This window comes from Chenopodium album, chromosome 14 (genome assembly GCF_948465745.1).
Source record: "Chenopodium album chromosome 14, dcCheAlbu1.1, whole genome shotgun sequence".
Lineage (NCBI taxonomy): Eukaryota > Viridiplantae > Streptophyta > Magnoliopsida > Caryophyllales > Amaranthaceae > Chenopodium > Chenopodium album.
Window position 1 is genome coordinate 8,541,547 of NC_137847.1, and position 72,089 is coordinate 8,613,635.

At 33.6% G+C, this 72,089-nt stretch overlaps 4 pseudogenes; 1 reads left to right on the forward strand and 3 right to left on the reverse strand.

Annotated features, from left to right (window-relative positions):
- Positions 1 to 10,326: 10,326 nt before the first annotated feature.
- Positions 10,327 to 12,595, reverse strand: LOC145577714 (anthranilate N-benzoyltransferase protein 2 pseudogene; annotated as a pseudogene).
- A 1,481-nt stretch (positions 12,596 to 14,076) lies between these two features.
- Positions 14,077 to 20,465, reverse strand: LOC145577715 (anthranilate N-benzoyltransferase protein 1 pseudogene; annotated as a pseudogene).
- Positions 20,466 to 26,781: 6,316 nt separating this feature from the next.
- LOC145577716 (protein STRICTOSIDINE SYNTHASE-LIKE 5-like) lies at positions 26,782 to 40,106 on the reverse strand (annotated as a pseudogene).
- Positions 40,107 to 61,314: 21,208 nt separating this feature from the next.
- Positions 61,315 to 63,418, forward strand: LOC145578813 (cation/calcium exchanger 4 pseudogene; annotated as a pseudogene).
- The last annotated feature ends 8,671 nt before the right edge of the window (positions 63,419 to 72,089 follow it).

Here is a 72,089-nt window from a genome sequence, read left to right on the forward strand (position 1 = left end):
AAGCTTTAATAATAATAATAATAATAATAATAATAATAATAATAATAATAATAATAATAATAATAATAATAATAATAATAATTCAATAATTCCTCCTTAAATAAAATCAACCTTTATAATAGGTTAAACCAAAACTCCTTTTTAATTCAGTTCAACATGCTTTCAAAAATCAACCTTTTAATAAATACTAGAGAACTAAATCTCATATTAATAACTTTCAAAATCAATAACTCTTCATATGAAAAAACCTTTTATTTAATTCAACAAACTTTTCAAATCAATTCCTTTATTTAAAAATGATAAGTAATTCAAACCATAATTCAAAACATGATATGAAAATCAATCCTTGAAAAATATATTATTAAAACAAATATTAAAGTCAATACCTCCAAACATGATTTATTTCATAAACCATAATTCAAATCAATTTAATTCAGTCACCAATAAAATCATATAAAACATGTTATTCAAACCAATCACTTTCAAAGGTATCTAGCCACCTAAACGTACCTTGATTTCGAATATCAATCAACACTTCGCACTTTCAAAGTTCAATCACAAATACACCTTGCAATTAACATAACCATACGGTTACCACAACATCTTTAGACATAAACCCAAATCTAATGTGCATGGATTATAAAACTATTTTAAAATAATAGTTTAATATAAAACTATAGCTTTGAAACAAGTATTTATATTTTAGAAAACTAACCATGAAGAAAATAAAGGAATAGGATTAAAGAGAATTAAATTTCATTGGAAACAATAGACGGCCATAACTCCTTCAATATAACTCCTAATTGGGTGATTCTTGAGCATTACCTAAAGGATTTTTCGAGAGGAACAATCTTCCGTAAAACATCAATACCCCAAAATCTGACCAGAAGTGCCCAAACACTGGCTTTAAAGATAAGCGGTTTGATTTATGTGAAAAGAGGAGAAGAAAAGTGTGAAAAGGTTTAGGGAAAAGAAGAATAAGAGAGAAGAAGAGAATTGAGTTTTGGTGTGAAGAATATGAGAGGTATGAGGGGGTTTTTATAGGATCATGAATGAAAGAATTATGGTAGGAGAATGTAGGAAGAATTATGGTAAGAAGAATTAAGGAATTACTTGGAGAAGAGAATAAAGAAATATGGAAAGTTTTGATATTAAGGTGATTAAGAAATATAAAATTAAGGAAAGTGTGTTGTCATAAAAACTAATATGGCAAAAGAGATTACTTGGAGAATAATAAAGGAAAATATAAGGTAAGAAAATAAGAGATTTTAAGGAGATAATTAAAAATACAATTTACTAAAATAAATCACCCAAAATTTGACCATGAGAGCTGAAAATATTGAGCTTCCATAGATCAAATTTTCGGATCCTATAAGTATATTTTAGGGAGTTATTTTGCTAGATTTAAAGAATTAAAAATAATTGTGTAAATAATATTTATTGTATAAAATAATTAATTAATAAAATACCAATTATTCACCAAATAAAGTAACCTAGAAAATAAGATTTTCCACACTAGGAAAATCCAAAAATCTTAGTCAATAATTAGGAATTTTCGGACATTATTAATTAAATAATAAAATATAGTTTTTGCACTAATTAAAATGTCCGAAATATATAAATAATCCGATTTTTAAAATAAAATAAAAGGATAATAAATCTTATCCAAAATCTAAAAATTCTAATTAGGTTTTCAAAATACTTTTGGCGCCTAAATTCAAATATAATTTTGGCTCCAAAATTAAAATAGTAATTTAAATTACTTAAATACCCTTTTTAAGAAATAATAATTAATTAATTAATTAATTAGAAAAATGCATATCAAAATACAGGGTATATATTACAGTTGTAATGCTTGATTGAGGTTGAGCTCTTAATGGAACAATAAACCATTTAGGTTGGTGCTATTTGAGACGCACTTGATTGATTCATCGCTTGAGGTTAAGTCCTTTGACTCTTAATGAATCCAAATGTTTGAGTGGACGCACTAAACTTTGGAATCATCATTGTGTATGATTATTGTGAGGTTGAGCATTAAGCTCTTAATGAATCCATGGTCTTGTGGGGGCTAATGGCTACAATGTAGCATTTGTTGAGTTCTTATGAACATGTTATAACCCCATTGGCTACTGCTTTTGAGAGTACTTGTGATTCACCTACGTAGTTGTGAAGACTAGCCATCATGTATAGAAAAACTTGGGAGGTTTTCCTTGAGCATCCACTACACTACTAAAATTCGGCGAAATTGCGAGCGCCTCTAACATTGAAAATAATTGCGACCGTCAACGGTCATAATGTGGTGGTTGCTGTTTACTTGGTCGCAAAAAAAAAAAAAAAAAAAAAAAAATTTACGACCGATTGACGGTCGCAATTTTTTTACGACCGTTTTTTTTTTATTTTCAACGACCGTATGGTAAACGGTCGCAAATATTATTAATTGCGACCGATTTAGTCAGCGGTCGCAAATTTGGAAATTAGCAATCGTCATAAGGTCATTAAAGCTTTAAAAAAACAAAAAAAGGAAAAAAACGCACCCTGTACTTTACACTTTCACAGCTAGCCCCACCACCTTTACCCACCACCACTACCCACCCTAAAATACCACCAACCACAACGAAAAATCCAGCCTGCCCCATAAATCTCACCCAGCCACCACGGATTCTCCTCCCTTCATCGCGAAAAACCCTAATCAGCCACCACTGAACAAAACTAACAAAAATTAATAAAAATCAAGCCACAAAATTACCCAACAATTACCCGAAAATAAAAACCAAACATTACCCAAAAATCAAACCTAAAAATTAATGAAAAAAAAATAAAACCCCAAAAATAACGAAAAATTAAATCAACCCAAATACCACAATGATTAAACCATAAACAAACCACAATTATCAAACCAAAAAATGAACCAAAACATCAAACCCGAAATAAAAATTAACAAAAATCAAACCAAAATACAAAAATCAAACATACGTAATTAACAAAAATCATACAAAAAATTGATCAACCAAAAAACCCAACAAAAAACGAAATAAAACCCTCATAAATCGAAAACAAACATAAATTAAACCCACATAAGTTAAATCGAATATAAGTAAAACCCACATTTAAAAAAATAAAGAATTTAACTCACCTAAATTTGACCAAAGTTCAAACAAAGAACGAAACAAAGCCATAGAAATCGAAAATAACCAACACACAAAATTTTCTGAAAAATCAACATACCTTTCTCATTATTTTTTCCTCTAATGGTTCATATGGTCGAATTAAACCACGAAAATTCCAAATCTGAAATTTTTATGGTCGAATTCGACCATAAACACCATAATTCGTTTGATGCTCGTTGAATAAGGAAAAATTCATTTATTGCTCAGTGAAGAATGCAAGCAAAGAAGATTATTAGGGTGAGGAGGACAGCCGAGCTAGCGCTGGTGAAAAAGAGAACGGGGGGAGGAGCAGAAGAGAATAAAGGGAAGAGAAAGAGAAGAGAGAGAAAAGAAAGAAGAGAGAGAGAAAATGAAGAGCAAGCGGAGTGCAACTTAGAAGAAATTAGGGTTAAGCCTTGCTGCCTTTTTTATACCCTTTTAAAAAAAATTAAAACATTTGCGACCGCTAATAGCAGTCGCAACATTGCGACCGAATCTTAAACGGTCGCAGTTTGTGTAATTTGCGACGGTTTTTAGCGGTAACAACTGGGTTATTTGTATTTATAATTATTTCATAAAGCTATTTTATTTTTAAAAAATGTTAAAATACATTTGTGACGGTTTAATAGCTTAATGTTGGTCGCAGAACGGTCGCAAATCCGCGACCGCATCGAAAACGGTCGCAAATCTGCGACCCCATCGAAAACGGTCGCAATTCTACGACCGCATAAAAACCGGTCGCAAATTTCATTTTTTGCATTGACGGTCGTAGAAAAACGGTCGCAATTTGACCAAATTGTAGTAGTGCTATACCTAAGGTGAATATGCTTTGCTATAAGAACATATCTCTTTGCGGAGTTTAAGAAATTTTTTGGAGTGAGGTATGTGATGTGTGGGTCTTGGATTAAATCTTAGAGTTTCAAGGTCCATCCACTCTTTGATCAAGGGTATAAGGGTTTCAAGGTTTGTCCAACCTTATACATGTAATTCATTGCCTCATCTTACTAAACACTAGATTTCAAGTTACTTATGTAATATCTAAGTGTTATATATTGATCTCCTCTTATGCCCAATATATTAATTATCCTCATCTTCTGTTGGCTTTTCGTCCCTTCCTTTAGTGGGGGTTGTTGGAATAAAAAAAAGGAAATTCAAAGAAGTCAGATACGGGCGCCCAATCAGGCGAGCACCGCCCGACCGGGCTCGAGAAGACGTCTGGATTTTAAATATGAGTGTTTAGTAACCATCATGCTAAAAGAACTTTTTAACCTTAGAATAGGAGTATTGTGAAATTACCTTATTAAACATTTAGATTTTTGGTTATTATTACATACATTAGAATAGCTAAATGAGTTGAATTTTGTTACATTCATGTTATTGTGTATTTTACAATTATTTAATTTTCCAGAAGACTATTCAATGACTACATCAAAAAATGTAGGCATTGTGACTAATTTTACTCTTAACCGTTTAAATATTAATAATTAATCTTATCCATTCAATACTTGACTTTTTAATTATAAATATTTTAAAACTACTTTATTTAAAAAAAATTAAAAAAAAACTGAAAAAAAAACCTACTTGTTACTACCATTGATGAACTTTTAAGTATTCAAATCTCTGTCGAATAACTATATGAGGAACAAGTAACATGAATAGGATTAAAGTATAACAAACAATCAATGGAAAAATGCCAACTAATTTTCAAAAAAGGAATATGATTTTATACATTGGATAGTTTAATTACGAAATTCATGGATAATTGGATAGGATCAAATTTACTCTTGCACTAATTGTGGATTTCTTTTTAAGTGGTTCTCTCTCCTCTTAACACCCTACTCTTCTATCAAATTCTACCCTAGGCCCGTAGAAGGCCATGTGCAAGGTGCCCCTTAGCACAGGGCCCCCAATTTTTTTTCCAATTATTATTTAAAAAAAAAAAAAAACTAAAATCTTGTTTTTAACGCCAAAAGACAGCAAAGAGGAAGAAGAAGCAACACTACAACATTCACGCATAAACGCATTCAACTTTCCCAATTCCCATTCAATCAATTCAACCTTCCATATTAATTTCTCCATGTTTCCAATTTCCTCCATAATTACATCAATCAACACTATGGAAAATTGTATTGCATATTTTCCCATTCAAGGAATTTCAACGGAAAAAAAATAAACTCAGTCAAGAAATCAATTTCAATATTCCGAATTTCTTGTAATCAAACGGTAATTATTTTCCCCTATATATGGGTTATCTTCCATTCAATCATCTTCATCTATCTATTTCCAATTGATACAATTATACTTTATACAAAATCAAAAACGAATTGAAGGGTTGAAGCAATTTTTTTTTTGCTTTTGAGGGGAATGAATTGAAGCAATCGAAGCCATCGATTTTAGATAAATTTTTTATTTTTGTTTTTAATTATTTCTGGGTTTGATAATTTCAATTGAAGCAATTTTTATTTCATTTTTTTTTGATTTTTCGGCCCTGCTGTGAATGCTTCGATTATAATGATAAATTTTTGATTTTTGATTTTAATTAATTCTGGGTTTGATAATTTCAATTGATATTGAATTGAAGCAATTTTTATTTCATTTTTTTTTGATTTTTTGGCCCTGCATGCTGTGAATGCTTCGATTATAATGATAAATTTTTGATTTTTGATTTTAATTAATTCTGGGTTTGATAATTTCAATTGATATTGAATTGAAGCAATTTTTATTTCATTTTTTTTTATTTTTCTGCCCTGCCTGCTGTGAATGCTTCGATTATAATGATAAATTTATTATTTTAATTAATTCTGGGTTTGATAATTTCAATTGATATTGAATTGAAGCAATTTTTATTTCATTTTTTTTATTTTTTGGCCCTGCCTGCTGTGAATGCTTCGATTATAATGATAAATTTTTGATTTTAATTAATTCTGGGTTTGCTAATTTCAATTGATATTGAATTGAAGCGATTTTTATTTCATTTTTTTTTTAATTTTTCGGCCCTGCTCGTGTTGCAACAGTTAATTGAAGCAATCTTCTTTCTGTGATAATTCGTGAACTCATGAAGCAATCTTCATTGTTATTTTTGATTTATTTTTTTTTAATGTCAATTGAAGCAATTTTTAATTTTTGATTTTGTTTATACTCTTCTGTATCTAACAATCTAAGCAATTTTATTTTTTGATTTTTGAAGGTCCAAATTGGTCGTATTCTTTTGAACAGAGAATCAAAGTTATCGAGTAATTCGCCAATTCGTCCAATTGAATGAAATAAAGCTTCTGCTTTCCAGGTTTTTTCAATCCATATATATGATACTGTAATTTTTTTTTTTTTTTTTTTTTTTTGCGATTTTGAGATTATGCCTCCTAGAAAGTATGAATCTGGGTCTCAAAAGCGTAACAAAAAGAGAAAATTAGAAGTGTTAATTAATTCTCAAAAAGGTTCTCTTGATAAATTCGTTATAATAGAACCTCAAGTTCCTCTTGTTGAGCCCGTTGATGATGTCCCTATTGAGAATAATAATGTTGATGTTGATGATATTAATAATGTTAATGTTGATGATATTAATAATGTTAATGTTGATCTTGTTAGTGATATGCCTATTGCGGAGAATGTTGATGATGTGGATAATATTTTTGATGATGTGCCTAGTGTTAATTGCAACTGCAGAAAGGAGTTTTTCAAAGTTAAAGCTATTGAAGTCATATCTTCGTTCTACAATGCTACAAGAAAGACTTAATGGATTGGCGATGATAGCAATTGAGAACGATATTCTAGAGAAAGTGGAATATGAAGACTTGATTGATGATTTTGCCTCAAAGAGCGTTAGAAGAATATCACTTTTCAAATAAATAGAAGATAATATAGCTTAAGTTGATATAAGCCTTGAGTTGTATTTAGTTACTATTATCAACATGAATAAAATATCCGAATTTAATTTTGCGTAATTGAATATGTCATTGTTATATGAAAGCATTTTTATTTTGCAATGTATATATAGGAAAATTGTGCATTACCAAAATTATAGATTAAAAAAAATGTATAATTTTAACATTATTAAGGGCCCCTTTTTCGATTTGGAACAGGGCCCCCAAAATCAATGCTACGGCCCTGTTCTACCCATAAATATCATAAATTAGACAGCAAGTTTCGACGATAATTGCAACATCGTCGGAATCTTTGGCATAGGAAAGCTATTCAATTGCAATATCTTCCTTTTGGTTGACAATGGTGCGTAGTCTTTCAAGTGGATTGTGGTTATTCATACTTTGCAGATTATCATCAATGGAAGATTAGAAGCTGCCGTAGTATTTTAGGTTTTAGAGGAATAAGGAAAAATAGAAAAAAAAATTTGGGTAATTTTTTTCATCAACTTAAATCAATAGCCCTTATTTACATAATGTTAATCAACGGTGTAGATATTGCAAAACTGTCTTTAATGTTCATTCTTTTTACATATATGAAATCCAAGATATCTGACAATAAGCAAATGAAAATTAGAAGATCTAGAAGATTTGATTTTTTTTTTATTTTTTTTTTATTTTTTGGGTACTACTACGGGGAGTTCCCACTGCCTTTGGCGAGTGGACTAGTTTTCCGCGGGAGGTTGCATGGGTACCTCGATGGGCAGCATCCCTTCTAGCTGGGATTTTTTCCATACCCAAGGCTTGAACCCGAGACCTTGGTTAAGGAGCAAGAGGACCTTAACCACTCATGCTTATCCCAGTTGGTAATTTGGTCTTATTGTAAGAATATGTAATACAAGTAATGAGAAAAAGTGTGTCAACGAACCTTCCTCCATGGAAATGAATCTAGCGGCAAATTAGTGAGCTGTAGATTGCGGATCAAGTGATGACATAGAAAAATAGAAAAGCCATGTGAAGATGTCTGCAATTGATATATATATATATATATATATATATATATATATATATATATATATATATATATATATATATATATATATATATATATATGAAAATTTGTCAAAAACAACTTTTTAAAGTGTCTATTTTATGAAAATTTGTCAAAAACAACCTTTTAAAGTGTCTATTTTATTAAAAACAAGCTTTTAAATTTTTTTTTGCAACTTCAGACCACATTATAAATTTTTTTTACCAAAGACAACCTAATGCTAGTTTTCGGCGTTGACTCTATTTTTCCGATGTTGACCACGAGTGTGTGAGGCACGTGACTTCATATATTGCTAATTATACCCCTTTCCCCTCCAATTAACTCCTATTAAAACCCTTCAAAGTGACAAATTACTTTGAGAGAGGAGGGGATTTAGTACGAGTGAATTGGAGGGAAAGGGGTGTAATTAGCAATATATGAGGTCACATGTCTCATACACTCGTTGTCAACATCGGAAAAATAGAGTCAACGTCGAAAACTAGCATTAGGTTGTCTTTGATAAAAAAAAAAATTATAATGTGGTCTGAATTTGTAAAAAAATATTTAAAAGGTTGTTTTAAATAAAGTGAACACTTTAAAAGGTTGTTTCTAACAGATTTTCCATATATATATATATATATATATATATATATATATATATATACTGGCGGACCTACATCCAAAAAAAAAAAAAATCAGCAGTGTTCAAAATTGCTACAGCATTTATTTTGTATATATATAATTCTTTGTATGATATTCCAAAATGGTATGCGTTGGTTCGGTGGTGCGGAAGTATGGACAGAAAGTTGTATGCATGAATGGTCAAGGTTCGAGACCTATAGGCAGTTTATTTTTTTAATTTTTAAAATTTTTGTTTAATCCTTTTTAAATGAAAACTTCCCATATTCATATAAGTTACTATGTAGAAATTGCTATTTAATCTACAATACTCTCTCCATTCATGTTAATTCTCCCCATTTTCATACATATCTTTTTTTTTAAAGCTCATATTTAATCATTAAATTATTTACTATTAAATGTTGTTCAGTTGATTGTTGTATAAAGCGACAATCTAAATAGTACTATATCCGCTTTTAAATACTTGTTTATTTCTTGATGCGCGGAGATTTAGGAGAAATTGGAGAAAGTCATAAAGTAATAAAATATAGAGGTAGTGGAGTTAGTAAAAGATATATTAGAGAAGAGAGAATCCAAAGTTAATAAAAAAAAAAAAACTTTTTATTACATCCCATTAGTTAAGAGAAGTGAATTAAATATTGTAAAAGTTTTCGAGATAAGGAAATGGAGCAAGATAGCAAGTACTTAAAAACGGCCGGAAATGAAAAGTGGAGCAAGCATTTAAAAACGGAGGAAGTATATTGTATTATATAACGACTACTTTATGAGTTCTACTTATTTACGGTTTTTTAATACGTTATCTAATGCGCAGTGCTACCCTTAGTTAGAAATCCTGGATCCGCCACTGATTGGACTTGGTTAACTAATAGGCCGACTTGTAAAATGTCTTCATGGGTGCCCTTCAGACTAAAAATTCGAAATTTCGTTGCGAAACTTATTGCATTGGCCATTGGGAACTTCTGATGCAAATTAAAATCAGCTAATTAAGGGTTTGTTTGGCAATACTGTGGTTTTTAGTTTTTTGGTTTTTTATTTTTTAAAACTATATGATATATATCACATAATGAATCAAAAATTATTTAAACTTATTAAAAATCACATTAATTTTGAAAATTGACAACTGAAAAGTAAAAACACCTTTTTCTTGTTTCTTGTTTCCTGTTTTTGGTTTTTAGTTTTCAAAAAATAGGAAACTAAAAATAAAAAATGATGTCAAACAAGCCCTAAACATGCTAATCTACTTTATTTTAAAAAAATTATGATCAGTTGCCAATTGTTTTCAGGTGCAATTGTTCAAGTGGGGAATCCAATTTTCAGGTCACATAAGGAAGTAATATATTCAAAAGAGTAAAATAAAAAATAATAATAATAAAAAAAAAAAAATCTATGATATAACATAGCAATAGTCACAAATGAAATGGCTTCCCTAATTGTTAGAAAATTGTTCTAAGGGGCAACTTGCTCTCAAGTTAGAAAATTATTCTCTTGTTAGGTCTTGTTCTATTGGATTGAATAGAGTAATACTATAATAATAGTAAATAGAGTAATCAGATGAATGAAACTTAATTAAAATTAATTTGGGTTGAATTGAACTGACTATGAAAAATAAGCCTAAAAGAACAGAGTATTTGTACATATAAATATAATACTACTAAAGCTTATACGTTGGGGGTACTTTGGAAGTCATACAAGTATTTCTCAAAGAGAGCCATATGAATCTCGTAAAGATTAATGCTCAATGTAAAACTACCATCTCCATGCGTGGTTGGAATCAAGAACGCTAACCCCTCATATGGAACACCACCATTTCCGAAAAACGTTGGACAACCCCAACCAAAATCTGCTTCATGGGAAGGTATCCTACCCCAAGAATTTATCAAAAGGTTTGGACTAGTAACACTGTCTGCCCCACGAAGAACAGCCAATGGATCCGATTGCAATTCTAAGTAATCAACGGCTGATTTCAAGTATTCTACATCTTGCATTCTTTCTAGTGTCTCATGTATCATACTTGCAGTGTACCATAGCGGCTTGCTCATAATGTCTCCTACTTTGGCAATAGAAGCCGCGAAGAAGACCAAGTTGCCGTAATACCCTTTTAGTAGGGTTGGATCCTTCAATCTTGATCTTGCATCAATTGGTATGTAGAGTTTTACATATTGCTCGTTTGCTAATCCGCGCGCCATACATGCACTTCGCCACACATGCCCTGCTACCACCTCGAATGTACTTAGTGTGTAACCTTGGTCTACTACTTTGTGTGATGCTGCTTTTAGTTTCAATGAATTTATTTGAGGTTTAGAAAGACTGAAGAGACCCTCTATAGTCATTGCCGCATCACCTGATACATGTAGTAATGTTAGTTATTTTTCATCAAAATTATGAGCACGTGTAGTATTCTATGTACATTTTTTATAGTGTAGAAATAGGTACAACAGATAAATAACGTAAATAAGATTTGATTTCAACTTCAAATTTAACTATACTATATAGGAGGTGAGCCATATTTCAAATGGTTTTTGCTACTCCTATTCAGGAGGAGAGTTTTATTATTATAACAAATATGTTGAAAATCTTGTTATTTATTCTCAATCTTGTACCTCTATTATTAATATTACTCGTATTATTATAGTTAATCTTCACTCCCCATCTCACACTCTAACCAAGAATGGCCAGAAACTTCAAACTTTCTTTCTCACATACTTCTTATTAAACACTTAAATGTTTATTACAAAGTTACTTGTAAGCGAAGTATAAAGCATTGGAGAAGCTTAAGTCTCATATGGAGTACTCCCTCTATTATTATTTAAGTGCCCTACTTTGACTTTTGCATTATTCACATGCATTGCTTTGACCAATGTTTGTTTATTATATATAAGATAAAACATAATCAATAAATTCTTGTTAGAGTCGTCTAAAAGCATAGTTTTCTACTATCAACTTTTTATGAATTATACTTAATCATAGTTCAGAATACCGTTAATTAAAATGTACATTGACAAATATGCTGGTCAAAGTGGACCACTAGCTAGTTCTTTCACATCAATTAATTAGGAATACATAACTTAGTAACTAGCAATATTACTACCTTTGGTATAGCTTTAAAATACTCTGTATGTAATACATATGAGCACACGCATATTGAATAAGCAAATGTGAGATGGTGTTATTTTACAAGAAGATACGTAGATAACTATTATCGTCTACTTACCTGATGAAAAGTCGTCTGGTGGTAATGGTGGTAAACGTGGCTCAAACTCCAAGTGCCTAAACTTGACTTGTGGCGGGTTGCGAGGAGCAAGGTGGTGGATCAACGACCTCTCATGAACAGGAAAGACGACGAGGTCAAGACCACGGGAAAGCCTTGCCCAAGAGCTAATGAAGTACGCATAAGCAATTCCATCACCAATATGATGATGCATGGCTACACCCATGCATACACTACCGCATTTGAAGCGGGTAAATTGCACCATTATCAAGGGGATTGAAGAGAGCCCTTTGGTGTAATCCCATGTAGGATTCACCATTTTACGAAACTTACCATTAGGCTTAAAGACTCCTTCTTTATCTCTAACTCCATCTAAGAAATCATTAAGGGCATAGGGTGTTTCGACCTCTACGAATAGCACCCCTTCCGCGTTGCAATCTACTTCAACTTCATCATTACCCTCATTCTTCCTTAATCTACCCGCTAATGGATAGAATGACACTAAGGCTCTACTTAGAGCCTCTTTCAACACAACCATGTTGAAAAAATTTGAGGAATTATTGTTTAGGTTATCTTGTGGGCGGTAAATGTATATAAAAGAGCTATGTGAAAATGGTATACGTACCAGCATATCTAGGCGTGTGAGCCTAACAATTTGATTTGGGGTCTCCCCTGCCGGGCAAACCATGCTGCATTCTTGCACATTCAAGCTCATATTTTATCTCCTCTCTTCATTTTTTGTGGCTTAGGAACAACTTTAAGGAGTAATTATGATTCAGATCTAGTTTAGAAAATAACAATATTATAGTATTATCTATATTTCGTGCAACTTTGAGTAACATCAAAACTTGGGCTGCTCTTTTTAAAGTCATTTTAGCATATATAGTTTGATCTATCTAATTATAAAAATGTTTGATGCATCTTTAAGTAATAAAGTACATATGTGTATAGCCTCTTATATTGGACTCACTAAACTAATAGAACTCAAGGAACATCATCCCGTATGAATGCCTTTGAAAATCTTATCAAAAGAAGGAATATGATTTTCTGTTACGCTTGCCTTAATTATAGTCCAGTTTTCTTTCTTTTTTATTTTTATTTTTATTTATTTATTTTTTTTTTTTTATTTATTAGCATTATTTTTTTTAAGTGTTACATTAAATATTTACATAGATTAGTTAACCATAGTTTCACTAAAGGGTTACAATTTCGAATACCCTTTAACTCATCATCCTTGACTAGACCACCGAATGCCACCACCAACACTGCATACTACGGGTTCTACCACCTCAGCCACTAGCACAAAGCACCTAAACTTAGAACAATCCATTATCCATATTGTAACTTTATTATGTACTCCATTCTTTGAAATTCTTTTCTGTACTCCATTCCTTGAAATTCTTTTCATTTGTCTTTTGTACGTACAGTCTTAAATGGACACATATGATTATTAATATATTTAATTTTATATACTAGTAAATACAACCAAAAAAAATTAAAAATTAATATTATATACATAAATATCAATCTAACGAGAACAGATCATATAAGATGGCGAGTATCAACATTTTGTAACTTTGACTACATAAATAGTGAATATGAAGAATTTTATGGAATGAATGGAGTATATAATATCAATGGTAACTCAGATTTAGAAAATTAGCCTGGTTTACCATATACAATGCATGTAGAATGTGAATAATTGATCATGACATTTTCGAGAATATTTCAAATACTAGAAAATACAAGTATATACTACTTGTAGAAAATATACTGTGTATAACAAGAATACATGTAAGATGTAACAATACACATATTTTAAATCTAAAGTCCACACATTTAACCAGTAAATCAGTTAATAGAATCGACTGATTAATTTGATAAACAAGGATATGTAAACTCTTAAAAAATATTCCAATTTCATTGGAATTTAAGAGCTAAAAGTTTAAAGATACAAAAACTTAATACACTGAGTAAGATGAACATTATGAATGCTTAAAAGAAAGACTTCAATTCATATACCAAACTTAACCTCAAGAGTCAAGAGTCGTCAAAACTTGAACCAACCTAACTCAACTAATCCAAAGTGATTCAGTACCAATAATCGATACACATGAACATAGTAATTAAGATGAATCAAATTCGAGATGACCAAAATTGATTACACCAAATTCGATCCACCTCCATACACCCAATTTAACAACATCCTAACATTGCCTCGACATTAAAAATAATTAACACAATCGTAACCCGGCCATGCTCCCCATATATGATGTTCATATGTATTTTTGGAATAATTTTGAGCTCATTCAAACATTTCTCAAAGAGTGGCTTGTGAACTTTAAAAAGATTAATGCTCAATGAAAAGCTTCCATCCATATTTGGGTCTGGACCCAAGAAGCCTAGACCCTCATATTTGATCCCACCATTTCCCAAAAATTTGGGCTGACCCCAACCAAAATCTGCTTTAGAAAAAGGAATATGAACCTCAGAGTTTATTAAAAGATTTGGACTTGTAACACTCTCGGGTCCACGAAGGACCACCATAGGTTCTGGCTGCGATTCCAAGTAATCAACAGCTGATTTCAAGTATTCAATGTCTTTTGCTTTTTCTAAAGCCTCGTAAATCTTACTCGCAACTACAGCTGTTCAATGGACAGAGGGTCCATCAAAAGCCCTGACCCAGCCCAATTATAAACGGGCCAGGCCCGTCCAATAATTAAACAGGCCGGGTCCTTATAGGGTCAGCTAACCATGGATCCTTACAGGGCTGGGCTGGGCTCTTATAGGGTTTATAATTTTTTGGCTGGACTCTTATAGGGTCTATTTTTTTTTTACTCTTATAGGGTCTATAATTACTAGTATTAAAATCAAAAACAAATTTCCAAAGAAATTTCCTCCTTTCTAACGTCAGTTTCAAAAAAATAAAAAAAATTCCCTTTCAAAATCCCCTATTTCCCCCAAATGATGAACCCTAAAAAAATTCCCAAATTCTAAATCTTCAATTTATCACCTTCTTGCTTGCCGCTCTCAATCTTTGATTCCGTCATATCATTTCAATTACCAAGGTATGTTGTTCGATTTCGCTCAATTCTTCTCGATCATATTCAAGTAGTACATTTTAATTTCTTTTTTCAATTATTTTGATTTGTTTCATCTGGAATTTGTATGTTTTTGTGATTTTCATTATTAATGAGAAGATTAATGTAGTTTCCTATGCAACTTTCTCATTGAAATTGACTAATTTGATATATGATTGAGTCAAACTTTACCGTCATATGCAGTTCTACTAAGGATTGAATTATATTCCATTGATTTGTTTTCTTTCCTCGATTATGTCATCAGTTATTTAATTATAGTTCTAGTTCACTATAAAGGGAATATTTTTTGCTACTTTTCTGATCTGGGTTCTCTGTTTCTGTAATTTTGCTGCTGTTTTGGGAAATTTGTTAGGGATGGAAATTTGTCAGGAATTACTGTTAGTTGTGGTAATTGATTAATGTTATACAATTTTAGTTTTCATGTTAATAATAATGGCAGTGGGTTAATAATTATTAATTACCTACTTTTGCAGTTTTTTTTAACCATGGAAAGTGAAGCAACCACAACGTCAATGCCGGTAGATGATGAGGTTGATGAATCTAATGCCGCCCGTAAGCGTAAAAGGAGTAGGAAATCTAAAGTTTGGCGAGAAATGACGGAAGGAACGAATGCACAAGGTGAGCGAATCGCTATTTGTAAGCATTGTAAAGTGGAGTTAATTGCCCACAATAATAGTGGCATATCTCATTTAATACGTCATTTGCTTGATGTGTGTAAAAAACGAACTAAGGGACTTCCACTCGGGGAGGCGGTTGAGGATGAGGAAGAATTTGTTTTTGATATGAGTGAATTAAGAAAAGAGATTTTCTTATATGTTGTTGAAGGTTCTCATTCTTTTTCGACCGTAGAAGAAAAAGGTTTTAGGCGGATGATGTTAAAGGCTAATTCTAAATTTAAACCATTTAGTCGAGCAACTTTAACTAGAGACCTTTTTTCTTTGTATGCCTCTTATAGAGAGAAAATAAAATTTTTTTTGAAGAATGCACCCGGACGAATATGTTTGACAACTGATAATTGGAAATCATCACATACTTGGCAACATTACATTTGCATAACCGCCCATTTTGTTGATCATGATTGGAAACTTCATAAAAGGATTATTAAGTTCACATCATTGTCACCCCCCTTTGATGGACAAAGCATCTCCGAAGAGATTATTTATTATTGTAACAAATTAGTGTTACGAACATTACTCAGTTCTCTACTTTTAACTTGTTGGCTAAGGCCCTTTATAAGGCCCCTTAAAGGCCCTTTATAATTCTCTTAATTATATTGTGTTTACTTTCTGGTGGTTGTACCTTGTTTATACATTTTTAAATGGGCCGGGCCGGGCCGGGCTTTATGGCCCATGGACTAGTTCAGCCCATTTTGGATTAGTCTTAGCCCTGCCCGACCCGGCCCATTTCATATAAAGCCCTGACCGGCCCGGCCCGGCCCGTTGAACATGTCTACTCGCAACATACCTAGGCCCGTCCCTAAGGCTGGCCAACAGGTGTCGTTGCTTGGGGCCCAAATGAGGGAGGCCCATGTTTCCAATAAAGTCAAATTTAAAAAAAAAAAAAAAATCCTAATTAATGATACTGACATACTGTACGTCTGTACCCATGCCTCTTTCTATGTTCATATCCCAAAATCTTCTCAACCTCCAAGTTCTTTATTCTTTCCTAATTAATTTCCTTAAAATTTCTTTATTGCCAAAGGTTTATCAATTACTATACGATTATTCAACTTCTCTTCCTAAATAATCTCTTCTCAAACAAAATCAATTGATATCTTCTTCCCGTTAATTTATTTTTACAATTTTCAACCTCATTAATCTCCTAAAACAGCTCTAATTCAATATTCAAACGGACTTCTTCTTTGATTTTCAATGGAATTCCCCTCACATTATTCACCTATAAATAATCCTCCATCCAATTCTTCTACATCTCAATTCAATTTTCTGATTTATTTTCTCACTCCTTGCTTTGATTTAAAATCTTGTAATGGGTATTACGGTGGACGAAAATCGGAAAGTTGGAGACCAATTTTGCTATGCTCGAAAAATCTAAGTCCTTTAGGCAATGTCAATTTTTTGTTTTTAATTTTTGAATTTAAGATTTTTTCAATTTTTGTATGTAAAGTAATTTATAATTGCTTCTTTTTTTTTTTTTTTTTTTTTTTTTTTTTTTGTGTCTTGGGTAAAATGTAAATCAATATTATTTCTGATTTTATACGTTCTTTTGTGTGAATTATCATATTGTAGTTCATTGCGTGCAGATTTGGCATCGAAATCTTGGACTTCAATTGTTCAAATTTTGCACCTAGAAATGCCAGTAGACAATGTTTTGTATGATAATTTGGATAATTAATTTTAAGTTTACTGTTTTTTTTTTGTACTGTAAGTTGTAAATATTGTTTGTTTTATTTGATCATTTTAGAGAAAAAAAAAATTATTTTTCATTTTTTTTATTTTACTTGATAATAACTAATAAGGGCCCCAAATTGTTATTCCTCCCATAGGCCATCAAAAAGCTAGGAACGGGCTTGAACATACCATAACGGCTTGTATATGATATCTCCTGCTTTTGCAACACAAGCCGTAAAAAAAACTAAATTCCCAAAATACCATTTTGGCATGGTTGGATCATCCTTTAATCTCGATCTTGCATCAATTGGTATGTAGAGCTTCACCGGTAGATCACTTGCTAATCCGCGCACATTACATGAACTTCGCCACACATGCGCAGCTAGCTACCACCTCGAACGTACTTAGCATGTAGCCATTTGCTTTAGCTACCGGCATTGGCGCTTCGAGTTTTAAGGCTTCGATTAGAGGTTTTGTGAGACTGAAGTGACCCTCGATAGTAGTTACCATATCACCTGGTTCAGAGTAATGAGTTAATTTTACGGGTATGTCACGTATCACCTGGTTCAAAGTAAGAGTTAATTTTACGAGTTACGTCACAGCAATATACTCCTTCTGTCCTTAATTGTTTGCTCCACTTTCCTTTTTAAGGTGTTCTTAAAAGACTGTCCCATACTACTTTTGACATGTTTTCCCACTTACAATCTCTTTATCTCTCTCCTCATTGATATTTGTATCAACCCATGTGCAACATTTTTTGTCCAAACCCTTAATAAAATGGATTTATGATTTAGGGCAAACAATTGGGAACAGAGGGAGTATTAATATTTAACTACGTGTTCGTAGTTAATATAAATACTACCTTTGTTTCAATAAAACAGTTGCATAACACATTGATACTAGTAAAATATATATATATATATATATATATATATATATATATATATATATATATATATATATATATATATATATATATATATATATATATATATATATAATTTATTAAAACATTGTTTCACAGTGATTCTAAGATTTCTTGAAAAATTAAACAAAACCCTTGCTCCATTTATGGTGACAAAAAACAATACTATACTCCTTTTGTTATTTTAATTGTTACACTTTGACTGTGACATAATTAATTAGGTAGTTTAATTGATGACTTTACTGATATAATACTACTACCTCTATTTGTTCAAAGTTTTATGATTTGACCAAACACGTATGGCGACACATAACTTTAATCATGAATGTATCTAATAATCTATTAATAAGACTATAGAAATTTGATATATATTATGAAAGTATACATTGTGAGCTTGTGACATGCTCCATTTTTTATTCTTAATGGGGTGGCTAACGCATGTGATGCGCGCAAATAGCTAGTCTTGTCTGGGATTCTATTTCAATTTGGGTTTATATCACAACCTTAAAGGGTATAATTATTGTTCAAACACTCTTTATAAGAGTTATCTTAAACTTTTTAAAAGATAGGGAAAAAAAGGCAAAAAAAAAAAAAAAAAAAAAAGTAAAGAGCTATGCTGATAAAAACAAAAGGGAAAAAAAATACCACACATGTGATTTGCATTCTTAAATAAGAATATTTATGTAAATAGCACTTTAAGGGATATAGTTGACATAACACTATTTATAAGTGTTTGGTTAAACTTTGGAAAATTTGCAAATTACAACTATTTAAAGTTCGTATTTTGCAAATTGCAGCCATTTAAAAAAAAATTGCAAATTACAGCCCAAAAGTTCGTATAAATTATAAATTGCAACCCGATTCAACTTTTTTTATCGGTTTACATGTCGAAAAATTTTCGATTAAGGTTTTAGGGGTCATTTTAGGTCGTAGAGGACCGAATTGAGCTCGAAATTAGCAAAAAATAACGCAAGTGCCTCGTTTTGCGTAACAAAAATGTATTGATTTGTGAAAAACTGTAAAAAAGAGACATTTGTGTTTTTTTTTGCTAATTCCGAGCTCAGTTCGGTCCCCTAAGAACTAAAATGTCCCCTAAAATCTTAACCGAAGATTTTTCGACATGTAAACCGATGAAAAAGTTGAATCGGGCTACAATTTACAATTTATACGAACTTTTGGGCTGCAGTTTGCAAAATACGAACTTCAAATGGCTGCAATTTGCAATTTTCCTTAAACTTTTAATAAAGTGAGATAAGAACAAAAAATGCAACAATTTAACTTTTGCACTATTCATCTCTAATATGGATAATAGTGAAAAAATCCAATTAAGTGATGCATTTAATAAAAATAACAAGAGTGAATAACACATGCTATAATTGCAAATATTAATAGCCAAATTTATGTCATCTTGTCAATGTCAATTTCAGTGTCATGTGAGACCATTAGATTCATTTTCAAATACGAAGTATAATTAAAGCGCAACCATTTAATTTATAGCTAATATATACAAGTACAATTTAATTTAACACATTATTAATAATAAAAATATTTATGGTTAACAAACCTGTCAAACCGTTTGGTAGCAAGGGTGGTAAACTTGGCTCATACTCCACGTGTCGGAACTTGACCTGTGGCGGGTTACGCGGTGCAAGCTGACGGACAGCCGACCTATCGAAAACGGGTGCTACCGGGATGTCACGTCCCTGTATAAACCTAAGACAATAGTTGATAATATAGTTATAAAGGTATGTGCAATACCATCAGCAACATGGTGATGTGAAGCAACACCCATGGCTACACCCCCGCATTCGAAGCGAGTGAATTGCACCATAAACAAAGGAAATGAGGACAACCCCTTGGAGTAATCACACGTAGGAATCACCATCTTTCGTAGCTCATTATAGTTACGTTAGGCTTACCGTCCTCAAGGTCATTAAGCTCATGGGTTGTTTCGGCGTTAATGAACAAGGCCCCCTTCGCATTGCAATCGATTACAATCTCAGCAACACCATCCATCTTTAACCTACCCGTCAACGAGTAGAATGGGACTAGAATTTTACTTAGACCCCATTTTAAGAAATCCGTATCAAGAAATGAGGCGAAATTGTTTTTAATGATTTGTGCAGGATAAACGTACAAAACAGAAGTGTGTGAATAAGGCATACGTACCACCATATCTAGGCACGAGAGCCTAATACTTTGACTAGGCATCTCTGTTAGTGGAGACGAATACTACAGGGGGAAATCGTAAATGAGTTTCTAGTAACTACTTTTTTCGAAATTAAAACAGAATGTAAAGGAACTTAGCACTGCAAACGAAACCTTTCAGGGCCCAAATGGAAGTAAAACCTCGATTCTCCAAGGGATTTAAAACACCAAACCAATTCACTATAATAGGACAAACTCTCTTAGTTACAACCTATTATAATCACAAGTTCCTGACTGAACTTGCTACACAGTAGAACCCTATTCTACCTAATTGTAGACACCTGATTGTGTCTCCCCAAAAACCAAACCTAGTGATGTGTACTTTTCACGTCATTAAATTAAATATCAAACGAGGTGAAATGTTGAAGAGTCTCGTGAATTCTTCTATTTTCCAAAATGTTTTAATAAAAATAATTCATTTCATGTATTGAAAATCATTCATCTCGTATCTTATTTATGAAAAATGTCCAATCTAATTTAGTTTGGTCCATAATATGGGTCTAACAATTGTGTAGTTGGATAGGGTTTGAAAAGAGCTTTCCAACGATATATTATAAGCCCAATTCCGAGTTATAACGAGGAAGTTACGGCCAAAATACTAAATTGGGCCTAAATGAGTTTTATATGCGGCTCAATGATCATGTGGAGGGTCCGTTAATTGTGATTGTATTCCTAAATTCCTTATCTTAATCTTCTAGAATTATCTAAAAGGTTATTTTGAGTTCTAAAGGGATTAGGACTGATAATTATAATCATTGTTGATTTTTAGAAGATAAAAAATTATATTTGGAATAAAACAAGCAAGTGTTTTAAAAGGATTAAATCCGGTTTAATAAAAGATAAGTACGGATTCTAAGTAACCCAATTCAATTGGAAGAAGGACTTTGTACGGAATTTTATCGTACAACTTCTATCGCACCGTGATAGGCCTGTCGCGATAGCGCGCCGCGGTGGAGCTGGTTTTACTCCGAGTCAAATTCGAACTCTTTTCTATCGTTTTTGGTCGTTTTTCTCTATTAATAAAGACGATTTTCTTCGTTTTTATTCAACAACAATCACCCAGAATCATCATCTCTCTTCTCTCTCTAAGTTAAAGCTCATTCTTTATTTCTCTCTTGATTTCTAAGCCTAGCCTTTTCAAAATACACCATACATCCATCACTTGACTTAGACACACATAACAAAGCTCGAAATTGCCTTAGACCTCGACGTGAAAGGTTGATTGTTTTGAGGGTTTGGTCCCAAATCTAATTTCAATTATTATTATTCTTATTGTTTGGTTTAATATTTTTATTGAAGTCACTAAGGTGTGTTTTGTTTTAATAGAAAGAGGTACGAGGCATCAAATTAAGTAATTTGATTACTTAATTATTCTTTTGATATAGAAATCATGTTTAGAATATTTTATTAATTCCTAGTATCATGTCAGGATGTTTTTTATAGTTTCCTAGTATCATATTAGGATTTTTTATTGATTTCTAGTATCATGTTTAGGATAAAGCTTTGATTTTTATTATTTAGTGATATGCTAGGATTTATTATTAATCTTGTTGGTATCATGCCTAGTATCTTGCTAATATTATTATGCTTTAATGAGATTATTTTGATGATGATGATTTGTTGTTTCAACATTGTTATGCAGCTTTATATAATATTGTTATTGCTTGATCACGCCCTGTCTTGCAGGTTTAAAGGGAATTCATACTTAAAATCACTCTTAATAAGATAATTAATAATTTGATTTTAGGCTAAAATGATTTTAATTCAAGTGATCGCCAATAATAGATTTATTTGTGCATTAATAATCAACCAGCGTAGATTAAATAGGTTTAGGATTAATAAATTGATTGTATGTTAATTGGAAAGCATACATGAATATGAGAAGAATAAAGTAGAGGCCTATTTAGGGCAAGTTCAATATCTTTTAGGTTAGACTTGTACCTCCATCCCCGAATATCCAGTCATGGTTCAGAACCACTATGGAGTTAGTGATCTTTGTAATCGTGAAGGGATATAACCTTCACACCCGTGAACGATTTACAAGTTCCTAAAACTTGTTGGCGACTCTTTTGCTTTAGCTTCCTTCCCTTTGGACGCCATCATGCTTAAGTGCATGATCACAGTGGGGCTCAAAGTTGAGTGACTTGAAATATTCCCTACATGCACCAACCTAAGTCCCTTACTTAAATTCACCCAGCACTACCAAAGTACTCTCACACTCAGCTTCAACCTTGAAGCCTACAACATGTATGCAATAAGCTAAACACTCGCCCAAACCAAAACAATACAAACACTTTGACTCTAATATGTGATAAGAAAGTTACACATGGAATCCAAAACTCATATATATGACAAAGTTTAGACTTGGAAAACTTACGCTTTAGATCTCTCTTCAGATTCTTCACGTATAAACTCACAAGTTGTGTAAAATATGAATTGTACTTAATATACAAGAGGTACTCGTACATTCATATGTAAAGTAGGATTTTCAAAAGATAGAAAATATAAAATGCTGTTTTTCATAATCACACGTTGTTATGTAAAACATTTGTAAAGAAAATCTTTTTAGAAACTTGTCAAAGATAAATTTATGAAAAGAATAATGATTTGTAAAACCGGATTTTATAAAATAAAATCTTTTTATAAACTAAAACTTATCTTTTATAAACTTTCCATTTTTAAGACTTGCCAAGTTTTGTCACGCTTCTAATAAATTGCATACATAAACTATCCTAACATATTTACAACAATCCTTAGAAAAATAAACTTAACATAAACTTAAATATTCTAGCTAGATTGTTTCGTCAACTGCTGTAGGATAAGGATACATGGGCTTCACGCAGTCCAAGATTAGATCCTGATGTCCTTCATTCTGCAGCTCCTTGCTGGAACTTTGCAGACCAAGTTCTCATGGAACTTTCTATCTTCAACGAAGATCAAGTCAAGCTTCGTTCTGAACTTGCTATCAAGCTCCTGTTAGAAAGTTTTTCTTCATGTTCCTGTTAAGGAACTCAGTTAGTTCCACCGAGGAAATCTTCTTCTATTGTCTTTAACTTTCCTTGGAGTCTCCTTGTGTCTTCATAGCCAGATTACTCTTCCACTTCCAAGGTCAACTTCACCTGTTCTATTTATAACACTTAGAGAAATCACATTAGTTGAAGTTTGCTTATACTTATCATCATCAAAACTCTTAAGCTTCAACAATCTCGCTTTCGGGACACATAATGGTGTGTTCATTCACTTTCACGCTCAGTTTTCTTCTGTTGTACTTTTAAGTTTTCTGTTTGATGGGTGTTATAGTGTAAGTTGTTGTTAAGTAAGAAGTTTAGGGTGTTTAAAAGGTTGGCTATTTGCTTTGCCTTTTATAATATTTCATCCGTCTCTAATAGATTTTACTCTTTACCAGCTCTCATTAATCTATACATGTAGTTGCTTGAAATAAAGCATATATATCGAGTTGTCATTTTATTTTGTGGCATGGCCCTTGTGAAAAAGACATTTAATAAATTATCTCACTACTGTAAACCTTAATTTTTCCATAATTATTAGCAATTGTCAACTTGTCATCAATGTTTTTTTTTTCTTTCTTTCTTTTTGGAGACCATAATTAATGCCTTTTTAATGAGAGGATTTGACTTATATTAGGCTCTCATATTTGTTACTTCCTCTATCCCTTAATTACATTCCTATTTTACTTTTTGGGTGTTTTAAAATTACATTCCTACTTTCCCTTTTTAGTAAGTGATTTTTTACCAAATATCCCCAAATTATCCCTAAATAGTTGTGATGTGGCATTACTTTAATTATTTTTCTGTTTTGCAATCAATGGTTGTACAAAAACCATAATTTTCTCACTCATATTTATTACTCATAACATTTTGAATACATGTGCAGCACTATAATGAATATGATTGGTCCTTTTATTTTTTATAAACAAATGTGATTGGTTTTTTTTCTTTTCAAAGGATTGATGACATTTGTTTCATTTAATATCATTTTATCTTTGTTTTATTCAAAGACAGCAATAAATGTCTTGTAATTCCTATTGTACTTTCTAAAATGGGTTTTAAGGTTACTCCAAACTCTTTAATTTTCGTGTAAATTTAGAAATAGGAATGTAATTAAGGACGGAGGGAGTATTAGTTTATGAAAAAGATTATTTGATTTGATAAGAAAGGAGGACATGTGATCAATAGTAATTAAGAACACTCCTTTACAAAATTATCACTTTTCCTATCTCTTAAAAATGGAGGTGTCGTTTGGTTAATTAATATTTTGATTTAGTGAAGTCTAATACGAAATATTATTTTAAAAGTAAAAACTAGATAAATATGTTTGGTTGACATACGAGTAGGAGAATCTCATTGCAAGTTATAGTACGGACCTGTTCACTTCGGCTTAATTTCATTTTATTTCAGTTCATTTCAGCTCCAATCAGTTCAGTTCAATTCACCTCTAATCAGTTCAGTTCAATTCAATTTAATTCAGTTTAGTTCAGCTCCTAATTTCCTTCTCTCATAAAATATTCATTTCAGCTCAGTTCAGTTCAGTTCAGCTCCAATCAGTTCAGTTCAGCTCCAATCAGTTAAGTTCAGTTTAGCTCAATTCAGTAAATGTGAACAGGTCCTACGTCTCCTCCCAATATGAGAAAATTGCATATGTGCCATGTGTATCCCTTCTTACACCAGTATAGTGTCCAATCATCATTCAACAACCTTTAGGCTATCGCCACATCATCATTCAATGATCTTAATTAAAAAATACATGTAAAGAGATTTCAACCCCAAAGCTCATTGAATGGAAACCACATGTATTACCACCTTAGATAGAATTAATTCATGCTCTATTAATCCTAATTTATACTTCCTCCGTTCTATTAATATTGCAACAATGAACTTTTTGCACTATTCATCACTCTTGTTTGACCATATAATATGAGTTATACGTTAAGCAAAATATAGTCAAGTGGGATCTTTTTGGATTTGTCTTATAAAATACTTTCATAATATCAACTTTTTATAATTTTTACTCTTATACAATTATAGATATTTAGCATATAAAATGTGTTTTGGGATGCGTAATTTCCTCCTTGTTGCAATATTAACCAAACGGAGGAAATATATACATACATACATACATGTATTAGAATGTAGAATAAATTATTGGTGTCATGTATTATAATTTACCCCGTTAAAAATATTATAAGTCTTTTAAAGCATCTAATAATATAAAAATGAAATTATTCAAAGTATCACCCAGAGCAAAGCCCGAGTCACACACTAGCTAGTGTTTAATTATACGGAGTAGCTTTAATTCTCCATTAAGCAAAATGATGACCATAAGAATATAGGTATAATTTATAAATTATAACTAGCCTTCTGACCTGTGCAATGCACAGGTTGTTTATAGGTATATAATATAAATTTTTACATGTTTTTATTAGAAAATAAATAGTTTATAAAGAATAAGAAGGGGTGATAATTGAATGTAATTGTAAGGTAATAAGTTGGGTGAAAATGAACCAAATAGCATTCATACATAGTAATGAATTAATGCTAGTCATTTTTTTTTTTAGTATGAGAAAAGGGAATACATAAAGGAAAAAAAAAAGTTAAATGAGTTGACATGTGGCATTGGTGAAAAATAAAGTTTACATGTGGCATGATATGTATGATGGTTTGTGTTTTTAAATACTATAAGTGTAGAAGTATAAATTATATAGTTGTATATCTTTTACTTTGTTCTTCAATACTCAACATAATTGCAATATTTTGACTTCAACACTATTTATATATTAATTTTGACAATTTGACTATATATATATTTTTTTTTTACTAATATATATAAAAATTAGATGATATTGTGTAATATGTTGAATATCAATGTATATAATCAAAAATATTTTTAATACTTTTATCAATAAATAAATGCATTTATAGAAGACACATGTATGTGCCAATTAAACAGCGTTCAGAATGGAGGCATAAGAGAACTTGGTAAAGGTAGTAAATATGACCAACTTTATTATAATTTAATAATTTCTCCTTAATTACCACAAACGACCTCTCAATGCATAATTTAACGTATATAACTAGTTAATTAATTTGTTAATATAACTAAACAGGAAAAATGACAAATTAATCGCTGTAATTCTAACACAAATGCTGATAAATGAATTATTATTGCGGTCATGTTACACTCTCACACGAAAACATCACTAGCAATGTTTCAATATGTTAAGAGCAGCTAAAAAAGCAAGCCTAAGCTGCTCCTGTATAAGTCATACAATTTCGTGAAGCTGAATTATACAGTTTAATTTCTACAAGCTGTTTAATGATAATTTACCAACAAAATTGGAATTTAAGCTTCCAAGGTAGAGGTTTCCCTCATACTCCACAGCTGAAGTCACGAAAGACATGACCGTGCCCTCAGCGTCGTCGAACCTCTTCAATATCTTACCGTCTTCTGATACCTTCATCACAGTAGCTTTGTTGTGAGAAGCTTGGACAAACTTTATCAATCTGGGAAATGTTGCTAGCAAATGTTTCGCAATCTTGGAGGTGTGCACAAACTTCATTTCTTTCTTCGACAACTGCGTTGAGTACCAAGGCAACAATATAAGCATTAGTTGCTAGTACGTTAACATGGTTTAGTACAAATTGTACTATCAAATATCTATACTAATTTATTAAAAGATGTCACGTTTCACAAAATTAACACAATGTTTGTGCCTTCATTGATTGTTTTCCTATCATTTTAACACGACTAAAAACTTGTACATGACATAGAACAACAATATTAAGTTCATGCTTTTTTAAGCTTGTTTTTGTTGGCCTTATAATACTAACTCACATAACAAACAAGTTCATGTTTGGTAAGCATCATATATGATGAGTACGTACCTCAACCAATGCAATCCAAAACGACCCGTCTGGAGCAAGATTGATATTATCTGGTGCACCTGGAAGATTATCTATGAATATCTCAGTCGTCCCTTGAACATCGCCTTGTAACCAATGTTTTAAGCATCTTGACCTGGAAAATTTTAATAACATAGGCCACCACAATTGTCATTAGTCTGTAAAATTACATCTATTGCATATATTCACGTCACTCGGTCACTATAATACTATATAGTAAAGTTTTAAGATGTGGTAAAAAACTAAGTCCCTATGTGATTAGAAGTTCCTATAACATGTCAATACTTTAATCCAACGAAGGAGATAAAACGTAACAAATATAATTAAGAAATGACACAAACTATAAGGCGGGTTAGGACAACGTGACAACTGATTTCGGACAAAAAGAGTAATATACAATATCGATAAAAATTGATCTATCATACTCACTTCCATGTTTCGCATACCAAAAGGTAGCGTTGGTCACTTGAGAGAGCTATTCCATTTGCAAAGTAAAGATTATCTAGCAATAATGATGTCTCTTTAGTTTGAGGATTAAACTTGAGAAGCTGGCCATTAGGTCTGGCTTCTAATAGATCAAATAACGCATTGTGTAGACCAAATTTGGTGCTTGCTATACTAAAATACAAGCTTCCATCTTCCCCTTCTATCACATCATCTGCAAACCTGTTTTCATTTGATAATTATTTGCTTATATAAAAACAAATTAAATTCAGGATCTTCCTACTTTCATTCTTTTTTATTTTCTTTTTTTTTTGACAAAAAATTCAGGTAATGATGGTAAATTATTTAACAGATAAATATTTTAACACGAATTCTCATGTGTGACTAGCTATACCGTGTGGCCAGTTATTATACGAATTACTTCATTAGTGTAAATGTGTAATAGGAGTTACTTCGTCAGTGTTATAGGGATTACTCGGTCAGTATTATTATTACAGAGGTTACTTGGTCAATTTTACTTTGTTCTTTTATAAATGGCCACCCGGTGTGGCCATTCACACACAAGACGAGCTGTTATAAAATAAACGGATCTTTCACCAAATACCCTTGAGTTATTTTATTCACCATATACCCATGAAAATTTTCAAATCCACCGTATGCCCCTGAGTTTACAAAAAATGTTGCAAAATGCCCAAATGACTAACGGACATTAACTCTGTTAGTCATTTAGGCTTAATTTGCCACGGGGCAGCTTATGACTGGCTGCCATTTATACTAATTTAATTTTTAAATAAATATTTAATTAATTATAAAAAAAACAAATAAAAAAAATAAAAAATAAAAACCCCGCCCAGCCCCGGCTGCCACCCTGTCCTTGTCGTCGGCACGGGTTCCACCTGAACCCCAGCCCCGCGCTGACGCCACCGCCTATTCGACACCCCAGCAGTCGACACCCTTGAACCACCCATTCCCCAATCCTAAAACCGCCCCTCCCTTCTCCTTCGAAGACCCCACCCCTCCCCACCGCTGGCGTCCAAACTCTCATCCCCGCGCCGTCAAATCCAAATAGATGCTTCCTATGCTAGCTCCATCCCCTGAACCACCTCAACAAAACCCAAAAATAAAAAACCCCAAAATCGAACCCTAGATTTTGATTTTTAGGGTTTTGGGGTAGTGGTTTTTAGATAAGGTAGGCGGCGGCGACGTGAGGGAGGGGACTTGGGCTGCCGGCGAAGGGGTTTTGGGGTGGTTTCCTAATTTTTGGCTAAGGAGGAAATAGGGGAGGGGTTTTACGGTTGAAGAGGAGGGAGGGGGTATGGCGGTTTTGGGCGGGCTCTGGCGCATGGCTAACGGAATGGGCGGCGAGGCGCCAACGATTAGGAAGCTGGCTGGATGGCCATTGTGGGAGGTGGATGGGCTAAGGTGGCTCGCTAGTGGGGGGTTACGGGTGTTTTTTATTTTTTAAAGTTTTTTATAATAATTAATTTAAACAATAACCAATAACATGCTGCAGTGTGCTATAATTAACCTTAATGACAAATGAAATTAATTGTCGTTAGTCATTAACGGCATATCGTGACAATTTTGTAAAACTCAAGTGTATATGATGAATTTGAAAACTTTTATGGGTATAAGGTGAATAAAAAAAATAACTCAGGATATTTGGTGAAAAATCCGTAAAATAAATTATTCTTAAAATTAAAATAAAATAAAATAAAGCAACTTTTAAAGGTAATCCATTGGTTGATATCTAATTGGTTTTGCAATTGTATATAAGAAACGTTTTAATTGGATACTTATATGACTCGAATTCTAAGCCTTTTTAGGTAATTACTAGTGCCTACACCCTAGTGTAGGTAAATATACCTACACCCCCCCCCCCAATGTACCTCCCCCCAAATAAAGTCTCCCAAATATATATATATATATATATATATATATATATATATATATATATATATATATATATATATCACCATATATATATCACCATTGTTATCTTCTAAAAAGTTTCATTCTATGATTTCTCTCATAAAAAACAATCATCCTATATTTTCTTTCTCCAAAAAATTTCATATTATCCATTTTCTCTCTCCAAAAACCTTCATCCTTAATTTTCTCTCTCTAAAAACCTTCATATATTTCATCATAGAAGTTTAATCATCTATTCATGTCACTTCGTATGGGAGCTTCATTGTTGACGCGAATCATTGATGATGTACTAATTTCTCTCTCCTTTTTTCAGCTCCATGATTTTATCGATATAATTGTTAAATATTGATTTGATTACTGTCAGGGCCGTCCCAACCTTTTCGGAGATCCTGTGCAAGAATGGAGTGTAAAAAATTGGTTTTTTTTATTTTTATTATTTTTTTTAGAGAATGTAAAAAAAAAAAAAGAAAAATTGATACTTGAATTTTCAAAAAAATTGATACTTTAATTTTCTCCACTACTCGGTTTATTTTTATACCAGAAAACAAAATTGTTGTTTTCCCAGTCCTAAAAAAACAAATTTATAAATGTTGTAAGGGTTTAGTCATTTACTATGATGGTAAACGAAATGCATTAATGGTTGTGGAAATTAAATATGCGTTGATTACGTTTTACCAAAAATTGATTATATTTTACCAAAAATATTGAACATTAAGGCTGTTAGTGGGAATGCCCAAAAAAAAAAGTTGTTGTTAGTATGAACAATTGAGTCCCTTAAACCAGTAGGCTATAGTTTGCATGCATTGATAGTTATTGCAGTATATACTGTTTATACATTTTTATATTTGAGGCCCCAAACAAATTAACAGTAAGGCTGCACAGGGTAAGGGTTGGGCCCGAAACTGTAATTTTTTCTCCCAAATTGATTGTCAAATAATAGAAAAAAAAAATAATATAGTGGTTGAATTATTAATATTTGATGTACTCTTGTGTTGAATTAGTTTATGGTGTGTTATTATATAATATAATTATTAGACATAAATAATTGAAAATAGACTGTTGTTGTCCTGATTTTCAGGACAATTTGATCTATTTCGTCATATTATTGAGATGTAAATTTAGTTTGTTTAATGTGGAAAATAATTGTTGAAGAATTCTCACTTTCGTTATGATAGATGTTCATTAGCGTATTAGTAAATGATCATTCACATATTAATATACAAGCATTAGAATTTTTGATATATGTTCATATTATTATTATCTTCATCAAAGTTTTTCTTTAGAATTAAAGATTTTGTGTAAGGGTTTGTGACTTCTTATACTTTTTTGTGGAAGTAAGTTATTCTTATAGTTGTAGTTGAATTATGTTATTGTTTTCTCTTATTTTGTGTTAAGGGCGTGATTTTGTATAATTAATTGTTGGCCTAAAATTTTAAAAATTGTGTACAATTTGTTCTAGTTCTTATGATTGTTATGACTAATAATGAAAATTGTTTTTTATATCATCCATTCTCATATTAATAAATGTTCATTGTGATCATTGATGACCATCCGAATTTTGATAAATGCTCATTTGGATTGTTATATATGTACATTTTTATATTGAAAAATAGTCACTTAGATTTAAATGCACGTTCATTTCATTCTCATATTTATAAAATTAAAGCTCATTAGTTTGATATGGATATTGATACTACATGCATGTAAATTGTTTTATTGACATATATTTATTCATATATTAATACATAAATTGTTAATCCTTGCTTGGATTTATGTATATTCACATATTTATATAATGCTCATACATAAAAATCATAAGTAATTATGAAATTATTTGTCATTGGAAATTGACTATAGAGTATAATTGTGCTAATTTTCTGAATTAGTTGAGCTTTCATAGAATTATTGAGATTTGAATTAGTTTATAGTAAAAATGACTTTTGGATAAATGTTCATTTTCATTTTAATAGATGTTCATTATGATATTAGTATATGATCATTCACATTCTTATGTTGGATCAGATTAACTAGTGTCCAATCATGAGAGAAGACTACCCTAATTTTGTTTATGATAATATAGATATTAATGATTATATGATGGGATTTAAACAAATGTTCATTTAGATTTAAATACGTACATGTTTATTCTCATATTGAAAATATTCACATAGACTATAATAATACATGTTCAACTTCTTATTATATTAATATATACATACATATTAACTCTAATATTGATAGATATTTATTCGAATATTAATATATAGATGTTCATTTGGACATGTGTATATTCATACATATATTAATGTATGTTCATTCACATATCAAAAAATGTTCAAAAATAAATTACATATTGTTCATTCATCGTAGAAATAAAATGTATTATTTTATTACTTTACGTGTGTTCATTTTCAAATTCATTATTGTTATTCATTCGTAAATGTTCAATTTTGAATCCTTAGATTTCACGTACTTTTGTTTGGAATGTGTTTATGGTTGTTATTATTATTTTTTTTTTTTTTGAAAAAACGTGATCTCTTATTGTACAGGATAATCAAGTAAGGAAGTTGAAGGCAACAAATATATTGTGCTCATCGGATTATACTTTTCATGGAAAACACACAAATATCATATGATTAGAGGTGCAACAAAGAGGATGTATGTCATATATCTATATTGACACTTTTTTATACCAAATGTAACAACAAATAATGTTCATTTAACAAGACACATATGTAGATTTAGGATTTAATGGTTCACTTTCATGTTTATGAAACAATTACATGAAATAGATTAGAAATGTGTTATTATTGTAATTAAATTAGATTTATTTTATATTGAAAATTATTTTTTAACAACGTTTTATTTAAATAAATAGAATTATTAGATATATGTACTTTCATACATCTAAATTATATTACATACTATGCATAGCTCTTGAAATGAACATGTGATGATACAAAATGAATATCTGTTGAAACATAAATAAACAAAAATGAACGTTTGATGATGCAATACTTCTTATAATAAAAGTGATTTGAGTGCAATAATCCTTATAAATAAACTTGTTTACAGTTTTATTTATGTAAACTTCTAAAAATACAATTCAGAAAATATACGAAGTATTAATCAAAACAAAAAAACTCCTTGCTTAAAAATGAACATCTAATAATACAAAAATGAACATTTACCAATACAGAAATAAACATGTTATAAAAATTTACAGGAAATTCATAAATGAAAAGAGGACGGCGAGACACGCATAAAGGGTGTAGGGGGTGCAGGTAGTGCTCCCTATCCCGGGGTGTAGGTAATTTTTTTTACCTTTTTAGGTATGCATGGGCCATGGGCCTTACATAAGTTTTTTTCTCCCACTTCATGGCCCATGGGCTTTGCGTATAAATATTGGTATTGGTTGTAATTACTAATACATACAGGTAGTACTATCTACACCCCTACCATATATATATATATATATATATATATATATATATATATATATATATATAATTTTGACATTTGCTACCACTAAAATGGCCCTCTTTCACATTTGCGACCTGTTTAAAATTTTATTTTATTTTACTACCACCCAAATCTCACCTTATTAAATATTGCTGCCACTTAACAGAATCCGTTAGGATTTCGTTAAGTGGGGCCCATCATTTCATTAAACAATAATTTAATTTATTAAAAATTAAAAGAAAAAAAACTCTTAAAAAAAATATATTTCCCAGCCACCTCCTCTCCCCGTCATCCACCCTCCCCCCTCCCTATACGTGCTCACCAAGCAACCGCACCGCACCTCAAACCAACCACCATCACTACACAATTTTAGCAACATCACCCTCACTTGAGTCATCTCCCCTGTTCACAGCCACCTCGCACCTCCGTCTATACTCACGTAAACACCAACAACTCCAACAGCAACACCCAACCAACACGACAATAACAGCAGCAACAGTTCACTTCGCACAACCGCACCGCCCACCAACCATCACAGCAGCCACCAGTCAGCAGCGTCGCCCAACCAATCACAAACAACCCAAATCGACCTCCACATATCAGTCGCTCCACCATCGCATCGCCAAAACCAAATTCAACCTCCGGCCACTCGAAAATCGGCACTCCTACTTGATAATTACTATTACTATTACAGTGGGATCTCTAATCCTCTTCAATGGCCTCAACTTCGTAAAAGACGACGTCTTCTTCTTCTACAATCTGCTAAAATTCCGGCGAGATCCGTGATTCTTCGCCGTCTTCCGTCGATCGGTCTCCGGCGGCCGATAACCGGGTTGTCGGTGAGAGACCGACGAATTTGATTCATTCTGTTGAATCACTTCCTGAAAGTCTTACCGTAACTGCTGCTTCCAAAGCTAAAGGTTGTTTCTCTCTCTCTTTCTCTCTATTGTTTTTCTAGAAGTTTCGTTGATTTTTAATTTGTGAATTGTGCGAAAAAAGTGCGATTCTATGCATTTTTGCTAATTTGTGCTAATTTCTTGATAAAAGATGGTGAAATTGATGATTCGAGTGCCAAATTCGACCACCATAGCCAATAGGGATGGTGAAGAGGAGAGATAAGGGCGGCCAAGAAGGGCTAGGAGTGGCGATTGATGTCGCCGGTGGCGATGATGTCACTGGTTTAGGCGCCGGAACGGGGAGAGGAGTGTGGGTGGTTGAGGAGGTAGGAGTGGCTGTACGGTGGTAGTGAGGGGGGCTGGGCTCTCTAACGGAAACAGTAAACGGCATAAGGCAAGAGGTAGTGATATTTAACAATGTGGGATTTGGGTGGTAGTAATATAAAATAAAATTTTAAACGGGTAGCAAATGTGAAAGAGGGTCATTTTAGTGTATATATATATATATATATATATATATATATATATATATATATATATATATATTAGATTTCCTCATTTTATAAACTTCTTTTATCATCTTTATTTTCTCTCTTCAAAACCACAATTCTTATTTTCTCTCTCTAAACTTCCAGAGACCACAATTCTTTATTTTCTCTCTTCTCAATCAACCATGTACTTCTTGCACTACTTCAAAAAAATTGCAAACCAATTGTAATTCGTCATTGTTATTATCAACGTCACCGAAATCTTCGTTCTCACATTTTTCGCTGGAATCATCTCGCCGGAAATATTAATACCATCATAAAATTTGCCTTTTTTTTTCTTCTCTAGATCTATAAAATATTAGTAAGAGTTTGTGATTTTATAATTTTTTTTTTTGAAAGTAATATAATTATGGTTGGATTATGATAGAGTTTTGAATTCTCTAGTGTTGTGTTAAATTGATTTATGGTATGTTCTTAAATTATAAAATTATTGGACTCAAAATGTTAAAATTTATGTAAACTGTTGTAATTTTTTGGATTAACTGAGTTATTTTGTAGGATTACTAAGAATTTATTTTTTTTCTTTTTGATAGATGTTCATTCTCGTTTTAGTAGATGTTCTATAACATTTTGATATATGTTCCATTTACGAGACTAATATTCTATCATTAACATGGTAATAGATGATAATTAGAATTTTATGAAAGGTTCATTTCTATACGCATCTTTAATTTTTGCGTGAATGTTCATTAACGATACTTTTTTTTTTTGGCAGATTCGGTGTGTATGATTCGGCATATATACATATGGAATACATGTTCATATAATCATTTTCATATTAATGTATGTATAATTAAATTTGATACATGTTTATTCTTTTTAGATTATATGTTCATTCTCATTTTAAAAGATGTTCATTTGTAATTTAATACCTTATTTATTCTTATATTTAACCAAGTTCATTTACTTTTATACTTGTTCATTCTCACATTAAAATATATTTGTATCAATTTAAATACTTGTTTGTTATCATATCGAAAAATGCTCAATTAAATTTTAATACTTGTTCATTCTTGTAATAAAAGATGTTCATTTAACTTTAGTGATTGTTCATTTGTATATTGGAAGATGTTCATTTAGATATTAATGACTGTTCATTCTCATATTGAATTATGTTCATTTTTGTATATGTAAATGTTTATTTAATCATCCTATTTAGTTTATAGTGTATTTTGATTGTTACTAATATTTTATTTTAAAATTTTTTTGATACAAAAATATTTTAAAATAAAATATTAGTAACAATCAAAATAAAAAGTTGAAGACGATCACATATATATTGAGAAAAGGATAGATGTCCAAGAAGGACGATTTAAAAAGGACGATGATTCTATATAAATTTTATTTATATCAAATGTATTAAATTAAAAACGATGTGGATAGTGTTTTTTGATTGTTACTTTATTAAATGCGTGATATATTGGATTAGGGGTGTAACAAGAAGGATAATTCTATATTATTAGATGTATTTGATTTAAAACTAATAAGTATGTACAACTGAGAAGTATGTTCATTTTTATATTTTAAAAATGCAAGCAAAATCTTGTGTAAATTAATAAAATAATAAAATATAATTGTAACAACACATTTTAAAGTCACAAATACAAAAAAGAAATTAATATGAATATTGCTCTATGCATTGACACTATTGAACATTTATGGATACAAAATTGAACATTTACTAATACAAAAATGAACATATTATAGATGACTTGAAATGGAAAAATAACAAAGTGAAGTCATCGTGGTGGGGGGGGGGGGGGGGGGGGGGGGGGAGGTGCAGGCAACACTGCCTACATAGGGGTGTAGGTAAAATTTTGTATATTGGTTGTGCATCCATTTCTATCTACTCAAATAAATGAGTGCAAATCTACTTGTATTGACACAACATTATGCCTGTTGAATTGTTTTGGTGTTATATGCATGAAGTAACTTATGAGAAAGTTTTGTTATGAATTTACTTTTCCAATTCCAGCATAATTATCTAACTTAAGTCTTGTCAATCATTTAGATTTAAACTAACAAATTTATTAATTAGATATCATCATCTATTTTCACTGTGCTTTAACCAACAACTTACTTTGTCTCTATCTTAAGGAAGGATAGTGGATGTTAGTTCTAGTGTACAACTTGTATATAATATGCATGTTAGGGTTAATCCTTTAAAACCAAATAAAAGTCAACTTTAATGTATAAATAAAATAGTCATCTTTATGTGATTTAAAGTGATCAGACTGAATACAATAACACACATACATTAGCTTGGAGCCGTTGAAGTGCGAAACTAGAGTTGTTACTCCATCTTCATCGACCTTAAGCAAACCCTACAATTTACACATACATAGTATAAAGTAAATTAAATATACATTGACAATTTAGTTCATACTAAGATAGAAGACCCTGCCTATATTTAGTAAATCAACTACCTCTTCTGTGTCACAAACAACAATACCACCGTTAGCCAAGTTAGTCAGTCCAAGTAATGCGGTGCTATTAACCCACTTCCAATTTTGCAATGAACCATTATTTTTGAGCATTCTTTTGATCCAACCATCTCTACTAGCTGTGTATAGTGTCCCATCCTTATCCACGCACACATCTTCTGCATCCTTCAATTGCCCTTCTCCTATCTTTGTCACATCGTACATTATTGGTCCATTTATATATGTCAAACCCACATATATATTTGAAATTGCTTTATATATATATATATATATATATATATATATATATATATATATATATATATATAGGAAAAATGGAAACTAAAAATCCAACCTTTGCGCGGTCTTCTCATAAAAATCCAACATTCCATTAATGTCATAAAAATCCAACCTTTATACCCACCTTCTCCAACAGATTCATTTGACCTTTAACCTGTTAAACAAGTTGAAAAGTTTTTTTTTTTTTTAATTCTCTCACTTTCCCTGCTCACTCCTCTCTCCTCAAAAACTGAAATAGAGCATGCAGCACGCACCTCCGCCGCCAACACCTTCGCCGCCACCACCTCTGCCACAACTTACCCCACCCTACCCAAACCCAAAACCAAAACCCTTCTCCCACTCCTACCTAGGTTCAAAACCATAAGCCTGGAGTCGATGGGCAGTTTGTTGGAGGGTGGAAACGGAGATTGGGCGGTGGTGTGAACTGGATGTCGGTGGGCGGTTTGTTGGCGGGAGGAGTAGCTGTTTCAGGCGAGGGGATGGGTTACGGGTATCAGCAAAAGGGGTTAGAGATAGGTTACAGCCTTCAGGCGGGATGGGGGATGCTAGTTTTAGGCGATGGTCAAGGTGGAGAAAGCGTCGGGACGGGGTAGGGGCTGGGATCGGTTTAGGGTCGCCGACGATTGGGGGATGATTAGGCGTGGACATGGAAGCTGTGTCGTGCGCCGACAACGAAGGGGAAGGGGAAAAAGGTGGCTAACTGGTGGATTTTTAGATGAAGGTGGGTATAAAAGGTTGAATTTTTGTGAGATTAACTGAAGGTTGAATTTTTAAGAGAAAACCGAGCAAAGATTGGATATTTAATTTCCATTTTCCCCACACACACACACACACACACACACACACACACACACACACACACACACACACACACACACACACACACACACACACACACACACACACACACACACACACACACACACACACACACACACACACACACACACACACACACACACACACACATATATATATATATAATCCTAGAGCTTATGAGATGTACGCGTTTTGATTATATAAAGTATGTTATAAAAAAAAACGGTGCAAATGTGATTGTTGGTTCAATGTTTTATACTTATTTTAGATATCACCTTCCAAAAAGTTATTTTTATTAAGCAAGCTAAAGGAATACTATTCAACTTTAAAAAAAATTAATTTAGGGCTTTTTTTTTTTTTTTTTAACAAAAAACCAAAAATAGGAAACAAGAAAAATGTGTTTCCACTTTTCTGTTGTCAGTTTTGAAAATCATCATGATATTAATAAGTTTGACTATTTTTTAATTCTTATATGACATGTATCATTTGATTTTGAAAAACAAAAAACCAAAAAAAAAAAAAAAAAAAAAAACAGAAAATTGCAATGATACCAAACGAACCCTTAATTAAGAAATATATCTTAGTGTAATCAATAAAAAGCAATTTTCATTAGTTTTATTCAATAAAAATGACAAACTCACATAGTCATATAACAAAACAAAACTATTGATTAAGTACCGTATAATTTGGTTTAATTGCTAACAATATGTCTCAATCATTAAAATCAATGTTAAAATATAATTTAATATGGTATTAATCTTAACTTACTAGTAAAAGTCAAATGATTTGAAGTGTACACTGTTCAAGACAGACCTAGCTTATATATATGTAGTCGAATACTTGATAATTTTATTTTAACTATCACCCCTTGGTGTTATTGTCTTTATTATTAACTATTATTAAAATAGAAAATTGCTGACATCATCCTATCTCCCAAATTATATATGTGTCGCTTTTTCATAAAATGTTTTCTCGCCAAATGCACTTAATGATATCATATATATTTAATTTTTTTTTTCTTGAGGAATTAGTTTTTTTTTTTTTTTTTAATAATTTTCATTTCAATCTTTTAACCGTGTCAATAAATAAATATATATATTTTTTTGGTTGGAATAAATAAATTGATATCGAGCTTAAACTTTTTAGGAAATTACGAAGTTTTTTTAAAGGTTTTAATGTTATTATTATTTTTTTTTTAAGGATGCTATAAAGTAAATGTTAACATTGTTTTGTATTTTCAAGGTTCTTCTATTTATTTAAATAAGGATCTTTAAATTATAAGTATTTTTATTTTGTATTTTGAACTCTTAGATATGGAGTATATAATTTGGTATGCATAGAGTTTGATTAGATCAGATTGGTTTGTATTTTTATATTTCGTTACTCATGTAATTTATTATGATAGCTATGATCTAATTTATAAGTATATACGGAAAAATAAATGATAGAAATAAGCTATTTTATTTCAATAATTTTTGTAATCCGTGCATCACATGCACGGGTCTAATATAGTGTATGCTAATAAAACTAACAAAGAGAAAGGGATAAAATATTATCAAAACTTTAGGCATGATTTGAGTAAAATATTAAATTTTTTTTTATTTATTTTTTGTTTTTTCGGTGCGAAAAGTATTAAAATTCATAATATCCTAGATAGCTACTTTTGTCAATTTTCGAGGTTGGATAATAAAAAGTATATATTCTATTAATTCAGTTAATTATGGACTTACCTGTAAATGGTTGTTGGGAGGAAAGAGGGAATTTACTAAAGATGGTGAAGGCACGTCAAGTATTTGAGGTGAGATGGGTGAAAAAAAAGTAGATTTGAATAGCCAATGCTACCACAATTCCTACATACGAAGAAAAATGCTAGAAAGGTGAAAGTGTTTTTGGAATCCATGGTATGGTTAAAGAGTAGAAAAATATGGTGAAGAGATAGAAATCAATACAATGTACTCATTGAATGATCTAAAATGTGTGGTGCACAATGAGATAAAGATAGTCGTACTAATGCAACATAAGAGGTTACATTCTAGACTTCTAGTCATGAGCTAATTTGAAAAGTATAACTCTTTAAGGGATCCGTCTAACTAAGTGTCATTTCAACCATTTTAAAAGTTATTTTGTCCATAGTTATTAATTATAAAACCATCTCCAATTGTGAGACTTGAGAAAGTTTCTGTAGAATAGAGATAGTATTTTTTGCAAAGGATACTAATAAGTTGGTATCTAAACTTAGCAACTTCAAAAGAAAGTTGCTAAGTTTAGATACCCAACTTTATTTGAGTCTCATTTGACAAAAAGTGTGAACCCCTTATCAATATTATAATATATTTTATAATTTTTTTAAGTTTTATATTTTTATGTTTTTTTTAAAAAAATTTACGATATGGATTTGGTGGGCCATAAATTGAAAACCTTACAATATGGAAATTTTTTTTGAAAAACTTACAATATTGAAATTTCCTATGAATTTCAAAACCGTAGGAAAATATATATTTTCCAATCATCGGAAATTCTATATTTTCCGATGGTTTGAAAAATCGTAGGAAATTTCCGAGGGCTTTTTTCATCGGAAATGCCATCGGAAATTAATTTTCCGATGGTTTTAAAGGCCATAGGAAATTTTAGAGGGCTTAATCCATTGGAAATTATATATAATCATCGGAAATTTCCTACGCCCACTAAAACCATTGGAAATTATGTATTTTCTTATGGTTTTATATGACCATTGAAAATGTCGTGTTTTCTTGTAGTGGTGCCTAAAAACAAATCTGTGCAGACTAGGCCCAAAGCGGACATTATCATACTAATGTGGAGTGGAGTGTGCGTGTGGCTCAGCAAGGTGGGTGACCTGGCCCAACAAGTGATATCAGAACCAAGTTCGGCGGGATAGACACAGGCGTTAGTTATGTGTGTGAGACGCTCCATCAAATGTGTGACCTTGCGCTTTTGGTGCCAAATTCCTTCTAATAGATGAGTAATGATAATTTCAATTCAACAAAAATAATAATGCATGCTCTTTGTGCCTAACTATCTACTAAAGAAGCACACAAATGAAATCTATATTAGCTAGATGCACGGCACTTAATGAAATAATATCGTGTCTTTAAGGTATTCTCTTACACGCTATCATTATAGTTTATTAACGGTCAATTATTATGCATAGTTGATACGTAATTAAGTCACATTTATAATGTTGTACCAATTACACATAATGTCAATATATAATAGTAAGACAAGAATAGGGGCACACATGTTTGTGATGATCTTCCTTAAATTCAAGTAACGAAGCTTCATTTAATAGTTCTCGAGACAATGATGAGGCCGGAAAAAACTGACGTACTATTGATACTATGTGGTTCGGGTAAAAACAATGGAGGGAAGTGATGACTGACCTTTCCTGTGGGCTAAAGACTGATCTCGGTCCAAGTGATGACTGGGTCGAGGGTTTCCTACACAGAAAATACACGTAAATTGGTCTCGGGGGTTGGGCCGAGGAAGGCCCCTACGATGCCGCGAAGTCAATACAGTGTTTAGAGAGAGAAAGGTGCAAGAGTATTAATTGATTAAGGCTTTGTGTGAATGAATGTAGAGAGAGAGAGAGGATTGAAGACTTTTATACCTTTACTTTGATGGATAAATGGGCCTTGAGTCAAATGGGCTTGTCATGTTGACTGGACCTTTGACTGACTTGGCATTGACTTGAGGGTTGAACCTTAGCCTTGGGCTTGCATAATTGAATCATTTAGGACCGGCCCAATTAGAGTAAATTGGACCCAAACAACTTGCCCCCCCGACCCGATTCAGAAGCATGACGGGTCGGGTTTTCAACTTGAAAAATGGAGGGAAGTAAATGATTTAATTAAATTTGGGCAGTTATTAAGATAATAACGGTTGATTATAGAGTAATTAAGGAAGTTAGAATCTTTATTCGGAGATTTAAGTGGAGGAGTTTTTAACGGTTGCTTTGAAATAGAGTTAGTGGGGTTTTTAGTGGCACGAACTCATAGAATTCCTTTTCCAAAAAGTTTTAAGCCACTCATTAATCCCACTCTCTCTCCTCATTTCACTTGAAAATTCACTCTCGCTCTCCACTAATCTCCATTGTTAACCCGATTTCCATTTCCCAATTTCTGCTTATTCACCAAGATTTGATCCTCGAAACCAAAATTCGTTGCTCTAAACTTGTAGATCAGCGAATTCTGCTTCTGATAAACGTAATTTTCTTTGAAATTTCTTCGGTTTTCTTTTATTTTTAGAGTATCCCTCTTTTTCCTGATTTTCTCGAACTTCCATCGACAAAAATGGCTCAAGACTGATGAACCCTGATGAGAAAGAAGAGATTCCTCAGTTGGTCCTTCGGCGCAATCGGCCGCTGGAGATGATGTCGTCGTTGACTGGCCGTAATCCTCTCCCGTTGACTAGAGATGAGTCTTCCTCCAGTAGGGCTGCTCCGACGCTGATCCCTGTCGTACCCTTGTCATCAGCGCTGCCCCGAGGCTCAAGAGAGGCTAGCACTTCGGGCTGAGCCGGGAACTGCCCCGAGCCGGGATCTGGAGCAAGGGAATGGGGGATGTCCATGCCAACAACGGGATGATGACCACCCGTCCTTACCGCTGGTGGGTGGAAAATGATTTCGCCTACCACTTCGCCGAGTAAATAGAGATTTTCTACAACATAGTAGCGGCAGATGGGTACTGGTGTCGAATGCCAACTGCCGATGACCGAATTCTTCATCCTCCCCCGGGTACATCGAGGTGTACACGCATTAGCTACAGGATGGACTTCAGATCCCTCTGCACCCCTTTGTAATCAAGGTGCTGAATGCATACAACATCTCGTTGTGCCAATTGATCCCTGGAATTATCTGAAGGATGATGACCTATCTTTGGACGTGTCGTTTCTATGGTCTTCAACCGAGCCTTCAGGTCTTTCCGAGGTTCCACAAGTTGGTGCCGAACCAATAGTCAGACAAGGATCATGGTCCTAGATGGTGGCGAATTGAGACCATCTGGGGGCACCTCACCTTTTGGCCGAACGAAACCTCGGACAAGGAATGGCGGGGTCAGTGGATCTGGGTTCAAGCGCCCTATTAGGAGGACCGTCCGGACTTTTTTGGTGGGCCAAGGTATTTGAGTCAGCCTGATCTTGAGATGTCGATCATTGGACCTGACGAGGGTGATGCATTCAGAGACATTGAAAAGAAATTGCTGACTTTATTCGCCAAGAAAAGGAATCCTCGGGGAAAGGCCAAACTACTTAAGTGCCTACCACCTGGTTGTCGTTCTATCATTACATCTTCCAGGAGAAGATGCTTGCTGTCGTCAGCCTCAGCCAAAAATACCAAAGGGGTAAGAGGTTCGACTGGGGCCGAAGGCTTTTGTTTTATTTTTTTCTCTTTTTACTAATTGTTTTTTTTTTTGTGCTGACTAACCTTTGTATTTCGGTTTTTCAGTGCTGCACGAGGCTAACTCCGGCATTGACCATAAGAAGCTCGGAATAGACGTTGCGCGACAAGTGACCAACAACGATCCCAAAATTTTTGAGTCCTCGGAGCGGCCAATTGCTTTGCGCGAAAAGAGGCTTGGGATAGTCAGTGCTGCTGAGTACACAACGCAGAAGGTTTGGTGGAAGAAGCGCAACCCCTTCTTCCTTTTGGGGCCCTTGGAGCAAGCTGTTGCCGATTCAGCGGCTTTTGCAGCTGGGTTTCAGCCAGTTGTCGAGGCTTCTAGGAGTAGCTCTAGACCTCCCGCTGCTGCTGTAAAGGTAGCAAGAGTTGCTGAGGCTCGTTCAAGCTGTCCTGAGCCTTCTACTTCTGCTGTTCAATCTGAGGCAGAAGAAAAGAAAGCTGAAGAGGCTAAAGACGGAGCTGTTGAGGACGAGCTTCTTTTGAGGACTTCGGTGATTCTTCTTAAGCTTGCCTTAGCATTCTTTTTTTTGACTTAAACTTGATATTTATATTGCTCTTTGCCTCCTTATTCCTTCTATTGCAGTCTAACGAAGAAGAAGAGAATACAAGAGAGCCCGCTGAAGAAGACTCCTTTTCCTCAGACGAATCTTTGAACGAGGGGATGTCAGGTCCGAAGAGAAGAAGAACTGTCATTAATCCAGGACAGTTCCAGGATGCCCCTGTCCCTAGGGGTGCTCATAACCGGGTACCCGGGATTCCGGGTAGTAAATCACTCAGCCCATTACCCGAACCGGTAAAACCGGGTACCCGTTTTAGCAGGTCGGGTCACAGGGTACTCAGTTATTATATTTTTTTTTAAAAAAAAATCTAACTAATACTAACTCAAATTAAATCTATGAACAATACAAATTTGCTCTTTCAAAAAAAAAAAATATCAATACAAATATGCCATAATACTAATTAACTTAGAACATGCTCATATAACAACAAACTTCCAGAAAATCAGTCAAAATTCGTAGACACTAACAACATAATCCATTTAGGCAATTTAATGAAGCCCCCACATATGAGCAAACTTTTAGTATTTATATTTCTACTTATAATTACAATTGCAAACAGCTAAAATAATAAACAAATTTGCAACTTATTATGAAAAATCTGATGGGTAAGATGTGTCAAGCTGGAGCAGCAGATGAGTACGATGTGTGGTCTCGTGGTTGCACGAAGCAGCAGCGACAAAGGTGGCCTCCGGTGTGGTCTGTGGTCACGCGGAGCAGCAGCACATGGGTGGGTTCCGGTGTGGTCGGAGGTCTAGTCGAGTGGTGGTTTGCGGTGGAGTGAGCATCATATCCTCAAATCTAGAGAGAGAGAGAGAAGAAAACTAGTGTGTTTGCGGTGAAGTGGCCGCTTTAGAGGTGCAGTGAGATTTGATAGTGATGAGTGTTTGAGTGATGAGATAGAAGAGATGAAAGGTGAGGTGTGGCGGCTACTCAATTAAGAGTGAGGTATTAGTAACCCTAAAAGGAGTAAAGGAATTCCAGCCAGAAAAAAGAGAAAAAAAGGAATGCGGGTATTTAACGAGTACCCATTACAGTTAGAAGGCGGCCCAATACTTGACCCACGAATCTAATTTTGTAGCAGGTCAGGTATCCGATCCGCCAAAATGGAAAAATTTTCAAAAGTACCCGTCAGGTATTTTGTAGGTCAACGGGTCAGCGGGTCGTGTCAACCGGGTCGGGTATTTTTAAACACCCCTACCTGTCCCTACTAAGAAACCTCGGCTTGAAGAGGACAAGCCCAAGGAAAGGAAAGAGAAGACTCCTCCCCCTCCTAAGATTCCCGCCAAAGGAATTGAGGTAACAAAGACTCCTTCTGCTGGAGTATTTGGGGAGGAAGAAGTTTCACAAAAGACCCCCCTCTCGAGAAATTGACTGAGACTCAGGAGGGTCAATCCTCTAACAAGGTCCTTTCATCCCCTCGACATAAGGCCGAGCCATTCGCTGAAGAGATTCAGCGAGAAGCTGATAACTTAATTATCCAGCCCGAACGTGATGATGATTTGGTGATTTTGGGTGAGGTGCCCAAAATTTTTGATGCTGAAGGTCTGAAGGAGACCGAGGAAGAGAAGAAAGATAAAGAGCCAATGAATAACAACGTGCCCTTTTCTTCGGCTACTGAATCCTTCAAGACTTTCCAGTGTGCCGATATGGGGTTCGGCTCTGCCCCTCTGGTGCCAGTTCCAAAGTCTGCTAGGATGACTTGGAGTACAGTTGGGGATGATATATGTAATGCTGTGATGGATTTTTTTGAGAATGGTAAGCTGCTAAGAGAGATTAATTGTACCAATCTTGTGTTGCTCCCTAAAGTTGATCAACCTAAGTCTGTTACAGATTTTAGACCCATTGCTTGCTGCAATGTGGTTTATAAGGTGATCACAAAATTGCTGTGTTTGAGATTAAATCAGGTGTTGCCTCATATTATTTCTCCAAATCAATCTGGCTTTGTAAAGGGTAGGAGAATATGTCATAACATCTGTATTGTTCAAGATTTGGTAGGGAGGTATCAAAGGAAAAATTCTCCTCCTGGTTGCTTGTTTAAAGTTGACATCAGGAAGGCATATGACTCTGTGAATTGGGGTTTTTTGAGAGATATGCTCAATGCTTTACATTTTCCTGCCCACTTTGTACACTTGATTATGGAATGTGTCACCTCTCCTAGCTTTTCTATGGTGATAAATGGGGATGTTCATGGCTTCTTTCCTGGGAAAAAGGGACTGAGACAAGGGGATCCTCTATCTCCTTTATTGTTTGTGATTTGTATGGAATACCTGACTAGGATCTTTCAAAAGATTGGGTTGCATAAGGATTTTAAGTTTCATCCCAGATGCAGTGGGGTAAAACTTAATCATCTTATTTTTGCTGATGATCTAATAGTCATGAGCAGAGGTGAGTCCAAGTCCACTTCTTTACTTATGAGAGGCCTTGCAACTTTTGCTGCAACTTCTGGTCTTATTGCTAATGAAGGGAAGTCAAATGTTTATTTTTGCAATGTGGATCAATATGAAAAGGATGACATCAAGAGTAATTCTGGGTTTATAGAAGGTGACCTTCCTTTTAAATACCTTGGGGTTAAAATTAATGCTAAAAAGATGTCCCAGGATGATTGCAGTACCTTGATTGACAAAATAGTTGCTAGAATTAGATCTTGGGGTGGGAGAACAATGTCTTATGCAACTAGAGTGCCTTTGGTGAATGCTGTGCTCATGTCTTTGCATACTTATTGGGCTTCTCTTTTTATTTTGCCTAAAAAAGTTCTGGAAGGTGTGATTGTAATATGCAGGAATTTTTTATGGGATGGGAAAGCTATTTCTGGTAGATCCCCTCCTATCTCTTGGGATATCATCTGTAGACCCAAAAAACAAGGTGGTTTGGGTGTGCAGGACTGCATTACTTGGAATATTGCTGCTATGGGGAAATATATTTGGGATATTGCTAACAAGAATGATAGCCTTTGGCTTAGATGGGTTAATCACCATTACATCAAAGGCAAAAATTGGAAGAGAATGGGCTGCCCAGCTCAGGCTAGTTGGCAATGGAAGCAAATTTGGAGAGTTAAAGAACAGATCAAAACAGGTTTTACAGGCAATACCTGGAAACATAATGCTATTGGGTACTCTGTGAAATCAGCTTATAAATGGCTGCAAAAGGTTAACCTTGAAGTCAATTGGTGCAATTGGGTTTGGAACAGGTATAACATTCCTAAACATAGATTTACTCTCTGGATGTCTATGTGGGGAAGGCTTAGAACAAGAAACAAGCTCCTGCAGTATGGGGTTATCAGTGATGATGCCTGTCCTTTATGTGGTGATGCTTCAGAAACTAGTGAGCACTTATTTTTTGAATGTGACTACAGTAAGAAGCTGATTAAGATGATACAGGATAAAATTCAAATGACAATGGATTTTGGGAACCTGATTACATGTAATGAGTGGTGCTGGAAGACAAAGAACAGGTTTCAGAAACAGGTTCTACAGAGCATAAGTTGTGCTCTGGTGTACAACATTTGGCAGCAACGGAATGGGGCTGTTTGGGAAGGAAAGATAGATAGACATGATATTGTTGTCAATAGAGTTTGTATAAATGTGTATCATAGAATTTGTAGTGTTCTTTCTTGTAAAGTTAAGGCTAAGGATGTAGCTTGGTTAAGAGGCTTATGCCTAGGGGTTTAGTAACCTCTGTGTATCTTTTTTTGTGATTAATAAATTTTCTCGCCTTTTCTCAAAAAAAAAAAAAAAGTCTGCTAGGAACATCTTTGAGTCCAGGCATTACTCGGCCAAGGCATACCTTGGCCAAGGCATACCTCGGCAACCTCTCCAGCATGTCTAAACTGAGAGGGCCAGAGCCTAGATGACTGGAGCTGCTGCGGGTCCATTATAGGCCAAGGTACCAGACCCTTTTGCTAAGAACCAGAGGCTTTTGATCTAGGTAACCCTTTTGTCCTATAAGCTTTTTACTTAAGTCTTAATTTTTTTTTTTTTTTTTTTTTTTGAATTTCAACTGATCTCTGTTCCTTGATCTTACAGGTCGTTTACAACCAATTTTTGGCTGTAGAGATTAATAACGAGCTTAAGGTTAATGTAGAGAGACCAGAAGAAGCCGAGCAGAAGCAGCTAGAGGCTGAGAAAGCGACTACTGAGCATAAGGCCGAGTATGACAAAATTGCATCTTAGTTTAAAACCTTCTGCCGAGAGATGGAGCGGGATGTCTTCCCTGTAATCGATAGGCTAAAGTCGTATCACCTAATCAAAAGAATAACCTAAAACCACTAACTAATAATAGATAGGGAAGTAGGGTCGAATCCACAGGGAAATAGTGTTATTCTATTCCTAATTAATTATTATAATCTAAACTATCAAGTAACCAATTTATTTTTTAAAGTGAATTAAACTAAGGAGATTAAAAAGGGAGAAATCAATAATAAGAAGCCCAGGGTCACAGGTTCACCAATAATTAATATTCCTGGATAAAACATGACAATCAATAATTAACATTGCACATATAACATGATTAACAAGCTCTCGCAATTTATTAATCAACATAGATCTAACAGGCTCTCGCAATTTACTAGATCTAAGTTCCTATTGAAAATAGCCTTTAATATCAAATTAACATCTGCTCGATTCATCAATTCAATATTGCTATACTTTTACAATCAAATCATATGTGCTTGATTCATAACCCAATTGTAACGAATTAAAACAATTCAATAAGAAATCATCATGCAATATCAATAATCAACAATAACAAATTATCCCTTTATATTAATTATGGTTCCCCCAAGAACCCTAGAATTAAACTATTCACACATAATTAAATCTAAACTAATCAAAATATATGAAAAAGACATGATTAAGATCAAAGCAAGAAAATAAGCAATAAAGGAGAGAAGAAAGAATACCGAAAGAAGGAAAAATATGAAATTGCTCTAAAGGGGACAAACTTGAGTTTAACAATAATCACCAACTAAAATCTCTCTAAAGTTTTGAGTATGAAAAGAGAATAATGAAAAGCGTAACTAAGAAAGATTACAAGAAGAGTATTAATCCTAAGCTCGAAGATTAGCCAAAATAAAAGTCCTAAACCGCCTGGAATTACACGCGCCCGATCGGGCCCGCCTTTTTTCTCCCTTGCTTGTTTCTAGGCAACCGCCCGATCGAGCCATTGGCCCGGCTTTCTTTGGTCGTGGTTTTCTCTTCTTCGTTTCCTTGGGCTTCAATCATCTAGAGCCCAACTCCTTCTTGGTTTATTACTAGGACCAATTTCACGAACCAAGGCCTTAGTCACCGATATGATCGGTCTTGGGCTATAATCAATAGTCATGAATGTGCTACAAGCTTCAATACCTTGTAGTGGCCGGAAAACCATAAGAATTACCGAAAAATTCGGAATATTCCTACAAAACCGATGCCAACTCTACAAAACACTAGAAACCACTCATTAGTGCTAAAAGTAGCTCCGAAGAGCTCAAATATGCGTATAAATGAACATGGGACGAGGGAAAAAATAGCATACAAAACACATATATCAAACTCCCCCAAGACAAACCCTTGCTTGTCCCTAAGCAAGGCAATGAATAAAAACAAATCATAACTTCACCTCGAATCAAATCCAAAATCCATAACTCAACTCAAAGCCAATCCAACAAACATACATCATAATCAATCACTCAAATCCATCCAATTACCTATCTTTCCTAACAATTGTTAAGTAGAGAAAACCACAAGAGCATATAGAATTCAAGACTAGTGCTCACACACTCGACTCTCATTTATGTGGCGAGTAAAAGATGTACTCGATCACTCCCCAACCAACCCCTTTAATGTGAACAATGCCCTCCCAAACTCACAACACCCGTGTGTTTAAAGAGATAAGCACTCAACCTACATAGTCAACTCGGAATATGTCAAGTCATCCTTCGCATTGATAAACTACTACTTTCACATTCACACAATTCTATGCGCAAAGGTCGGAAGGTCTTTAAAGCTTGTAATGTAAGGCTAAGGTAAAAGGTAGGGAAAATTTGGGAAAATGTGAAAGCAAAGCTATGCTTAAGGGAGCCAAATCCTAATAAAACCAAGGTTAAAAATAAATAATGACCAATCATCTCCAACATAACTCAACTCTACAAAGATCACCAAATAACCAAATCAATATTTCACAAATTCACCATCACTTACAACTTCACTCATAAAGATATGATATTATATAACTCGAGTGAATAAACAAACTTTGAACTACTTTTTTTTTTCTTCTTTTGAACTTGAATTTTTTTATTTTTGAATTCTTCTTTTTTTTTTCTTTTCTTTTGAGAAACCTTCACATAAAACACTTGAACATTAAAACAATTTTTTTCTTTTGCTCTTTTTTTTTCTTTTTATCTCACATTGGAAATTTTCAACTTTGAAAACACATTCTCAATTTTTCCAATCACAATGTCAAAAGAACAAATTACTCATCTTATTTTCCCACATTATGCAATTTATGTGCACACTACAACTCTCTCGCCTCACTAACTAAAAGCTCCCCCAAGCCAAGCTTGGGACTAGTAACCAATGGGGCTAAATAGGCTTGTAATGTGGCTAAATAAACAATAAAAGGGCACAAGCAACAACATGGGTAGCAAGAAGGGAACAAATGTATCTAATATCGTCTAAAGGCCACCTAAAAAGCAATGAACGCCTTCATCCTCCTCATTGTGCATAATAATGAATCATATAAACATTACTCATAGTTGCAAACCAATACTCAGATTCATTGATATATCGGGAACTAACACACATTCTTAACCAAATCAACTAGTCAAGCACTATATTCACAAGTAGTTGGACAAAATTGACGCATGTTAAGATTCCAAGGCAATCAAACATCAAATCATGACCAACGAATCCACAATGTTCATTATTAACAACCAAGAGTCAAAACAATTTTTATCAAGGGGCACAGGGAAGCATGATTCATTTTTTCCATTGGAACGTATTTTTGCATTTCTTTTAAAGCAATAAAACTAACCTAAGAAAGCATTAAAAAGAAAGTAGAGAGAGAGTAATATCATATATACAAGATCACCTCCCCCCAAGCCAAACCAAGCAATGCTCTCATTGTCTTGGGAGTGTAAATACGAAAAGCTACTCCTCATCATCATCATCCGCATCCATCCGAGCATAACTGCTCCCACCTCTATGACTAGAACCGGCACCTCCATGACCCAAACCACCTGCAAAATAGTTAAGGTCCACATTCCCCCCAAGCCCACCAAATTGAACATCGGCCCCGTAACCATGGACGGTAGAATAGTCCACATAACTACCAAAGCACCGGGGGTGGAATATCCTCCTTGAGGATATTGAAACCAATCGAGAACCAAAGCCTCTGGGGGGGATAGCCCCTCGGCGTGCATAGTCATCATACATGGGGTATAGACCCCTCCCTAGGTTTCGTTCCACATACCCAACCCGTCTATCTAGAGAACCCACCCTGAGACAAAGGGGAATAATCTAGACTATAAAAACAATTAGAAACAAAAATAAAACTGTTTCCCCGACAACGACGCCAAATTTTGATAGGCTAAAGTCGTATCACCTAATCAAAAGAATAAACTAAAACCACTAACTAATAATAGATAGGGAAGTAGGGTCGAATCCACAAGGAAACAACATTCTTCTATTCCTAATTAATTATTATAATCTAAACTATCAAGTAACCAATTTATTTTTTAAAGTGAATTAAACTAAGGAGAATAAAAAGGGAGAAATCAATAATAAGAAGCCTAGGGTCACAGGTTCACCAATAATTAATATTGCGGGATAAAACATGACAATCAATAATTAACATTGCCCATATAACATGATGTAACACCCCCAAATTACACTCCAACAATAAATATTATAAAACATGATTTAGAGAGTAACATGGGAATATTACCGCCATGTGATTATGTAAGGCTTAACATAGATTTACAGCGGAAGAAAAGTACTTATCATTTATTAATAATAATAATAATAATAATAGTAATAATAATAATTTTGAAACACTTCCAAAGTAACTACAACATTGATACTATGTTTACTAAATTAAACTAGATGATCACTGCCCATCATTCCCAATGCACCATATAATTCACGTTGTCCGATAGCCATCACCTATCTACTCATCATTAATGATAAGTAGGGCCAAGCTAAAACAAAAGAGAAATACGTATTAGCCAAAATGCTAAGTACATACAAATGCTAGACATGTAAAATCGTTTTAGTTAATTAAACATGCTTTCGAAAGATCTGACTTTAACAAATCATAATTTATTCAAACCACTAAAAATTCCACAATTGACATCTTTCAAAGATAGTTCCGAATAAAATAGGATATGGGCCCAAACCTCGTTTCCGTAAATCATTTTTCCACCTAAGTGGGCACGCCCCCCCCAAGCTAGTAACTCCTTCACATAGTACTATCAAGGGAAAAGACTAGGTCATACACAGCCCATAGTATTCAATTTTATCTCTACATAGCGGGAGTCATAAATCCAAATATACAATAAATAAATCCGATAAGTAAACCTTCCAATATCCCATACTCGGGATAATTTAAACAATAAAACGTTCTCTTTAAACATCTTGAATATCAATAAAAGTTTATAATCAACCCTTTAAAATATTTAAACATTTAAAATCAAACCATTAAAACACGTTTCACCGAAATAGATAATTCATAATCATTCAAACATGGTTCGAAATAACTTAACATGTAAATAAAGTTGCATATAAATTTCACTTCATAAAAGATCTAGCCACGTGTACGTATCCTTGATCTTTGCACAAAAGTACGGAACTCCTACTTACGAACTCCAAATTCTTCCTACAACAAACCAATAATCCTAATCAAATACTTTTCAACCCATAGACACGAGGACTTAGAATACCGACTTTAATTAGTTGTGCACGAACAATTTATTATTATAACCCTTTTATTAATTTAATACTTGTTTTTTTTTATAAACTAATATTAAATAAACCATTATATAATAATAATAATAATAATAATAATAATAATAATAATAATAAAATAGTAATAATAATAATAATAATAAAATAGTAATAATAATAATAATAATCATAATAGTTGTAGTATACGTAAGCAGTAGTGGTAGATAACTAAATTGTAAGTAGTAGTACCTAGTATAGTAGTATGTAAGTAGAAAAAGTAAGTAATAATGAAAATAAGACTTAAAATAATGAAATAACTATAAAGTAGTTCATAAAATCCAATTATACGTTCTTTAGGATAGAAATAAGGAGTGCATTAGTATGTATTATACTTGACCATATTAGAGAAGGAGTCCAACTTACTCAAAGCTAGAACAAAGACCAATTTGGTCTACTCTTAGTTGAAGCAGGGGTACGAATGAAGAGAAGAAATAGGGGAGGAAGGAGAAGGGGCTGCCGGGGTGGATGTTCGGATGGTGACGGGACGGTAGGTGGTCAGCCAGGCGGCGCGCGACCGGTGGTGGAACGGAGGAGAGAAAAGCTATTTAGGGGAAAGAGAGTAACAAGAGGAACATAGAGAAGGAATGGGGTGAAGTAGTGCTATGTTCCCATGGCTATTTATAGCAATCGCTTTGGTACTATTTCATCCATACTCTTTAATGTAGGAGGCAAGTGGATGGGTAATTTCCCCTTTGCCAACATAGTCTTCTTTCATTTTTTTTTTTTTTTTTTGGTAGTACATACTAATTTGATGAAGCAGGAAGATTAGAGTATTGGTTTTGTGTAGTACTAGTGTACTACAAATATGTATGATTATTTGGGCTTAAGGAATGAATTTGTAGTTTGACTCGAAAACAAGGTTTCTCGACTCGGGAATCAATTAAATCCGATTTTTAGGTAAGATAATTTTAACTTGACTTGTATAATTAAAACCTTTATAAAATTTAATAATTATAAAATTATCTTCGTAAGATCATATAAATATTTTTGTATAATAAAATATTTCGGAAAAATCTATAGTTAATAATTAGTAAACGGCTAAAAATACGGGGTATTACACATGATTAACAGACTCTCGCAATTTATTAATCAACATAGATTTAACAGGCTCTCGTAATTTACTAGATCTAAGTTCCTATTGAAAATAACCTTTAATATCAAATTAACATCTGCTCAATTCATCAATTCAATATTGCTATACTTTTATAATCAAATTACATATGCTCGATTCATAACCCAATTGTAAAGAATTAAAACAATTCAATAATAAATTATCATGCAATATCAATAATCAACAATAACAAATTATCCCTTCATATTAATTATTGAACCCCTAAGAACCCTAGAATTAAACTACTCACACATAATTAAATCTAAACTAATCAAAACATATGAAAAAGACATTATTAAGATCAAAGCAAGTAAATAAGCAATAAAGGAGAGAAGAAAGAATACCGAAAGAAGGAAAAATATGAAATTGCTCTAAAGGGGAAAACTTGAGTTTAACAATAATCGATCACCAACTAAAATCTCTCTAAAGTTTTGAGTATGAAAAGAGAATAATGAAAAGCGTAACTAAGAAAGATTACAAGAAGAGTATTAATCCTAAGCTCGGAGATTAGCCAAAATAAAAGTCCCAAACCGCCTGAAATTACACGCACCCGATCGGGTGAAGGGCCGCCCGATCGAGCCCGCCTTTTTTCTCCCTTGCTTGTTTCTAGGCAGCTGCCCGATCGAGCCATTGGCTGCTGCCTGATCGGGCCCGGCTTTCTTTGGTCGTGGCTTTCTCTTCTTTGCTTCCTTGGGCTTCAATCATCTAGAGCCCAACTTCTTGGTCCATTGCTCGGAGCAATTTCACGAACCAAGCCCTTAGTAACAGATATGATCAGTCTTGGGCTACAATCAACGGTCATGAATGTGCTACAAGTTTCTATATCTTGTAGTGGCCGGAAAACCATAAGAATTACCGACAAATCTGGGAAATTCCTGCAAAACAGATACCAACTCTACAAAATACTAGAAACCACACATTAGTGCTAAAAGTAGCTCCGAAGAGCTCAAATATGCGTATAATTGATCGTGGGACGGAGGATAAAATAGCATACAAAACAAATATATCAACCAAGGTCAAGCTATGATTCAAGAGTATGGGGCTCACGACATTCCTAACTTCAGGGCTTGCCTCGAGCACAGGTTTCAGTGAGAAGTTGAGACTCGACGTCTGATGGCTGAGGACTTCAACACTAGAACTGCTCAAGCCGAAGCTACGGCCAGTTAGAAGCAGCTAGAACTCGAGGCTGAGATTCAACGGCTCAAAAATGAGATGGAAGCTCGAGATGCTGAACTTTTTGAGGCCAAGGCTGAGCTTGAAGCCAAAGACGTTGATATGGAAACTAACAAAGCTGAGCTCTCTTAAACTCAAGATAAGCTGATAACTGCTCAAGATCAGCTGAGATCCCAAGGTGAAGAAGCTGCTAAAACTCGGGTTGACCTTGAGGCTTCCCAAAAGCTACTGGAAGTCAAGATCTACACTCACGATCAATACGATGAGGGCTTTGACAATGGCTTTAAGGCAGCTCGGCGTCTGACTTTTCACCTTGATCCCAGCATCAATTGGGACGTCGCTAAAGAATGGTTCATGGATGAAAATGATCCTCATCTGCATTCTGCTCATCCCAGTGAGACTGCTTTTTTAGGTCGTTAGGCCAAGAAAGAGGCTCGAGAGAAGAGAGAAGCTGAAGAGAAAGAGAGAGAAGAAGCCAAGAAGAAAGATTTTGAAAGGACTCTTGCTCAATCTACCTCTTCTTTAGCTGGTGCTGAAACTTCTCAAAGTCTTGGCACTGCTGCTCCACCTGATCCTTCTGCTGCTGAAGTATAGGAATTCGGGCAGCTGTCTACATAATCTTGCAGGTCAACTTGTGCTCAATTGTTAATTTGCCGCGTCTATTTTTGCCTTGAATGTTTTTTGCTTCAGTTTGCCTTGATGTACAAACTCTTATTTAGAGCAAGTTTAGCCTCAAGTCTTAAGACTTGGATGTGACATCATTTTTAGTGGTCCCCATTGAAAATGATGTCATCAAATTCTTGTTAAGACTCACTAAGACTTGCACAAATTTATCACTTTTAGCCTTAAGACTCAAATATATGACATATTATACGTAGAAAAGTGTAAAACAAAATGATAATAAAAATAAAAGTGAGGTGAGTCCTAATCTCAAGTCTTAAGTTGAGTCTTGGAATTTTAAGACTCTACTTGAGACTTGCTGAGATTTAAGAAGAAAAATGAGAAAAGTCTTAAACATAAGTTTTTAAGACTTAAAATGATGATGTCACCCCAAGTCTTAAGACTTGGGGCTAAACTTGCTCTTATTATTTTTGCTTTGAGTAGTTGTACGTAGTTTGGCAGCAGTGACGAGCTGCCTCGCCGCAATCTTCGTCTTAGCCTCCTAGTTCTTTGCAACATTGTCCAACCTCTTCATCTCCTTAGCCATCCCTATCACCCTGTCTCTCAAAACCAAAGAATTCTGCAGACACTGCCCAACAACAACGAACACCCTACACAGATCAGACATTGATTCATGTGACAACGATCAAAAGGAAAAAGGGATGAAAAAGCTCACGTAAAGATGAACAGAGGCAGCTTCCGATTCAATGTCTAGAGTAGACGTCCCAGCCAGGTGTTCACGGGAACCGGGGAATAGCAGTTGCTTAAGTTGGGGAAAACATGGGTGGGCGATTCGTCTTGCCTAGGTGGAGAAAATCAGCAGGAAAGCGCATCTCCACATCAGGAACCGTCGGGACGTCGTCAACCTTCTGTTGCTTCGACGGAGGGAATGACGGCAATAATATCGTCTCAAGCATATTACTTGTCTTCTGCGGTAATAAAGCATGTAGTTGCTCCGTCCTGTCGACCACTGACAGCGGAGACGAAGCCTCCGTAGGAAGCCCTAGTTTCCTCCTCATCCGAGTGTTTTGCTCAGCCTGAGAGACGCTCCGTCCCCGACGAAGACCCTGCGCAGCAAATTCTACAAAAAGAAACAAATATATTAAGCAAACGACTAAGCATGAGACACAGCGACAACGACGAAAAGATCGACGCATGCAAACGCAAGACTTACGAGTCGACATTGTTTCTTCAGAGTCTTCGATCCTCTACGGTGTGTTCGTCGCCACCCTATGTCTCTGTCCCGAGATTTGCCAATTTTTTACCTTACCCTCGCAAACGTCCTCTCCAAAGGCCTTATCTCAAGAATTCGCTTCATGTTCAGCGATGATGCCTCCGTCGATTCAAGAAAATCCAAATTTAAGCCTGTGCAATTGAAACCAAGATCAAACAATTTAGCCAACTCTAGCCTTAGAAAGTAAACATTAGGAAAGGATACTTACCCTCCATAGGCTACCCCTCTATCAACCAGTCTCCTTCAACACCCAGAGATGTCCTCTTGACATAAACGAACCACTTCTTCCAACCCCTATCGTTGACATCAGTATTCAAAACTAAACGATCCCCCTCTTGTGTAAACTGACAAACCCATCTTCCTTCATCTTAATTTCATACGCTACTGCCAAATCCTCCAAAGTAAAAGGATCATCCCAATTTTTAGTAACTCTCTCCAAAACCGACAAAATTCTCCAACTAGAAGGCATTATCTGCCAAGGACTCAGTCCCAACACCTCAAAGAAAGAGCGAATCAAAGGAGAAAAGGGGAATTTAACCCCAGTCTCCAAAAATGGATACCTAAAGAACACGACATAGCCCTTGGGGCAATCCTCCACCTTCTTTCCCAGACCCGGGATATGAGCAAAGGTAGATTTAGGAAAACCCACCATTGTAACGAAGCCAGCCATCATATTAGGCGCCATCAACGACTCCGACTAGGTCATCATTTTCTTCTGTGAAACAACCGTCCCTCTTTTTTCAACAATGCGAAGAGAAAACCTAGATTTAATTTTGGGTGTTTTGCTCGACATTTGCCCAAATTAACTAATAAAGTAAAAAATTGAAGTAATTACCTGTCGAATGAAGCTAAGAGAAGCTCAAGATCACCGCCGTGCACCGCCTTAGAATCACCAGAGTTGTCCTGCACAAAAGAGAGAAAGCAAGAAAGAGAAGAGTGTGGTAAATTTGGGAAGCGGGAAGCGTGTGGCAGCAATAAAGGAAGAAAAAATGATGGTTAGAGATAGTGGGAAGTTGAAATAACTCCTCCAGATAGTGCATCAAGCGTAAAGACAGATCTGCCCCCAAGTAACTCCTTTTTTGAATTTACAGTTTTTTCTTTTTGTTTTTGTTTTTTTTTTTGTTTATTTATTTATTTCTTATAATTGCCAAAAATGTACATAGCTATCCATATTTAGCAATTAGGGGCAAATTGTTATGGGTAAAATTCTGTAAGTAAAAGTCAATGATAGTCAGCCAATGTCAACGACGGGATCAAGTTTTGACGAAGACTAAGAGGCCAGTCTCGACGGATGAAAGGTGGGAGACTAGGTCCTTGCCCAGCTGGACACTGCCGTTAGTGGACTGAACTAAAATAGGGAAGTTGAGGAGCTAACTCCGAAAATCAAGGAAGCAAAGCTTATCACCTTGCAACGGCTAGGGATTAACCCTAAGCACCATCTATATAAAGGGAAGGCATCATCAAACGAAATACACACTGCAAATTAGCTACTGAAATACTCTAAGCACACATTGTAATCCGATTCCTTAAATACTTTCATAGTGAAAGTTTGGTAGATCCTTATTCTACCCGCGGTTTTTACCTTTATTGGGTTTCCACATCACCAATTCCTCGTGTCATTTCTTTATTTTCGCTTTACTTTTATCCTTGGTTTTATTTAGTTGATCCGTAGCCTAGATTTTGTTATTCAATCCCACTTGACAAAAATTTGCATAAACAACAACTGTTATAGCTTGACGGAGAAAGTGTATAATAGTCAACATGTATACTATTGACTTTTCTGTACATATTTTCATACATTTAAGAAGTGTATATTGTCTAATCAAATGTTACAAATATATCTGTGGTACTTGACTAAGCAAAGTTTGATCTATTGGTAAAAATTTGCATCTTCTAACCTTGAGGTTGTGGGAAGTTGGGAACAAAACTAACCCCACTAAAGACACTTTAGAGTGGGGATTCTATTACCCTTTCCCGCTCCCCCCCCCCCCTAACTTAAAGTGTCTAGCTCATTAACCCGGATCGAGAGGACCCATGAGAGGTTCCGATCAGATAGGGTCCTTTCCCAAACCCGCCAAAAAAAATAAATCCACCTATGTTGTACTTGCCTGTATAGGCACAATCTTTCAAGAGACTATGTCAAGACTCTCCTTACTTAACAATGGTCAACGTGACAGCTTAACACAAGCAAGTATTGACTTGATTTTCATAAATTGAATTATATCTTTTATGTTTAAAAACCATCAAGACAATCCATTATAAATAAATAATAAAAATAAGCTGAAATATACAGGGCCTTAGTTAAATTATTCACATAAATAGGCATGAGCTGAGTGACATATTAAACACAAAATAGAAAAATAGATAAGTAATGCACGGAAGCACACCCCTTAAAGCTAGCATTGCACCAGCCACCAGGACCAGGCCACAATTAAACATGCATGCTCTTTGCCCTTTGTGCCTGGCTATATTAAAGAAGCACCACTATGAGTCTATGATGTTAAAATTTGTGCACACAAATGAATTATAGTTTATTAACGGTCAATTTTCATAGTCCATACTTAGTTGAGTCACATTTATAATGTTGTACGAATTATACATAATGTCATTTATAGTAAGACAAGAATGGGGTCACACATGTTTGTGATGATCTTCCTTAAATTCAAGTAACGAAGCTTCAAGTGTTCACGAGACAATGATGAAAAACTAACGTACTAGTAGTATTATTGTTACTTATGGATAGTCCAAATTATATGTGTCTCATTTTTTGTGACATAATTCCTTAGAATTTAGCTACATAACCAACTAATTAATTAATCAGATGGACATTTATTGTTTACAAAATACGTCACCCGAACAGTAAATAGTAAAGAGGGAATTTCCGGATATTGCTACAAAGCTTGGTAGTACAGTACTACTATGTTGCATGACCTTACATCCATGCATGCATGCATGACCAAGGCTCCAATGTTCCATCTATATATATAAAGGGACTATAGCAAATTGGAAAATTTTAATTAACCAAAGCGTATCCATGCTAATGTACAAGAATATGGGATATGTTATTTGCAAAAAAAAAAAAAAAAGTGCATTGTTCGTATGTAGTTATTGGAATCCCTTGAAAAAATAAAATAATTAGGAAATTAGGGGGATAGGTAATTATTAGTATTTTTGTATAATTAAAGAAAAAGTGAAATGCATAGAATTTGAGTATTGATGTTTTGGAGGATTGTAGTGAAGTGTTGTAAAAATGACCCTGTAATTATTAATTATATGGATTACTTAATATTCCCTAGCTCTGTCCCATAATACATGATACAGTCAAACATTGCACAACATGTCAATGCTCCAGTTTGACTTTGCTTTTATATAATCAAATATTAATGAAAATTATTTTAAAAATTATATTATGAAACTTTATAATATGTATTAAAACCTATCTTACAACATATTTTATGATAAGATATATTTTTTATTATGTTATGTTAGTAGAAAATTATGGTCAAACCTAATGAATTAATAGTGAAAAAGAGGCCAACGTCTCATATATTATGGGATGGAGGGAGTATGTGAATATTGTGAGCACTTGTAAAAGAATGAAGTAACCCCTATAACACTGACCAAATAACCCTTGTAATACTGAATGAATAACTCATATAACTCTATTAAGTAAAACTTGTAACAAGAGTAACCCCTATAACATTAACAAAATCCTTTGATGGCTCGGTGTAGCCAGCCACATATAAAAGTTGGTATTTCATGTATTCTTTCAACCCTAAGCTGTTATCATGCACGTACTTAAAGCATTCCCATAATATTTTGAATAGTATCATTGAAGATAAGAAATTACTCAGAAGCTCACTTTTCTGTACTTATTCCAATCATCATAATTCAGTGATTCACTCACCCTTCACTTAAATTTTGTCAATTTTGTACTACAAAGTACTTCATAAAATAATTTTTTTTCTGGGGTGTTTTTGTTTTGGGTTTTTAAGAATTTTGAAATTGGTTCTTATTTTGAGGATGAATAACACTCAATTTCGAGTTCTTTTTAATGGACTTTCAATTGTTGTGTTTCTAATTTTCATGTATAATTCCAACATTGCTAAAATATGGAATTTGGGAAGTGGGGTTTATGATGGTGCACTTATTGCAGAAATTCATGGGGTTTCATCAAATGTTAGTAAAATTACTTTATCTGATTACCAAACTTGTTCCCAGATTTTTAATCATAAGGGTTATGAAAACAGCTGTGATTATGTTTTTGCACACCCAGAATGCAATTCAGGTGGTTATTTCAATTATATCAAATTTATTTACTGTGATTGCAATAATTACACCATTTTTGGGTACTTAATTCTTGCTTCTTGGCTTGCTGTACTATTCTATATGTTGGGAAATACTGCTGCAAATTATTTTTGTTGTTCAGTAGAAAAACTTTCAGAACTTCTGAAAATGTCTCCTACTGTTGCTGGTGTTACTTTGCTTCCTTTTGGTAATGGGGCAAATGATGTTTTTGCTAGCATTGCTGCTTTCACGGGCCAGGGTTCCGATGACGATGTGGGAATTAATGGTGTATTGGGTGGTGCTATGTTTATTTCTTGTGTTGTTGCAGGGGTTGTTTCATTTTGTGTTGCAGATAAGAGGGTGCAAATTGATAAAACATGTTTTATGAGGGACTTGTGTTTTTTTCTTTTTGGTGTATGTTGCCTTACATTGATATTGATTATTGGTGAACTTCGTATTTGGGGTGCTTTGGCTTATGTGTCAATATATGTGGTTTATGGCATTTATGTTGCTGTAACTGAGATTATTAACAAGAAGGGTAGGGGTTCGACATTGGGTCAATTGACTCCATTGCTTCCTGTGGTGGGGAGATACTTTTCGTCGTGTAATGGTGAAGGGGAGGGTGATCTGTCGTCGTATGCTACATTGGTTAGTCCTGATAGCCATAATAACCCGTCTGAAGTGCCCTCGAAATCGCCTCATTGGTTATGGAATATTAATGTTGCAATCTATTCAGATTCTAAAAAGTCTGCTGTAGAAGATAGCTCTAGGCCTTTGTGGGGTTGGAATGATGATGGGGAGACAAATGTGGAATCACCATATTCGATTTCTAAATTATGTTCAATTTTGGAGATACCCTTAAGTATTCCTAGACGTTTAACAATTCCTATAGTAGAGGAGGAAAGATGGTCTAAGGTGTATGCTATTGCCAGCGCGTTTTTAGCCCCAATTCTTCTAGCTGTTCTGTGGAATACACAGGAAGAGCATGTTTCTTTGAGTGGTAAAATTGCTTATATAATCGGTTTTTCTGCTGGTTTCATCTTCGGTGTACTAGCCTTTTTATACACAAGTCCTGAGCACCCACCTCGTAGCTTCTTGTTCCCTTGGGTTTTAGGTGGATTCGTCATGAGTATCACATGGTTTTACATTATAGCAAACGAGCTTGTTGCTCTGCTTGTTTCGTTGGGTGCTATATTTGGTGTCAACCCATCAATACTCGCCTTGACCATATTGGCTTGGGGGAATTCAATGGGTGATCTAATGTCAAACACTGCTTTCGCAATGAATGACAGAAATGGTGTGCAGATCGCGATGTCAGGAAGCTATGCTGGTCCTATGTTTAATACACTAATTGGTTTAGGAGTTTCTTTGGTGCTTGCAACATGGTACAAGGGTCCAGAACCTTATGTAATTGAACAAGAAAGTGGTTTGTTCATAACAGTTGGATTCCTCGCAACAGGTCTTATATGGTCTCTAATCGTTTTGCCTCAAAATGATATGCGGCCTAATAAGATTTTAGGTGCTGGCCTCATAACCATTTACGGTGTATTTCTGTCTCTTCAAGTCAGCATTGCCTTGGTTTCACGCTCTCATTCAATCTGAGAGGAAAACTCGCTCTAACCACTTGAGCTATTTCTCATACTTCTGTGTTGCCGTTACATATAATTAGGTAGTCTTAGCTATTATGTTTATCGCCACTTGTACAGTTACAATACTCACTATGTATTTTTTTGGACTTGGCTGATTGGCTCTTCAGTTTCTGATACCAAGCCATTTAAATAAATGGGATAAGTTGATTGGTTGTGAATTTTGGTGCATGCTTCTACTATTTAAGTATCGTATTATATAAGCTCTAATAATGCCTCTAAATTCAATAAGTGAGTGCCCTTTTCTTTTCAGTGAGAAGTTTCTTGAGTATCAAAGTAAAGAACATGTTTGGAGTTTGTCATAAAAAATTTCATAATACTTAGTATGTCCAAAAAATTTGGCCATCAACAATTTAGTCTTTGGTGGAGATTAAACTGGCATTATAAAATCCAATGTGGGCCTATGGGTCCGAATATCTAAATAAAGATATATGGAGTAAGAAGTATAATCCAAAACTAGTGTTTAGCCCGAGCGATGTCCCGGGTGTATAAGCTAAATATTCTTTACTTCGTATTATAGTTTTCATGTATTATAATTATCCTAAATACTTTTATTATAGATTTAGTTGAAGAAAATAATTTGTACCAAAAAAAAAAAAAAAATTGTGGCCTACATCAACTATATTTAGAAAGAATAAATAAGCAAAAGTATAAATAGCAAAGATGATACGACTTATTCATTTTTTAAAGGATCCGGATTCAACTCTTGACATAAACATTTTTTAATTGACATGTATGTTGATGTATGATTCTTTTTGGTGACGTGACATCTTCTTGGTGGAAGATGGAGATGGATAACACGTGACGTGTATCCTTAATTAGAAACGCCTTTTAATATATAATAAAGATAATTAATTAATCCTGCATCAACCTGAAAAATAATTTTAGCACATTTATTGTGAGAGCAATGTTTTTTATACTCTTCGAGTCTTCGTACATGGAGGTAGAGGTAATTTAATCATGAACCAGGTTTTGGCCAAACAATTTTTCTCATCTCGGGCTGGGATAGACCCCACTTAAGGCCTAGAATATGTGGCCAAACTCACTATTTTGAACCAAAGTAACGGGCTTTTGGGTCAAGCTGTCCAAATCCCAAGAAAAAATAAAGTCAGGATAGAATTACAATTTGGGCCCAAAATTCCCAAACCCAACATTTTTCAAGCCAGATATGTTTTTATCAGATATAAGCAGAGGTGTGTCAATATCAATGTGTCAAAATCAGTTTTCCATCACATACTGCCATACTGGTGAGTTTATAGTTCATACTTTAGGGAAGTATTGGTAAACAAAGAGTGTACATAACTACATACCAGTGAGTAGTGACTTAGGGCATGAGTAATAGAACAAACCTCTAATGGATTTGTTCACTTGTCATATCATCATCGTAACCCCCCATTTAACAAACCTTTCATCAATAATAGATAAACCTATTCAAAGATTTATGTATGGGACTCATTGTCAATACAACTTATCAAAACAAAAACAAAGAAATTAAATGTTTAAAGCAAAAAAAATTAATAATTAAAAAAAGAAACTAAAAGTGGGCCATAGAAGCCTTTTTGAACCGGTTTGTATAAACAAATCTGTTGAAAACAAACCTCTTTCACAATAAGAGGTTTGGTTTGTGGACAAACCTCTAATTTATTCCCACAAACCTCTAAACAAACCTCTTATTGTGGATGCCCTTCAGCCTTGTTTAGTTCACCTTATTTTTACTTATATTAGAAAAAATAAGTTCAGATTAGATCTGATCTGATCAGATCAGAAAAAATAAGTTTTGATCAGATCAGATCAGGAAAAATAAGTTCAAATCATATCATCGTTTTATGTGCAGTTTTTTATCGCTAAATATCTTTAATTTCGTAATGAAAAAAATTCTGAAAATCACATATTAATAAAATACACATTATTACGAATCTAACAAGACCCCACTTGATATATTTTTTCCATATAGATTATCGTATATTTAAGGTCAAAGTTTGGTCAAACCTGATATTCAGATCTGATCAGACTAGACCAGATCAGACCAGACCAGATCAGATTAGATAAGTTCAGATAAGCAAATATAAGGCGAACTAAACAGAACCTTAGTGAGTTTCCATCAATTTTTTTTTTCTAAGCTAAATAATTCACTGTATCTTATAAACAACTTATTTTTTAATAAAATACAACAAAAGTACTTGGTATTATTAGAGGACTAATTTAATCAAAAGTTTAATCTTTGTTGAAGCTAAGTGTGGAATTGGTTTATATACTATATCATGCACCTACACGACTACACCCTCACATGAGAGTCCTTTGAGCTTAAAATGTGATGCACTGATGCAACATGGTTATTTTCATACTCAAACGCAAAATATTCCACTTGATGAAAGGAGGGGTAGATCAGAGATGAGATTTGAACCAGTAGTTAACCTTTTTATCATATTATACTGGATCTTGATACCATGTTAGAGGACCAGTTTTCCACCTAAAGTTTAGGCTAGTTTTTGAAACTCGTGATTGATTTATAAGCTATATCACATTCTTCGTACTTCGTATTATGTAAGAAGATGACAAAAAAATTGAATTATTATGCATATTTCCTTTTAAATATACATCCCCATCATACAAATATTTGGGTTGGTTTAATACAGATTTGGAATTCAAACCTCAATCTAGACGGTAGAGCTACTTCATAGCTAGATTAAACTAAGCTAGTAGAGAAAGCATGAGTAAGAGAAAACGAGTTATGAGAGCAAATTAAATTTATTATAATTAAGATTTATCTTTAAAATAAGTCGTATCATAATAATTAAGATTTACCTATAAAATAAGTCATTTAGTAACCTTCAAGAAACCATTAACTTTTGCATAACAATGTAAGTTCGAATTTTAGGCTTAACCTTCTAAGAATTGGTAAGCGTTTTTAAAAAAAAATGTTTGGGTTATTAGTCTAGGATATATTTTAATGTCCTACTTTGCATTTCATTCAGATTATATTTCTAATATAAACCCATAATAATGTTTTCTTACTTTCACAAAAAAAAAAAAAAAAAAAAAAAAAAAAAAAAAAAAAAAGATAATACTCCGTAATGTTTTTTTTTACAACACACGCAAGTACACAACACATTACACATAATAATGTAATAAGCTCATTTAATGTCCATCGATCAATAACATTTATAGTAAATAACTTACTAAACTAAATTTCTCGATCGTAATCTTATCATGCTAGTTATAGCATACAGGTATGTATTTTTTTTTTTTGGGTCACGTCTTTAGAGAGCCACAAGGGCGGGCGAGAATCGATTCCATGATCTCCTGGAATTGAGAAAAAAGCTCTAACCGCTTGAGCTATTTTCCACTCTCGAGCATACAAGTATGTATATATGCAAGAATGCTACCTTGCAAAAGACTTGATTGCATGATAGAACTTCAAATTTATAATATCTTTTTTTTTTTTTTGGTGTTTAGAGTGCCACAAGGGCGGGGTGAGATTCAATTCCAGCATCTCCTGAAATCGGGAGAAAAGCTCTAACTACTTAAGCTATCTCTCACTCTCCGAATTTATAATATACTATAACAATGAATTAAAGCTTTAGTATAAATTAAAAAATAATTCAAAATGACATGGGTACGATAACTTGAACAACAATAACGTATTTTTCAAGTCCGATTCACAAACACGACCAAGAAATTTATAGTAAGGACAAACATGACCTAATACTCTAATAGCCTATGATAATACTTGGCCACTTGAGTGTTTGTTTTATTGGGAGATATTGGCAAATAGCATGCAATATCTTCTTGATTATGTGGTGTTTAATATCTCTCCTACATATGGACATTATTTGAACCGTTTTTCTTATTTCGAGCAATTGGTATGGTGTAAGATATACGAAATATATATGAATAAAAGTATCAAATAGATAATAGAACAAAATAGCTAAAATATGATCAACGATAAATGATGAAACATTTTGGACATTTTTGAAATTTTTATATTGTGAAAAAAGTGATGAACTCAATTAAATTACGATAAAACAATACAACTTACTTGTATTGTAGTATTGGTACCAATTATAAGTTTATTTTCTAACCTCACTTTATTTGGGCTTTAGGCTATGCTATATTCCACTCAAAATATTGAAAAAAATTATTGTCCTAGATAAGACAGGTATTTTCTTTGATAGAATAGTACAAGTTTTGGTTTTAAAAATTATTGTCCTAGATAAGACAGGTATTTTCTTTGATAGAATAGTACAAGTTTTGGTTTTTAGATGTTTTAATTTATATATATATATATATATATATATATATATATATATATATATATATATATATATATATATATATAGGTCCATATGTGAGAACACATACTTAAATGAGAACTGATCTAAAATTTAAAACATGTGAGTAAAAACTTGGAACATATGAGTAAAAATTTAGAACATGTGACTCAAATTAAAATTTAGGACATATGAATAATAATTTAGAATATGTATGTAAGTAATAATTTAGAACATCTAATTTAAGAATTAGAACACGTGAGTAAAAATTTAGAAAATCCGCTTGAAGAAATTTAGAACATATAAGTAAAATTTAGAACATTTGATTTAAGTTTTAGAACATGTGAATACAAATTTAAAACACCAAGTATAAAATATATAAAATGTGGGTAAAAATTTAGAACATATGAGTAAAAATTAGAATGTATGCTTTAAATTCTAGAACATATGATTTAAAATCTTAGAACACATGTTTTAAAATTTAGAACATATAAGTTAAAATTTTGGAACAAGTTATTTAAAATTTATAACATCTAACTTAAATTATTTATGGTTTAGAGCATTTGACTTAATTTAGAACACTTGGGTAAATATTTAGAACATAAAGAGTGTTCTCACATAAGAAATGGTTCTCACACAATGGAGGAGTTCTCACGGGAGTCTTCCCCTATATATAGATCCAATGAGAAGTTTCTTAAAATGAGAAAAATGAGAAAGAAGAAATGTGCAAAAGTTTTTCACTAAATGTGCATATTTTTTTCACTAAATATGCAAAATTGATTTTTGAACTAATAAAATTTTTTAATTTTCTGGAAAATCAGAAAATGTGCACATTATATTCAAAATTTATGCACATTTGAATTTCTGTCATTTTTTTTTTTTTTTTACACTTTTAGTTCAAAAAATATGCATATTCAATACAAAAATTATGCACATAAAATCCTACTCATCCTTCTCATTTTAAGGATCTTCTCATTTGACCTTAAATCTCTATATAATTTTACTGAATTTAGTTTGTTGGTTGTTAATATGGGAGATTTGAGTATCTCTTTTTTTTTTTCTTTTTTTTTTTTTTTGGTTAAGAGTATCTTATTATTTCAAGAACTGATGAGTCCCTTTTCATTTCAATGAGAAATTTCTTGAGTACCAAAATAATTTCTTGAGTATCAAAATAAAGAAGATGTTTGGAGTTTCTCATAAAAAAAATTCATACTATGTTTATCGAGAGCAGGGAAAGAGGTGCTTCTAAAGTTGGTGGTTCAAGCCATTCCGACTTAGATTATGGGGGTATATAAAATTCCAGCAGGGGTGATCGATGACATCCATGCCATGATGGCCCGGGTTTGGTGGGGCCATGATGAGGCGAAGAGGAGAGTTCACGCACTGGAAAAGCTGGAATGATCTTTGCTCTCCAAAGTGCTTGGGAGGTATGGGCTTTAGGGATTTAAAGGTATTCAATGATGCTCTCTTGGGACGCCAAGCTTGGAGGCTTGCTACCAATCCGAGCTCTCTTTTAAATAAGGTTCTCAGTGCTAAATACTATAAGGGGAGGAACTTTCTTGATGCAAATCTTGGGGTGGGTGGCAGTTTTTCATGGCGTAGTTTATGGTCTTCGAAGAGCTTAATCAAGGAGGGGACGATTTGGCGAGTCGGGAACGGTTCGTCTGTGAACATATGGAACGACCCTTGGGTGTATAATGGAGCCAGCAGATTTATTACTACCCCTTTCTCCGAGGATATTTCGCTGGTGAGTGAGCTCATAGACCATAACTTAAGAGAGTGGGATGTCCAGAAAATTGAAAGTTTATTCAATGAAGATGATGTGCGTAGCATTCTGGCATTACCCCTTAGCTCTAGAGGCTTCCCTGATTCCATCTCGTGGGCTTTCACAATGGACGGCAACTATTCAGTGAAGACAGCTTATATGCTCGGTAAAGGTTGCAACCTTGAGAATTTTCACAAGGATTGGGTTGAAATTTGGAATTTGGAAGTCACTCCCAAAGTTCGTCACTTCCTTTGGAGAGTATGCACGGGAACTCTTCCCACTCGTGCATATCTCCATTACAGGCATATGATAGATATCTCAGATTGTCCTTGGTTGTCCTTGGTGCAGTGGTTGCCCTGAAACAGCAAGCCACGTTTAATTTGATTGCCAAACTGTCCGTGACCTTTGGATAGAGTGTGATTGCATCGAAATGTCCATATGGCCGACAGGTATGTCCTTCTTAGACTTGGTTGTGTCATGGGCTAAACTGGACAAAAAGAAGATATGCAGGGGAGCCATTCTTCTGTGGAACATCTGGCACAAGAGAAACAAACTGATTTTCAATGGTAAAGAAATTTACCATCCCTTAATTTCAGACCGGGTCTTTAGACTAGCTGATGATTGTATGTCATATATGAAGAGAATCTATGGTGGTGCCAAGAAGCGTGTTTGCAGCAGCCCAAAGATCTAGAAAGCTCCACTTGACGGAACTTTTAAGATCAACTGTGACGCCTCTTTGAGTGATTATGGGTGGGTTGGTTTAGGGGTGATTGCGAGGAACTGCGAGGGGGAATTTTTATTTGCTACGACTCGCCGAATCAGAGCTCATTGGCCCCCGAGCTGAAGGTAAGGCAGCAGCTTTAGCCATCAAGCTAGCTAAGCATTTCAGCCTGTCCAACATCATCATTGAGTCTGACAGTGAAATTCTCATTAACCGATTTTGCAAAGGAGCTATCTTCTTCTCTGACTTAGATTCTTTATTGGATGATATTATTTTTTCTAGTTCTTATTTTAATTATGTAGTTTGGAGCCATGTTAAGCGGGGTGGGAATGTTGTAGCCCACAATTTAGCCCGGTTAACTTTGTTTGGTTGTGAACAAATTTGGGAGAATCACGCTCCTAGTGAGGTTTCTATGTATGTTTTAATGGACAAACTATCAATATAAGGCTCCTTTTGCTTGGTTTCAAAACAAAAAATATAATGTATTTGGAGTTTCTCATAATTTTTATTAATAATATTTAAATATCTATAACTATAACTAAAGTAATTACCACTGACATCACTACTATCCACGTGTCAACCTGTCATTAAAAATTTTTCCACCAAAATACTTAATGACATATTTATTTATTTTTTCTAGATAAATGAAGGTTTGAAAATGATGAAGTAATTATATAATTTTCTAAAATATTTTTTTATTTAAATTAACAGACTATACAATTTTCCATGGAGTTAGACTATTTCATTTTCCTATAAATATTATCTTTCCTCCTACTTTATATACTTATATAGATCGTATAAAGTTGTCGTTTCACTCTTCATTAATTCATCAATTTATTATATTTTGCTTAAATTATTTATACTATGTATTAGTTATACTATGTATTAGTTATTACACACAAATAAGCTTTTTTTTTTTCCTCCTGAAATTATGCATCGCACTACCTAGTGTACTAGTAAAATACATCACCATCAATAATTTGGCCTTTAGTGGAACTAGCTAGCATTATAAAATAAAATGGCGCCCATCAAAATAAAGATAATCCAAAATTATTAATTGGTCCACCGTCGACATAAAAACGTCAAATTGTGTTCTCGTTAGTCGTTACCACCTATTTTTTATGTGCATTAATATGCATATTATTAGACCTTTAATCGATTATTAATAATGGTTTATGTTTATTACTTTATTAGTGAAGTTCGGGTACGGTCCCGGGCTCCCGGCTAATTTTTTTTTTTTTAAAATGATAAATTCTTTATCGAACATCAAATTTTCGTATGAAAAAAGTGATTATGTAGTTTAGCATATTACAAAACTTTATTTAACGATGGCTTACTTTAATTGATTTTTTAGTGTTATTGAATGTAACTACTAATAATTATAATTTATTTTTTTATTGTTTAGTTGATGAATAATCATATTTCTGCAAGTAGTGAATAATTTAGATTATCTTAATTAAATCTATTTTGCAATATATTTATTTTAAAAATTTGTGTTGTTTAATTGATGAATAATCATATTTAGTGTAAGTAGTGTACAATTTAAATTACAATAGTTCTATTTTGTAACGTATTCATTTAAAAAATTTCAAATTAGAGAATATTTTGTAACTCCAACGGCAAGCTAATTGTCATTTTAGCTCCAATGCCTAGCTAATAGTTTACTATTTAAATGGACCACACCTCCTTAACTTACATTGATAAATTTCATTTTATTTATTCTAATTTATTTATTTTAGCAAGTTTTTCCAAGAAAATTAGCTTGCCAATATCATTGCATTTTCTACCTCCAATGGTTAAGCTAGTAGTTAGGGATTATTATTTAATATTACAATCAAGTTTCTAGCAACAACCATTGGAGTTGCTCTTACACTATTAGACAATATCATTAGTTCATTACCATCACTTGCGATTAATTTATGTCAAATAATTTTAAGCACAATGCACAAATCAAAGTTTAATTATTGTAAGTTAGTTATAATAAACTTTTGTTTAATTTTAAGATGAAAAAAAAACTTTGTGTACTTTGTATGTAATATTTCCTCCAACCTAAATTAATTGACA